Source organism: Hyperolius riggenbachi, chromosome 1 (genome assembly GCF_040937935.1).
Source record: "Hyperolius riggenbachi isolate aHypRig1 chromosome 1, aHypRig1.pri, whole genome shotgun sequence".
NCBI lineage: Eukaryota > Metazoa > Chordata > Amphibia > Anura > Hyperoliidae > Hyperolius > Hyperolius riggenbachi.
This window is the reverse complement of record NC_090646.1, coordinates 16,043,495-16,115,583: the sequence shown is the minus strand read 5'-3', so window position 1 is coordinate 16,115,583 and position 72,089 is coordinate 16,043,495. Positions and strand designations below refer to the sequence as shown.

Here is a 72,089-nt window from a genome sequence, read left to right as displayed (position 1 = left end):
TCTCTCTCTCTCTCTCTCTCTCTCTCTCTCTCTCTCTCCAGAGATCTGTAGTACTTCAAAACCATACTCACATTCATGACATGTCCAGGGATCAAACCCAGGCCAACCACATGGAAGACAGCTATGCTCACCACCATACCACCAAACACACACTAAATAGACTGCTAACCTAAATCTTACTTGTAGACAGTCATATGAGACACATGCTGGGTGCAGGGCTTTGTGATTGGACCATGCGATAGAGTGAGGTGCAAAAATGAAATCATGCCTAGCAGAGGATGGTTTCACAGTGCTAAATGCTAGGCTGGCTGTGGTGCAATTGGTTAGTGTGTCTGGCTGGTAACAGCAAGGTTACAGGTTCAATTCCATCCAGGCATGTCTTTTCCTTTTGCGTTCAACAGTTGTCCAAACAGAGCCAACAGAGCCCCAGATAGCCATGTAGAGTTAGGTCACAGCTAGCCTGGCTGTGGTGCAATTGGTTAGTGCGTCTGGCTGGTAACAGCAAGGTTACAGGTTCGATTCCATCCAGGCATGTCTTTTCCTTTTGCGTTCAACAGTTGTCCAAACAGAGCCAACAGAGCCCCAGATAGCCATGTAGAGTTAGGTCACAGCTAGCCTGGCTGTGGTGCAATTGGTTAGTGTGTCTGGCTGGTAACAGCAAGGTTTGATTCCATCCAGGCATGTCTTTTCCTTTTGCGTGCGCGCGCTGCGCCATTGAACCCCATGGGGTATTTTGCGTGCGTAAAACTTTACGCATGCAAAACTTTGTGCTCGGTGTTTGGACAACTGTTGAACTCAAAAGGAAAAGACATGCCTGGATGGAATCGAACCTGTAACCTTGCTGTTACCAGCCAGACACACTAACCAATTGCACCACAGCCAGGCTAGCTGTGACCTAACTCTACATGGCTATCTGGGGCTCTGTTGGCTCTGTTTGGACAACTGTTGAACGCAAAAGGAAAAGACATGCCTGGATGGAATCGAACCTGTAACCTTGCTGTTACCAGCCAGACGCACTAACCAATTGCACCACAGCCAGCCTAGCATTTAGCATTGTGAAACCATCCTCTGCTAGGCATGATTTCATTTTTGCACCTCACTCTATCGCATGGTCCATGGTCCAATCACAAAGCCCTGCACCCAGCATGTGTCTCATATGACTGTCTACAAGTAAGATTTAGGTTAGCAGTCTATTTAGTGTGTGTTTGGTGGTATGGTGGTGAGCATAGCTGTCTTCCATGTGGTTGGCCTGGGTTTGATCCCTGGACATGTCATGAATGTGAGTATGGTTTTGAAATACTACAGATCTCTGGGAGAGAGAGAGAGAGAGAGAGAGAGAGAGAGAGAGAGAGAGAGAGAGAGAGAGAGAGAGAGAGAGAGAGAGAGAGAGAGAGAGAGAGAGAGAGAGGATAGAAACCCTTACAAACCTGAAACAGTAAAATTTCGGTTGGAGACACGAAATTCGTCATTACGGGAGTGAAATTTCGATTACGAAATTGTAAATTACGATTTGAAAATTAATTACGAATTTGGGTCGTAATGTTAAATTTCGCATTCGTAATAAAAGCAGTTCAAAATTTCGGCTCATCTCTAGGTACAGATGCACAGGGGTACAAACAGAGACAGAGAGGGGTTACAGAGCACGGGGGGGGGGGGGGGGGGGGTACAAGCAGAGGCACACAGAGGAGGTACAAACAGAGGGAGCAGTGAAAAATGGCGCCAAGCTCAGTTTATATAAAAATGGTGCCACTGGAATTCTGTTATAAAACGATATTTAGCGTTTTAACGATAAGAACTGTAAAAAAATGGCGCCGAATTCCAAAACGTTAATTATAATTTTAAGATGCCCATAAAACAGTTAATTATCGTTTTGAATGGATTTATTTCCGTTATTTATCGTTTTAGCTCTTAAACGTTATTTTATAAAACGTTAATTAACGTTTTAGGTGTTATTTTTCCATTACTACATACATGCATACATATACATACATACATACATACATACATACATACATACATACATACATACATACATACATACTTGAATACAAGCATACATACATGAATACGTGCATACATATATACATGCATACATACATACATACATACATACATACATACATGCATACATGTATGTATTCATGTATGTATGCATGCATGTATGTATGTATGTATGTATGCTTGTATGTATGTATATGTATATATGTATGCATGTATGTATGTACGTATGCTTGTATGTATGTACAGTATGTATGCATGTATGTAGAATTGGAAAAATAAAGTATAACAACTAAAACGTTAAATAGTGTTTTATAAAATAACGTTTAAGAGCTAAAAGATAAATAACGTTTTATAATATCGTACGCTAAATATCGCACGGTAAAATGGCGCCATTATTTAGCCGGCGCAATTTTTCATTGTATGCCAAACAGAGGTGGGGACATAGAAGAATGAACCTACAGTCCCTTTCTTGTTCGTTAACCGGGGACTTACTGTACATTAAATAAACCAGAAACATCTCAATAGTGAAGTGAATAAAGCTAGATGAACTTTTGACCTTTATAAAAAACCTTTAAGGGCCCTTTTCCACCAGCGCGTTTGCGCTGGCTGAATCGTAAAGTCGCAAACCGCTAGCGATTTTACAATCGCTACGGTTTGCTTTTTAACATAGGAATCGCGGTAGGTCATTTCCACTACCGCGATTCATTTTTTACAGGAACGCGAACGCGCGGCGGAGCGATATTTGCCGCGATTTTGCTATGCATGCAACGTTGGGAAATCGCCGGCTTTGCGATTCAGTGGAAAAGGGCCCTAATATCTCAATAACGATAACAGATAGAACAGTGATTTTTGCAGCACAAATGAGCACAAACCCAGCACTAACCAACGACACCACTTTCGTGTCTGTACGCTGTTGTAGGGGGGCTGCTTGAACTTTTGACCTATATAAAAAACCTTTAATATCTCAAAAACGATAACAGATAGAACGGTGATTTTTGCAGCACAAATGAGCACAAACCCAGCACTAACCAACGACCCCACTTTTGTGTCCGTGCGCCTTTGTAGGGGGGCTGGGTGATGTCATCGTTTGGAAAAAGATAATTGCTATTATCTTTAAAACAAAAGCAGCACAAATGTTTATTTTTGCGGCACAAACGGGCACAAACGTAGCACTAACCAAACATGCTAGAACTTTTATTTGTGCTGATTGTAGGGGGGCCAACTTCACATAGCCCCTAAACACAGGTGAATTACGATATTTCATTGCTGAGAAACCGGTATCTCAGTCCCAGAAGATGGTAGTCAGGCGCTTTGTGGTTCAGTCCTACCCAATCAGATTTATGGCATCTCTGATAATTTGGATATGTCTGGCATCTATGTAAGAATGATTAATTTAGTAAAATTGACTATTCTTTTATTTCAAGGGTAATTAAAGGGCATTGGACTCTCTCTCTCCCTGAGAAGATATGGGAGAAAGCTTTTTGAACAGCCAGAGATTTATGACAAGGATCTGGTTCCTAGCTTTTGCCTTCCCTTTATCAATATCCCTTGAAGTAGATCTTGAAGGATATGTGGCTCTGGTTTAGGGTTTATGGGGCTCCCTCTAGGGAACAACGAATGTAAAGTGAATCTGCTGTGTAGTTTTTAAGGCACCCTCACTAGGGAGGAATAAACCCAACACCATTTCCTATAGTGTGTGACTGGCTTGGACATGCAGAATATTTCTTGTTTTTTAAGTGAGGCTGAAGCCTTAAAGGGGTACTCTACATCACACCTTTGTGTGCATTTTCATGTGATTGCGCGGATGGCGCCAGTGAATCCGTGACATCTCCCCTCCCCCATGCATAAATACTTTACCTGTCAGTCGCTGTCTCCACTCTCTTCTTCCTCATTCGTGCCCCACGTGGTCGCTGGCATACTGCAAGTGGGGCACGTTTGTGTGACGTCACATGCAATACACTACCAACCCTGTGGGGCATAAATGAGGAAGAAGAGTGTGGAGAAACCGGCGGGCAGGGAAAGTACTAATGCGTGGGCACCTGGAGGAGGGTAGATGTACATTTTGGGGGGACGCGGCCAATGGTTTCTATCAGGTTCAAGATTATTGCACACCAACAGAGGCAATGCAGAGCCCCACTGGGGCGAAATACATGCCTTGAATGCAAAACAGATGCAAATTATGTACTAATTCTAATCTAAAATTTTGAATGTAGAATTGAAGCAATGAATGCAGCTGAGTGACCACTAGTACGCTTATGTTCAATTTGTACAGTGGGAGACATGGCAGCGCTTTCAAACAGAAGTTATACCTCAATGATCAATCTGCATGGATGTGCAGAGCTCCAATAACTGGACAATACATTATTTACTGAAGCTAACACCCCCCTTTTGTGTGTAGTGAGTGCCAGGTGTGTAATATTGTCCAGTTACTGGAGCTCTGCACATCCATGCAAATTGATCAATTAGGTATAACTTCTGTTTGAAAGCGCTGCCATGTCTCCTGCTGTACAAGAATATTGCACGCCGACGCAGTTACCGCCGTGCACCCAGTCAAGCATGTCGGCGCAATATTTTCCAGCATGATCAATTTATACATGTGACCAATTTCAGCCTGAAATTAGTTGAATTGTTGATCGGGCATGCTCTTGGTCGATCGGCTGCAAAATCTACAGATGTGTGGCCACTTTTATGGCTGATTAAAGTCAGCCTTGAATCTGTAGTGGGAGCAGTGGTGTAACAGCCATAGCACAGCAGCCATAGCAGCTGGGAAGGCTACTTCTGGCTACATATACTGGGGGAGGGGGGGCTCTGGCTACCTATACTGTACTGAGGGAGTCACCTATACTGGCAGGCCAACTCTGGCTAGCTATACCGGGGAGGGGCTACCTGAAACTGGGGTGGCTAACTTCTAGCTACCAATAATGGCAGGCTACCCCTGGTTACCTATACTGGGGGGCCCTACCACCTAGTAGTGGGGCCTCTGGTGACCAACTGAATAAGGGAACTGAATAATAGGGCCCTCTCTGGTTACCTATTCTGGTGGGCTTCTTCTGGCTACCTATACTGGGGGATGCTACCTATACTGGAGCACTTCTGGGTAACCATACTGGGGCAGGTAGGGATGGCCATGCCTAGCAGAACTTAGAGAGAACCGTTTGATCAGCTGATAGATTTGTAAGGCTCTGATTTGCTGCTCATGATCATGTGTTAAACCAGGAAGTCATTACGGCAAATCAGAACCTTGCATATCTATCAGCTGATCAAACTGATCACATGCTGCACCGTGAGTTCCCCTCATCTCTTCTGGGGGGTACCTCTGGCTGCCTAAAACTGGTGTGTGTGTGCTGGTAGCTTCTATAGTGCTGGACTGGGATGGCTGGAACTTGAATACTTACATGTAAGTGGTCTGGTGTTGCCCAGGAAGGGTGGAAGACAAGGGTTTAAAATAACTGTCATCAAGCAGAGGAGATCGGGAGAACCTGATTATCTTGACTAGGTTGAGGCCAGCAGTAGTGGTGTAAGAATCACCATAGCAGCCTGTAGCCAAGGGGAGCCAAGTCCACCTGTGGCGAGCCTCATATAGAACTAACTTCTTTAGGCTCCACCAATGATCTACGGTCTCCAGGCATCCCCGTCTCTCCCTATACCAACGAGGTTACACCTGACTACCTATGCTGGGGGGGGGGGGGGGGTAATTTGAGGCTACCTGTATGGGGGGCTACCTATACTGGGGGTGGGGTGCTGGGGGTACTTCTAGCTACCTATACTGACAGGCTACTTCTGACTACCTCTGGCTAGTGGCTACCTGTACCAGGGTGTCCCTCTGGCTACATATGCTGAGGGGCTACTTCTGTTTACCTATACTGGGGGATGCCACCTGATACCGGGGGCCTCTCTGGCTGTCTATATTGGGAAGGTACAGAGCTGCCTTACAGTTTATTTTGTTATTATTATTTTTTTTGGGGGGGGGGGGGGCATTTTATCTATGCTCCTGGCCTGGAGGATTCAGACTGGTCCTCTATGGCAGCGTTTCTCAACATTTTATTATTATGTACCCCCCTTTAAAAGCCTGTGCTCACCATGCCCCCTCTGGCATGGTAAAGATGGTTGCACATCCCCCAGGACAAATATATATTTAAAGTGCACCTGGGATAGTACCGTTTCTTATTTATACTTACTGGGGATTTTCTCCAGCCCCATGAGGACCATGGCCTCCCTCTCCGTCCTGTTCGGCCCCTCCCAGTAATCCAGTCGGTCGCGGCCGGTCTTGGGCTTGCCGCTTCTGCGCATGCACAGCTTGGCAATGCGCACCACTCATCGTGTGCATTCCTTACTTCGCCTGCACAGTAGTATTTCACAGGTGCTGAACACTCGCAGCGCTAGGAGAGTGGCGGGGGTGGGGGGGGTGAATGAAGGGGCACGCAAGTGGCATTCACAGAATCCCATGACTGGCTGCGACTAATCCGGGAGTCATAGCAGCAGAACGGAGGGGAGAAGAGGACGGCCAGGGAGGCGCATGGTGCTCAGGGGGCTGACTGATGTGTGACAGGATTAGCTGCATGCTTGTTACCCGTGTGATTCAAACACTACTGCAGCCAATGAAATCAGCAGGGCTGCCAGGCAACTGGTATTGTTTAACAGGAAATAAATATGGCAGCCTCCATATCCCTCTTGCTTTAGGTGTGAGAGCGCAGCCAGCCATACAACCACAATACTCTGTGTGCCTGTGGCAGAATAAGAGCATTGCGGTGCGATGAACGCATAGCGCCGCAACTCAAAAAATAGCCATTGGGAATTACCACGGGAATGCACGATAATCCCCCTTCTGGCTGCAAGCTGAGCAGGAACTTAGGCTCTCTAGCGCCCACTTCCTGTGGCCAAAAATGGAATTGCGCGGATGTGTATTGAAAAAAATATGCTTTTGCACATGCGCCACACAGCTAACGCCATACAATGCAAACAAATAATCATGGCCATAGACTTACATGGCTTCCAGTTCCCCGCACACCGCCGCACGTTGCCCAGCAACGCGATGTTGCTTTGTTCCATTGGTGTAGCATTGGCCTGCGCCAAAATAGGCCAATGCAACATGTCGGTGTGAAAGAGGCTGCACTAGCTCTGTTACAGGGGCATACTTCTTGCATGCATACAATGTCCCACCAGCAGGTGCCCCCCGGCAGTACTTGCATCTGCATACAGAACGATTGCGTGTTTATATCCACTTTAAAGGATGTAGATTGCACACTTGTCCAGCTAAAGGTGCCCATACATGGTACAATCCTTTCATTTTTTTCGAAAAGATAATTTTGTTCCATTATGCCACTAGATCAAAAATAAAGATTTTTCCAACATGTCCAATCGGATTTTTATTGAAAAAAAAACAGTATAATCGTTCATTTTTCTCGTTTGAAAAAAAAATTCTTTTCAATTTGATCGTTTTGGTACAATAAACTGGAAAATTGAACGTTTTTATTGTACCGTGTATGGGCACCATAATATTAGTCATGTATTGGATGAAGGTTTTATGTGCATTCAGAGGGCAGGGCTTACTTCATTTACCTCTCTACTATAGTTGGCAAATACACAGGGCTACCTATGTATACGTAGTACTTACCAGCACAGTCTATCTCTGCAGCAGGAGAATCGAGTTATAGAGGAGCTGTTAGGTATAGGGTCTCAGAGAAAATAAACACATATCAGTAGCTAAATATTGGCTGTACTTACATTACATATGCATTTCACTGTCCCCGTTTGGACTTCACAGAATTTTTATATAGTATTTGCAGAGAATGATGCTCCTGACAGCTCATGGCAGGTTCCATGTTTGTCTGTCTCCTATGAAGCCAATTGTGTCGTCATGTCCTCCCTGCTTCCTGATGATTCCACTCAGAAAAAAGCTCGTAATGAATAACATTACTGTGCAGTGAATATTGATTAGCCATGTGGCTAGGAACAATAGCGGACTCATGCAGTATACTCTGCCTGGAGATTTATCAGTGCTGTGCGCTGGACTGAGTTACATGCTGTTGTAACTTGACCCTGTAACTTCTCACTAGCAGCCGAGGGGAGGGCCCCAGAATGCTTTGCTGTATGGTATGCGGCCTCTCGTCCTTTTAAGAGCTTGGGAATACAGAGCCTTGCTGTCAGCACACATCAAATGTAAGAGAGATTTTTATCTTCAGTAATGCCTTTAAGGCTTGCTTCTAAACTGTTTAACACAGGAGAATAGAGGTTTAAATTAGCTTTTGCAGCCTGAAGGTTACTCTTTAAGGTGGCCACACACCATACAATTAAAAGATCCAATTTTTTCACCAATTCGATAATTACGATCAGTCCCCCCCCCCCCCCCCCCCCCCCCCCCAAAAAAAAAAGGAGAGCTTTTCTTTGTTTTTGATCAGGAAATCCGATCAGATTTCCCGTTTTGTTTTTTTTTTGGTTTTTTTCGGGGAGATTTCAGACTAACTTTATCAAGAATTGTTTGGTGTGTGATGGATTGTCAATTACTTGATGTACAGTTCCAATCAATTTTTTTTTTGGAGCTTTCAATTAATTTATTCATGATCGGGGAAAATGTAACATAGGTGTGTGGTACATTGGTCAGATTTTTTAATTGTTACAATCAGTCAGAAAAATTGATTGCTATTCTTGAATTAAACAGATATTTAAAAAATTGTATGGTGTGTGGCCTCATTGAGTGTTACTGCCCTGTATTCCAGCAACTACAAACCCTTGTAAAACAAGCAGCTGAGGAAATGTAAAAGGAACTGACATGACAGAACATTTATATCAAGCTTTTCTCCTGGTGGACTCAAAGCACCAACCTGAAGTGAGAAGTACATGGAGGCTGCCATATTTATTTCCTTTTAAAACAATACCAGTTGCCTGGCAGCCCTGCTGATCTCTGGCTGCAATAGTGTCTGAATCACACACCTGAAACAAGCATGCAGCTAATGCAATAACACTTCAGTCAGAGCGCCTGATCTGCTGCATGCTTGTTCAGGGTCTGTGGCTAAAAGTATTAGAGACACAGGATCAGCAGGACTGCCAGGCAATCTGCATAGTTTAAAATGAAACAAATATGGTAGCCGCCACCTCGGGTCTCTTGCCTCAGGTTCCCTTTAACTGACACACAGGAAAGGAAAAATAAATCTACTACACGATGCACCATTTTACACAAGAATATGACACATATTTATTGAACCTGCATAAAGACAACATCATGTCAAACTAGTACATGAGAGAACTTTCCTTAAAAAAAAAAAGTACACAGGATCTGTATGGATATACACATTACACACATTACTTATTACAGTACTGTATACTTCTTTACTTGTATCTGAACACATATCCATGGTAAGAAATACAGAAGATACACAATCTACCGTAATCCATACTTTACTTGTTAACAGAACCAGGGTCGGACTGGGACACTGGGGGCCCACCAAAGATATTTCAACCTGGGGCCCACACATCCCATGATTGCAGTGAAAAAAGGGCGTGACCATGCACCGGAAGGTGGGCGTGGTCATGATGTATTATGGACAGGGCCAAATGTACATGACCTTAGCAGCATTGTAATTCAGAGACACTGCTGCCCAGCAAAACTTTGCATAGAGTCCCCTCCTTCAATATAAAGTAATGTCCTACTTTGCAGAGGTTGCAACCGCAGAGGTTGCAGAGGTTGCGACCACATCGGGGGCCCCCCTAAACTACAGTATTAGCTCTCTATTGGTCCTGTGCTCATAATATTCACTTCTATAGATACTTTGAACAGTGGTAATCATTAACAAGCTGTTCCCCATCCCTTTCTTGCACCTCTGACACTGTAGTTGCCATTGGCAGGTTTTGGTGCGTCGTATCAATTGTTATGTATAGAGTGCTTGGGGGGCCCCATTGTAAAATTTGCATTGAGGCCTACAGCTCCTTAGCTACGCCACTGCTCTCAGCATGAGTGATTACAGCACTGAGAAGAGAATTTTTGTGCTGCAGGCAGCAATTGGAGCTCTGTCAGACAAGGAGGGGGGGCCCACCGAGGGAAAAAACTGTACTACTGTGGCCCAGTCCGACCCTGAACAGAACATATAACATAAAAATCCAAAAAAAAAACCAGTTACACCAGTCATATAATACAATCTGCTATATAAGAAGGAATAGTCAATATTTACACACAAATGTCTATATATAACATCATAGGCTGATCCAACCAAAGACAGTCATTGGCATGTAACCATTTCATAGCCCAAGCAGGAGTCACCCTTCTCAACACCGACCATCATAGTAACTCCAATAATACGTCTACAGTAATAACTCTGGTGTCCAACCCTGACAATAACATTATACATGCGAACACAGTCATGCCATTTTATAAATACACTATATACAGATGGGTCTGACCCTGGTCTTCACTCATAGAAAGTATTTTACCACAACCATAATCTGTCTGGTAACAGCATTTTACACGAGAATGGCTGATTTACCATGTTTTCAGCCCAATATACACCATGCAATCTCTCGTCATCTCACACTCTCCAGGCTCTCGTCACAGAATGGTAGGTCGTTTTTTTCCCCAGGTCAACTCTTCAGACTTTAATATATATAACCCAGCAACAGAAAGAACAGACAATTAACACTGTCATCTGCAAGATGGCGTCAGACATGAGATGGCCATCACTGTAATCTGGCCGGCCTGGAGATCGGTCATAGATCGGTTGTCCCACGAGTAGCCACACACGTCACTTGCTTTCATGAAAAGAAAAAAGTAGTTGCCTCAAAAAATAGTTTTGTGCCCTCAGTGGGCAATTTCTTTAATAGTAATGAATATTTTTGACTTAGCTTGCAAATATTGATTATGCTCCTTTAGCCACTAGACACTGTGTTTTGGTTTTGTCCTGGAATGAGCATAACATGATGATCAGATAGTGACGTGGTTTAATAAGTTATCAATACAAAAAAAATGTAAAAGGTGCATTTGTCTTATAGACCTGTTTATTTGTGAGAATTGGTTGGTGTATGGCTAACATGACACCCCAGCAGACAACCCTCACAGACCAATCCCCGACCACACACAGAAACACACACCGACCTTGTAGAAGGGTGCAGGTTTGTGCCCCATTCACAGTATAGAACACTCATGTCTGTGGCCTCCACTTGCAATGCAGTGTATTCTGTCATTGGTAAACATTGGACAAGCACTTCATTGCCCATAAACCTTTGCTTCTCACTGAACATCATGAGCAGGAAGGAAGAGTGTGTGAATCATATGTGATGTGCAAATCACCTGGCTTATTCCATTACAAAAACGTTTATAAGTGACATTTATCCCAAAGCTATTCTGTATGGACGGGAAAATGAAACTCTCAAAGGCAAACGCTTCTTAAAGTAAATGAAAGCATGAGGAACACCATTGCTTTCTTCCAACCGGAAAACTCTGCTTGTTGTGCTGACCCCTCTACCTGATCCACAAGCATGCTGATCAGGTGATCTGACACCACTCTAACTCAGGTGTGTCACTTTACTTGAAGCCAGAAGACCAGCCCTTCAACCAGGAAACTAGTATTATCTAAAAGTTAACAGATATGGCGCCTTTCATATTTTGTCCCATTTTAGGCCCACTCCAGAACTTCTTTTCATTTTAGGTTTGTAGATTGTGGAAACTTGTCCAAAAGTTTGAGTTTGTATTTCTGTCTGTGTTCTCACTGGAAATATCTTCCCTAAATTCTTGTTCCATGGACCTCCATAGAGCATTGTGGCTTCAGTAAGTAAACTGGTGGTCCAGGGGTGAGGAAATGATACAGTTGTAAGAGGAGAGAAAAAAAAATCTCTTCCACAATGCAAAAAAAGAATAAAAAAAATCATTTGTTGACATCTCTGACTTCCCCACTTCCTGTTTGTACAGGAAGTGAGGCACATTCTCTTTGCTGGGGACAGAAACAAATCAAGACTTAGGGCTTGATTCACAAAGCGGTGCAAAGTGTTTGCACGCCTGTGAAAAGCCCTTTATCACGCCTAAACTCAGTTTAGGAGTGATAAGAAGAAACTCGCGCGATCTCCCGCGCGCAAAGTTTTGCGCGCGTAGCGCACCGCGCTGCGCGTGCAGTGTGCCCTGCTTCGCGCGCAGCGTCCATTGAGCCCTATGGGACTTTGCGCGCGCAGCGCGGTGCGCTACACGCGCAAAACTTTGCGCGCGGGAGCTTCGCGCGAAGAGCAGCACAAATTGGTGATAACTCAGCTTTGCACCGCTTATCACGCCTAAAGTCTTTTAGGCGTGATAACTGAGTTATCACCGCTTTGTGAATCAAGCCCTTAAACTTCTACTCCGTTTCCACATTATCAAAAATGTATCTAGTTTCTGCTTCTATTGCTCTAGTGCTGATATGAGCAATGCCTCAGTGTTGTCTTTAATTCCATACCTTTCCAGCCACTCTAATATTTCCCAGTGTCAGCCACCTCAGCCATCTGTTGATGGTGCTTCCCATGCCAGGTCTGGTCTCCTCGTGGCAGTTTCTCTACTCTCTCTTCCATGTCTGCTGCTGCCTCGGACATTCTCTTATCAGCTTACCTTTGGATTCCATCTTACTAATGTATTCCTGGATGCTTCTATTACTGATTTATCATCTAAGTATACAGTTACATTTGAAGTTGAACAGCTGAAGTTGTGTACTGTTGAAGTATACAGTATATTTCAGAGCTGTTCTTTGTGGAAGGCTAAGCCACATTTTACAGCATTGCAATAAAGAACCTCTAACACTGGGTGAGAAAAGAATTTTCTTCCAGCCATTAGTGGTCCCATCATGTCATGTGCTGATGAAGGCCTCATTACTTAGTAAGCTAGAGGACGGGTCAAAAGGATAGCATTGCAGATCGTTTCAGCCACACTGGGCAACCCAACTGGTCTGTCCAATCTCTGTACCAATCTCTCAGGAAGCAGAGCTCCTGTGTGATGGGAACAGCTATTCTCCATTTTCTCGACCATTTTCTGGACCACCGACTATTTCTGGGGCCATCAAGGCCTGGAAGTAACATGTAGCCTGGCTGTCACAGAATGGCTGTACCCAACATCTCTGGGGGAACATTAGTCACAGGAAGCTCCTAACCTTTAAAGAATTGATCTTTTTTCTCCTTTTTTTCATTTCAACTGTGAATCATTTTTAAAGGATCCCCGAGGTGACATGTGACATGATGAGATAGACATGTGTATGTACAGTGCCTAGCACACAAATAACTAGGCTGTGTTCCTTTTTTTCTTTCTCTGCCTGAAAGAGTTACACATTCGATATGCAAGTGACAGTTTCTGTCTGTGTGGGACTATAACCCTCAATGATTAGGAATTGCAGCCATAAAACACTCTCCTGGCAGACAAATGGGTTCTGAGGGCAGGAAAGAGATAAAAGGGGTCAATAGTTCATAGATTTTAGCTCTGGCATACTTCAATGCATGTGTCACTGAGCAGAGAAAATGAAACAGTCAAAACTTAAAGTAGATTTATAAATTAAATAAAACTTTGGGATATCTAAAAAAAGGTAATTTATAGGAGAATGGAGGAAAGATACAATTGTTTATCTCATCAGTTTTGTTTTCACCTCGTGTTTCCTTTAAATGAAAGATAACTTTTTATTACTGCCTGTGTCACTGTTGGGGAGACTTTTACTCATTTCCTGCTTACTGTTTATTTTGTAAAACCTGGGAAAACTCATGGTCGGACTTTCAATGGGCAATAGACAGCAACATTCCCATTGATGTAGCTTCCTGTTTTGTTCCACTGTAAAAACATTGTGTAGGTTTATGTGTAGAGCCAGGATGACGCAAATCACACACATATCATGTAATCCTATACACACCTTTCCTCTTCCTACATGGAAGTTGCTACACCAGGTCCAGCCTCTGGAGTCTCGCTGATCAGCCACAGCGTGTGGACATGTGCTAGTGAAGCTTACGAATGCTTCTACGTAATATTTAGACCTGGAAAAAAAAAAACATTTCCCACCCATTCATCATCCAATCGCCTCACTCCTCTTAGCAGAAGCCACCGCCCCTGGGTGGGGACAGCATTGTCCTTCTGCAGATAGAGGGAATGGAGGTGTTGTTGTGTTACTCGGACATGAGTTACTTTGCATTGTGAAGTGTTGAGGTTCCTCAGGATGAAGAAGGTTCTTCTTTAGTTCTCCTGGACCTTCCTCAGTAGAATCCACATAGTTATCGCCTTGTTCTTGGCTCTCCTGATTCCCCACTTGAATGGCAGTCCCATGTACCTCATTATTATTAGGGTTCTTCATGCTGTTTTTGGGTATCATTACATTCTGTAGAGGTTGAGGCTTCGCCTCTTCTTTTTTTGGTTCTTTTCTGCCTACCCCTGAAAAAGAAAGTGAAGATTAATTTACCTTTTTCAGCGGCAAGTTTGCAGCAGAACCTGTAATCTGTAATGTCCGTGTCACTATTGTATAGGCGTAAAGGCAAAATGGGTGCTGCAGAATGTGGGCACCAGAATTAGCCGCTAGTTGAATATTGGTAAAATTACTTTAATTGCTTTACCCTAACCAATCCCCCACTGAGGTACAACCCTAACCGATCCCCCACTGATGCCCAACCCTAACCACTGATGCCTCCAATCGGTGTCCTCCTGTGCTCCTTTCTGTCCCCAATGTGTCCCCTTCTGTCCCCAGTGTCCCATCCTGTCCACAGGCATCCCCCCTTCTGTCCCCAGGTCCTCCCTTATGTCCCCAGGTGTCCCCCTTCTGTCCTCAGGTGTCCCCCCTTCTGTCCCCAGGTGTCCCTCCTTCTGTCCCCAGGTGTCCCTCCTTCTGTCCCCAGGTGTCCCTCCTTCTGCCCCCCTTCTGTCCCCAGGTGTCCCTCCTGTCCTCAGGTGTCCCTCCTTCTGTCCTCAGGTGTCCCTCCTTCTGCCCCCCTTCTGTCTCCAGGTGTCACCCCCCCTTCTGTCCCCTGGTGTCCCTCCTTCTGTCCTCTTCTGTCCTCAGGTGTCCCCCCTTCTTTCCCCAGGTGTCCCCCCTTCTGTCCCCTGGTGTCCCTCCTTCTGCCCCCCTTCTGTCCCCTGGTGTCCCCCTTCTGTCCCCAGGTGTCCCTCCTGTCCTCAGGTGTCCCTGGTTCTGTCCTCAGGTGTCCCTCCTTCTGCCCCCCTTCTCCAGGTGTCCCCCCTTCTGTCCCCTGGTGTCCCTCCTTCTGTCCTCAGGTGTCCCTCCTTCTGTCCTCAGGTGTCCTCTTCTGTCCTCAGGTGTCCCCCCTTCTGTCCTCTGGTGTCCCCCCTTCTGTCCTCTGGTGTCCCCCCTTCTCTCCCCAGGTGTCCCTCCTTCTGTCCCCAGGTGTCCCCCCTTCTGTCCCCAGGTGTCCCCCCTTCTCTCCTCAGATGTCCTCTTCTGTCCCCAGATGTCCCCCCTCCTGTCCCCAGGTGTTCCCCCTTCTGTCTCCAGGTGTCCTCTTCTACTCTGCCCCCGCTGAGTTTACTACATGCCTCGTCACCATGGTGATAACACTAGAAACAGGTCAGGAACATTATTAAAGACAGGTGATAAGCTTAGTGCATTCAGGCCATTAAGGTGTGCTATTATTTTTCCCCTCCACTATGTTGTGTTTCTGTTGTCACAACGCAGCTCCCCACTGTGAACGCAACAGTAAAGCAAATGCCTGCTTGTAGTTGGCTCGTTTATCTGACAGTTTAAAGTGAACCTGTAAGCATATTAGGAGAGGAAGTTAGCTACTTTCCTCAGTAGAGGGAAGCGCTGGATGATCCAGAGGCTTTCCCCGTCCCCCTCTCCAGCACTGGGGTGTGAAGAAACGCGGAAAAGCCGCCGTCTCTCGAGGTGAGGCGGCTGTTTCCGCGTCCAGCATGGCGTCACAACGCGGAAAAAACGCCGCATGCCGCATGGGCAGTGCGGCGGAATCCGCATTGGTAACGGCGGAATCCGCATCAGAGGCAGCCCCCGCATTAGATTCATTGCATGACAGTACTGGTGTGGCTGGGACTGATAGTCCACCAAGATTCAGACTTACACGCGCGCGAGCACAGAGGCAGAGTTTAAATAGCAGTTAGAAGGGAGTCGGCTGACCAGCTGGGTCAGCTGACAAATTCCACTGCTCTCATTGGACCAGCAATTAGGGAGGTCCTGGAAAGGTCCTAGAGTATATATGCTGCTGGTTGTTCACTTGCTCTTTGTCTGGCGTACGATCACACATGTGGGAGCACCCAGATCCGTAGTCAGATCGGCAAGTGTGCCGGGACCAGCTGGAGCTGTAATCGTACACTTAGCTAGATTCTGTTGATAGCTAAAGTACTAGTTTGATTGTGATTATCTGTTATGACTTTTGCCTGCCTTGACTATCCTTCTGAACTCTGATCTTGTACCTCGATATTTCTGATACTCTGTTGCCGAACCTCGGCTCGTTCCTTGACTCTGCTTCTGCCTCCTGATTTTGTACCCCGATATATCTGATACCCCGTTGCTGAACCCTGCCTGTACTTTGACTCCGCCTTTGCCTCCTGATCTTGTACTTTATCTGTCTGTGTGTGTACGACCTGGCTTGTCCGACCTCGAGAACCGACTTTACTGTTAGAGGCGGTTCCTCGCTCTGTTAGTGATCCTTCCTCCTGAAGGTTACTTTCAGTCTGTCCTTCCTACTGTCAGTCTGACTCCTCCTGTCTTGGAGAGCTCAGGTCTGCGGAAGGAATCTGTGCAGTACTCCTTGCTGCACTGAGGCCTAGTCCACTAAGTGTTATTGTTGCACCTAACACTACACTCTACTCAGGTGAACAGAGGTTAGCTAGTATATCGGATTATCGGTGATACTGCAGATCACTTATAATCTGGTATACATCTGTATTCCCAGTGATACTGCAGATCACTGGTAATCGGATCCTCTCTGTGCTTCACCGATCGTTACAGAACGCCAGACCAAAATACAAAATGGACGCAAACACTGATTGTCTGGGCAGTGGCGTACCTAGGGCATTTGACACCCGGTGCTAGGTACTGAAAGACACCCCCCCACCCACGGGACATGAAAAAAAATGGGCGTGGCTATGACCGGATGGGGCGGAGCTAATTTAAAAGTGCACCCAAGTTTTAGTCAACCTTTCTCCAGAAAATTCACATCATTGCGCAGCTTTTCTCCAGAAAATACACAAAATGTCTGAAGCTTTCAACATAAAATACACGTAATGCGAGAAAATTTCACCAGACATTACACGTTATGTGAGCAGATTTCACAAGAAAATACATTCAATCATGTCGGCAGATTTGACCAGAAAAAAATCATTCAATCTTGCGGCACATTTGACCAGAACATACACAATGTCAGCACCAGATTTCACCACAAAATACACAATATCGGTAGTTAAACTGACCACAAAATACACAATATCGGTAGCAGATTTGAGTGTTGGCAAGCTGATAGCCTGGTGGGTAGGTGGTGAAGGGTGAGCAGCCTGATTGCCTAGTGGGTAGGTGGGCAGCCTGCTGGGTAGCAGTGGTGGGTAGGGGGGCAGCAGTGGTGGGTAGGTGGGCAGCCTGCTGGGTAGCCTGGTGGGTAGGTGGGCAGCCTGGTGGGTAGGTGGGCAGCAGTGGTGGGTAGGGGGGCAGCAGTGGTGGGTAGGTGGCCAGCCTGCTGGGTAGCCTGGTGGGTAGGCGGGCAGCCTGCTGGGTAGCAGTGTTGGGTAGGTGGGCAGCAGTGGTGGGTAGGTGGGCAGCCTGCTGGGTAGCCTGGTGGGTAGGTGGGCAGCAGTGGTGCATAGGTGGGCAGCAGTGGTGCGTAGGTGGGTAGCAGTGGTGGGTAGGTGGGCAGCAGTGGTGGGTAGCCTGGTGGGTAGGTGGGCAGCCTGCTGGGTAGCAGTGGTGGGTAGGTGGGCAGCAGTGGTGGGTAGGTGGGCAGCAGTGGTGGGTAGCCTGGTGGGTAGGTGGGCAGCAGTGGTGGGTAGGTGGGCAGCAGTGGTGGGTAGGTGGGCAGCAGTGGTGGGTAGCCTGGTGGGTAGGTGGGCAGCAGTGGTGGGTAGGTTGCAGCGGTGGGTAGGTGGGCAGCAGCGGTGGGTAGGTGGGCAGCAGTGGTGGGTAGCCTGCTGGGTAGCCTGGTGGGTAGGTGGGCAGCAGTGGTGGGTAGGTGGGCAGCAGTGGTGGGTAGCCTGCTGGGTAGCCTGGTGGGTAGGTGGGCAGTAGTGGTGGGTAGGTGGGCAGCAGTGGTGGGTAGGTGGGCAGCAGTGGTGGGTAGCCTGCTGGGTAGCCTGCTGGGTAAGTGGGCAGCAGTGGTGGGTAGGTGGGCAGCAGTGGTGGGTAGGTGGGCAGCAGCGGTGGGTAGGTGGGCAGCAGCGGTGGGTAGGTGGACAGCAGCAGTGGGTAGGTGGGCAGACTGGTGGGTAGCCTGCTGGGTAGCCTGGTGGGTAGGTGGGCAGCAGTGGTGGGTAGGTGGGCAGCAGTGGTGGGTAGGTGGGCAGCAGTGGTGGGTAGCCTGCTGGGTACCCTGGTGGGTAGGTGGGCAGCAGTGGTGCGTAGGTGGGCAGCAGTGGTGGGTAGGTGGGCATCAGCGGTGGGTAGCAGTGGTGGGTAGGTGGGCAGCAGTGGTGGGTAGCCTGCTGGGTAGGTGGGCAGCAGTGGTGGGTAGGTGGGCAGCAGCGGTGGGTAGGTGGGCAGCAGTGGTGGGTAGCCTGCTGGGTAGGTGGGCAGCAGTGGTGGGTAGGTGGGCAGCAGCGGTGGGTAGGTGGGCAGCAGCGGTGGGTAGGTGGGCAGCAGTGGTGGGTAGGTGGGCAGCAGCGGTGGGTAGGTGGGCAGCAGCGGTGGGTAGGTGGGCAGACTGGTGGGTAGCCTGCTGGGTAGCCTGGTGGGTAGGTGGGCAGCAGTGGTGGGTAGGTGGGCAGCAGTGGTGGGTAGCCTGCTGAGTAGCCTGGTGGGTAGGTGGGCAGCAGTGGTGGGTAGGTGGGCAGCAGTGGTGGGTAGCCTGCTGGGTAGGTGGGCAGCAGTGGTGGGTAGGTGGGCAGCAGCGGTGGGTAGGTGGGCAGCAGTGGTGGGTAGGTGGGCAGCAGTGGTGGGTAGCCTGCTGGGGAGCCTGGTGGGTAGGTGGGCAGCAGTGGTGGGTAGGTGGGCAGCAGCGGTGGGTAGGTGGGCAGCAGCGGTGGGTAGGTGGGCAGCAGCGGTGGGTAGGTGGGCAGACTGGTGGGTAGCCTGGTGGGTAGGTGGGCAGCAGTGGTGGGTAGGTGGGCAGCAGTGGTGGGTAGCCTGCTGGGTAGCCTGGTGGGTAGGTGGGCAGCAGTGGTGGGTAGGTGGGCAGCAGTGGTGGGTAGCCTGCTGGGTAGCCTGGTGGGTAGGTGGGCAGCAGTGGTGGGTAGGTGGGCAGCAGCGGTGGGTAGGTGGGCAGACTGGTGGGTAGCCTGGTGGGTAGGTGGGCAGCAGTGGTGGGTAGGTGGGCAGCAGTGGTGGGTAGCCTGCTGGGTAGCCTGGTGGGTAGGTGGGCAGCAGTGGTGGGTAGGTGGGCAGCAGTGGTGGGTAGCCTGCTGGGTAGCCTGGTAGGTAGGTGGGCAGCAGTGGTGGGTAGGTGGGCAGCAGCGGTGGGTAGGTGGGCAGCAGTGGTGGGTAGGTGGGCAGCAGTGGTGGGTAGCCTGCTGGGTAGGTGGGCAGCAGCGGTGGGTAGGTGGGCAGCAGCGGTGGGTAGGTGGGCAGCAGCGGTGGGTGGCCGGGCCGGTGCACCTGTAAAAGAAAAAAAAAACATTCACTTACCTGCAGATGAAACCTCTCTTCCGAATCCCAGGCAGCCTCTCTCTCCGCAGCTCTTCTTGAATGTCCCGCGCCGTCTCCTGCTGCGTCATCAGTGCAGGGCTACGGGAAGATGGCCGCCGAAGCCCGCACTGGAGACAAAAATAGACGGCAAGATGGCGTCGGCGGCCATCTTGCCGTTTATTTTTGTCTCCAGTGCGGGCGTCGGTGGCCATCTTCCCGTAGCCCTGCTCGGGTAAACTGAGGGCGGCTATCAGCCGCCCTGTCAGTGTCCGTTGCCGCGCCCGTGGAGGGGAAGCGCCGAAGGAGGGGACCCAGGTGAGGGAGATGTGGGGGGGTATTTCCCCCCTCCCCGCCGACGCTGCCACCCCTCCCTCAGCGCTGCTTCCCCTCCTGTGTCATCAAGGCTTCTGGAGAGGCCTTGATGACACCCCCCCTGGAGCTGACACCCGGAGCGGAGCGCTCCTGGCCGCCCCATGGTAGGGACGCCACTGTGTCTGGGTGTACTTGCCGCTTCGGTGGACAACATCAATCAAGTACTGGGCACTCACATAACTCTTATTGATGCCCTATCAGGGTCTGTACAAACCCTCCAGACATCAGTGGATCATGTGCGATCCCCTTTTAGCTCTGACATACGTATGCCTGTACCTGAAAGTTTTTCCGGTCACAGATCTGACTTCCGGAATTTTAGGAGTAGGGTGTTGTCCTATTTTGAGTTGAGACCCCAATCTTCGGGTACTGAGACCCAGAGGGTCACGTTTATTAAAACTTTGTTGTCCGGCGACTCCCAGTCTTGGGCGTATAGCCTGCCCGCCGGAGACAAAGCTCTTACCTCTGTAGAGGAATTTTTTAAAGCTATGGCAGTAATTTACGACGATCCGGACCTTGCCTCGACTTCTGAGCGGAAGCTCAAGCTTTTGCGTCAAGGCGAAGGTCCGGTCGAAGATTACGCGGCCGAGTTTAGGAGGTGGTCAGTTACGGCCAGGTGGGACACCTATGCCCTATTAGATCATTTCTTGTCAGGGCTGTCCGATGAGGTCTCTGATTTGATGTTAAGCCAGCCCGAGCCCAGAACAGTCGATGAGGCCATCTCAGCGGCCATCCGAATCAACCGCAGGCTGCGCTACCAAAAACAGACCAGGGGTAGTTCCCGTCTCAGAGGGGTATCTTACACCACGGTCCCAGTGACTCCACCTCCTACTATTTCACCTTCTCCCGTCTTGCCTCCTTCCGAGCCGATACAGATTGCTCGGTCAAAATTAACCCAGGTAGAGCGAAGACGGAGAATGACCGAACAGCTGTGTTTGTACTGCGGTGAAGGGGGGCATATAGTACAGAACTGCCCCAATAAGCCGGGAAAACGCTACCGCTTAGGAGTGGTGGGGGGTAACACCCTGGGCGTCCGACTTTTACCCTTAGAAGAAAAACGATTGCTTCTTCCCTGTACCGTTACGTGGGAAGATAAGACTGAGGTCACGGAAGCCTTTATCGATTCAGGCTCCGCGGCAAATTTTATGGATTTTGAGTTTGCTAAGAGATTGTGTATTCCGCTCACACCAGTACAACCACCCATCCAGGTTACGGCAGTGGATGACTCTCCTCTGCAAGGGAATCACCCACTGTCTCAGACACCAGAGGTGGGGGTCACCATAGGGGTACTGCACTGGGAAAAGTTACAGTTCTTTGTGTTGCATATGACAACCTCCACCATTATACTCGGCATGCCATGGTTGCACCTTCATTCTCCACACATTGATTGGGCCACCGGCCAACTAATTTCTTGGTCAGCACACTGCTTTCAGCGATGTTTAGGGAAGGTGACATTGGGCCAAACCAGGGTTCATGTACAGGGGGTACCTGAGCAATATGTGGAATATTCTGATGTATTCTGTCCCAAGGCTGCAGACAAGTTACCCCCACATCGCTCTTTCGATTGCCCCATTGATATACGTTCAGGTTGTATGCCCCCTCGGGGTCATTTGTACAATTTATCTGGGCCAGAGAAATTGGCTATGCAGGAATATATCCGTGACAATTTAGCCAAAGGCTTCATCCGGCCGTCCCGATCGCCTGCTGGAGCAGGTTTCTTTTTCGTTAAAAAGAAAGACGGGGGCCTGCGGCCCTGTATTGATTACCGGGGACTAAATAAGATCACGGTAAAGAATCGCTATCCGTTACCCCTGATAGACGATTTATTTACGCAGGTCACCGATGCTAAAATCTTCTCAAAGCTGGATTTACGGGGCGCGTACAACCTGGTGCGCATTAGAAAGGGCGATGAGTGGAAAACGGCCTTTAACACGCCAGACGGGCATTACGAGTATCTGGTGATGCCCTTTGGGTTATGTAATGCCCTGGCCGTTTTCCAGGAACTCATCAACGAGGTCTTCAGAGAGGTGTTGGGGAGATTTGTGCTGGTCTATCTGGACGATATACTTGTTTTCTCCAACAACCTCTCTGAGCACAGAATGCATGTGAAATTTGTACTCAACAAATTAAGACAAAACTCACTTTACGCTAAGATTGAGAAGTGTATTTTTGAAGTCACATCTGTCGCCTTTCTGGGGTACATAATTTCCACCACGGGCCTGTCTATGGACCCCGCCAAAGTCTCCGCTGTTTTGGAATGGCCTCAGCCGGTTGGGTTGAAGTCTTTACAGCGGTTTTTAGGCTTTGCAAATTATTATAGAAGGTTCATAAAGGGGTATTCCACGGTTATCGCACCCCTCACCTGTCTTACGAAAAAAGGGGCAGATACCACCCACTGGTCTCCTGATGCATTAAGTGCTTTCTCCACTTTAAAAGATTTGTTTTGTTCCGCACCCATCCTGAGACATGTAGACACCTCTTATCCTTTTATTGTTGAGGTAGACGCCTCGGAGGTTGGGGTAGGGGCTGTGCTGTCTCAGCGGTCAGGCTTGCAGGGAAGGCTACACCCTTGTGCGTATTTCTCTCGTAGGTTCTCTCCGGCAGAGAGAAACTACGATATAGGCAACAGAGAGCTCTTAGCCATTAAACTTGCCTTTGAGGAGTGGCGTCACTGGCTGGAAGGAGCAGAACATACAATTACTGTATACACGGATCACAAGAATCTAGAATACATCGAGGGGGCTAAGAGATTAAGTCCCCGTCAGGCTCGATGGTCTTTGTTTTTTTCGAGGTTCAGGTTCATAATTACGTATACCCCGGGTAGCAAGAACATTAAGGCAGATGCCCTGTCCAGATGCTTTGAGTTGGAGACAGCACAGCCTTCTGCCCCAGAGACCATTGTCCCACAAAATTTGGTGCTGGCCGTAACAGAGACTTGGGAAGACTGGACAGAGACCTTGAGTCCTTTTCAGCAGGATGTCCCTGAGGGGAAGCCTGAGGGGGTTTTATTTGTGCCTCTGCCATTCCGTCTCCGGGTGCTACAGATATTCCATTCACACAAGAATGCGGGACATCCTGGGGCATCTAGAACGCAGGATCTTGTGGCCAGATGCGCTAGGTGGCCGTCTCTGGCAGCCGACTGCAAAGAATTTGTTAAGGATTGTGCGGTATGTGCTAAAAGCAAACCCTCCCGGCTGGCACCTGTAGGGAGGTTGCAGCCTTTACCCACCCCGAGTGAACCATGGACCCACTTGTCCATGGATTTTGTGGGTGAGCTTCCTAGATCAGAGGGCATGTCGGTCATTTGGGTGGTAGTCGACCGCTTCAGCAAGATGGCCCATTTTGTGCCCTTGAAAGGACTCCCCTCGGCCCAGGAATTGGCCGACTTGTTTATCAAACACGTGTTCCGGTTGCACGGCATTCCGGAAAACATAGTGTCCGATCGGGGAGTCCAATTCGTATCTAAATTCTGGAGGGCATTCTGTCATCAAATGGGCATGAAGCTGTCGTTTTCATCGGGCTACCACCCACAGACCAACGGTCAGACGGAGAGGGTCAACCAGTCGTTAGAGCAGTTTTTGAGATGCTACGTTGCAGAGGCGCAGAATGACTGGGTCAAATTTCTGCCCTTTGCAGAATTTGCACAAAACAATTTGAAAAGTTCTTCCACTGGATTTTCTCCGTTCCAGGTTGTGTCTGGAAGATTGCCCAAATTTTCACCGTTACCAGTGGCCTCCACTCCGTTTCCAGCTCTGGAGGCTTGGCAAAGGTCTTTTAAAGACATTTGGCGGACGGTGAGAGACAGTTTGGAAAAGGCGTTTCTGAGTCAGAAGGGTCAAGCTGACAAGAAACGGTCTTTGGAGTGGAGATTCCAGCCAGGAGACTTGGTTTGGGTATCCACACGTCACTTGGCCCTGAAACAGCCCTCAGACAAGTTGGGTCCCAGGTTTGTCGGGCCTTTCCCGATAGCCAGAAGGATCAACAACGTCACTTACGCTGTTGATCTTCCTGCCAGCATGCGTGGGGTAAGGTCCTTCCACGTATCCCTGCTTAAGCCAGCAGTCCATGTGGGTCCCACTCCTCCTCCTCCTGTGTTGGTGGATGACCAACCTGAGTACGAGGTAGAAAAGATTTTAGATTCACGCGTTGTACAAAACTCGGTACAATATCTCGTACATTGGAAAGGGTACGGCATTGAGGAGAGACAATGGGTACCGGGGACTCGCATGCATGCGGACGAATTAAGGAGGGAATTTCACGCCTTACATCCCGAGAAACCTGGTAGGAGTTGTCCGGAGTCCACTCCCCGGGAGGGGGGTACTGTGAAGAAACGCGGAAAAGCCACCGTCTCTCGAGGTGAGGCGGCTGTTTCCGCGTCCAGCATGGCGTCACAACGCAGAAAAAACGGCGCATGCCGCATGGGCAGTGCGGCGGAATCCGCATTGGTAACGGCGGAATCCGCATTGGTAACGGCGGAATCCGCATCAGAGGCGGCCCCCGCATTAGATTCATTGCATGACAGTACTGGTGTGGCTGGGACTGATAGTCCACCAAGATTCAGACTTACACGCGCGCGAGCACAGAGGCAGAGTTTAAATAGCAGTTAGAAGGGAGTCGGCTGACCAGCTGGGTCAGCTGACAAATTCCACTGCTCTCATTGGACCAGCAATTAGGGAGGTCCTGGAAAGGTCCTAGAGTATATATGCTAGAGATGGGAAGTTCGGATCTTTTCAATGATCCGGATGATTCGAATCGGATCATTGAAAAGATCCGGATCTTTGATCCGAATCTCGGATCATTTTACTACCGAAGCATTCGGGGTGAGATGACTAGCAGGACAGGTCTTTCCCTGCTGTGGACAGGAGAAGGGGAGGGGGGTGGACACACAGAGAGAAGGGGAGAAGATGGACAGAGGGCAGGGAGTGGACAGAGAAGGGAGGAGGGACGAGCAGAGAGCAGAAATGTTTGTGCACGTAATACCCACATGCTGCAATCATATGCTTTACATGTATTTATTTCACCTATATGCTCATCTGTGTACTTTCCATGCAAACGTCACACAGTGAAGGAAAGCATTCCCAGAAGATAAGTGCAGCTGTTTAGTGCCGAGTGGAGGAGGATCATTTTGCCCTGCAATCACAGTGCCTGCAAAGTTACTGAGCTGTGCTGAGCCAAAAGCTTCAAATGTGTTCACTGTGCAGCACTACGGAACAGCCAGCCTATAATGAGAAGCACGTTTCAGCCAGTATGTGTGCTCTACACACATCTGGCAGTGGCACCCATGTCCCCTCTCTCTTATCTACCTGCTGTCCCTGCAAGGCTGCCTCCCATCCAACAGAGCGATCCATCTCAGCTCTGCTTCCAGGACCCCGCTGCCCGCTGAGAGGGGGCGTGTCGCTCCTGGCCCCGCCCCTTTTGCGATCCGAATCGTTCATTTTGATGATTCGGATGATCGACTCATTAAATAGATTCGGATCAAAGATCCGAATCGTTCATGATCCGGACAACACTAATATATGCTGCTGGTTGTTCACTTGCTCTTTGTCTGGCGTGCGATCACACATGTGGGAGCACCCAGATCCGTAGTCAGATCCGTAAGTGTGCCGGGACCAGCTGGAGCTGTAATCCTACACTTAGCTAGATTCTGTTGATAGCTAAAGTACTAGTTTGATTGTGATTATCTGTTATGACTTTTGCCTGCCTTGACTATCCTTCTGAACTCTGATCTTGTACCTCGATATTTCTGATACTCTGTTGCCGAACCCCGGCTCGTTCCTTGACTCTGCTTCTGCCTCCTGATTTTGTACCCCGATATATCTGATACCCCGTTGCTGAACCCTGCCTGTACTTTGACTCCGCCTTTGCCTCCTGATCTTGTACTTTATCTGTCTGTGTGTTTACGACCTGGCTTGTCCGACCTCGAGAACCGACCTTACTGTTAGAGGTGGTTCCTCGCTCTGTTAGTGATCCTTCCTCCTGAAGGTTACTTTCAGTCTGTCCTTCCTACTGTCAGTCTGACTCCTCCCGTCTTGGAGAGCTCAGGTCTGCGGAAGGAATCTGTGCAGTACTCCTTGTTGCACTGAGGCCTAGTCCTCTAAGTGTTATTGTTGCACCTAACACTACACTCTACTCAGGTGAACAGAGGTTAGCTAGTATATCGGATTATCAGTGATACTGCAGATCACGTATAATCTGGTATACATCTGTATTCCCAGTGATACTGCAGATCACTGGTAATCGGATCCTCTCTGTGCTTCACCAATCGTTACATGGGGTCTTCTGAATCTCCTTGAGAAGCAGAGCCGCGGTCCTGTCCATCAACGCTCATGCGTGGCTTTTACCTCCATGCACAGAGTGGCTTCATGCTGCTGCGCAGGTGCAGGCCGTCAGTGCATGTGCCACAAGCTGTGATTGGTTCAGCTAAAGCGCGAGTCTCCCCCTCATTTACTTCACCTCCTGCTCAGCATCCCCTCCTGATGTGCAGGCAGCACTGGCTCTCCTCGTTTCGGTAATGGTGCTCCTTTGTATATTTTTCTAGATTTTGGCGACCTTAAAGTGAACCTCCAGGCCACAAATCTACTCAGCACCACTGAAAAGGCTTGGTGTTCCTTTAACAGTTTCACAGCATCAGAACTTTGTTTCTCTTATACAAGCCTCATTTTTAGCTGCACAGAAGAAAACTGCCCGGGCTTTTTTCCCCTGATGCTGTGCAAAGCATGATGGGATTTCTGATGTCGTTGTTCTCCTTCTGCTGTTTTGGTGCAATTTTTTATTTTTTGGGGGGAATTTGAAATTTCAAGCCTAGCGCGCGCAGCTGGGAGGGGTGATCAGGACAGAGGACAATTGGAACTGCGTCTCATGCTCCCTGTCACCTCCTTTCAACCAAAAAGATGGCTGCCCTCATGAAATCAAACATTTGCCTGTTATTTTAAAACAGGGTGGGTAAGAGATATTACTTATCTATTTTAATTAACATAACCAATGTATATGTTCCCCGTGTGTTTGTGGTTTCCTCCGGGCCTTTCGGTTTTCTCCCATATCACAAAAACATACAGATAAGTTACTGTAATTGGATTCCCCCCTAAATTGGCCCTAGACTGCGATACATACATCAAAAAAAAAAAAAAATCCCAAACGAGTCAGCACCGTCTTCAGTAGAAAAAATATTTAGCTCTTTATTGATAAAATGACATGATGTCAAGCATCTATCAGCGACAGCTCCGCTGTTTCGGGCATCTGAAGACGGTGCTGACTCGTTTGGGATTTTTGCTGTTGGTATGGTCTGATGTGCACAGACCATAGGAGTCATAGCACGTCTGACATTTTCTCTCCTATTGGTGCTTGCTACACACTGTGGTGTGATACATACATCAACATATGACTATGGTAAGGACTAGATTGTGAGCCCCTCTGAGAGACAGTTAGTGACAAGACAATATACTCTGTACAGCGCTGCGTAATATGTTGGCGCTATATAAATACTAAATAATAATAATAGCAAAATAAGTAAACAAGGACCACTTACATGCCAAGATGCTGATGAACAGGATAATGAAGAGAAACAGTATACCAAAGAATGGGAACCGGAACTGCTTCCTGCTCATCATTACACAGGAGCAATCATCTGCAACACATGGGGAACAAAAGGCAGAATATTACAATGTATGGGCGTTACACACACTTACACTGTACACATATACACTGTACATATACACATGTACATACATACACAGTACACACACGGCCGTTTTTAGGAATAGGCATTCCAGGCCATCGCCTGGAGTGCCATCGGTCCTAGGGGGCGCCATGCTCCTGGATTAAGCCCACCCCAAATCAAGCCCCACCCCCAGGCTAAGCCCCCGCATGGGTGCTCTATCACCTGCTTTTGCTGTGTCTGGATAGTGTAAGTTGCAGGCAGCTGCCTCTGTGTCCCCTCCATGCCCCCTTACCCATTGTGAATCCCTCTGTCACCTGTAACACTTTCTGTCCCCATTTTAGCCTTCTCTATCCCCCTGTGCTGTCCTCTGTCCCCCTGTGGCTCCTTCTGTTCCCTTTGTGCCTCTTTCTACCTCCATGTGCCTCCTTCAGTCCCCCTGTGCCACATTCTGTCCCCATGAGCCTCCTTTGGTCCCCTGTGCCTCCTTCTGTCCCCTTGTGCTACCTCTCCCTCCCCCATTCTTTCTTCAGTCCCACTCTGTCGCCTTCTGTCCTCCTGTGCCTCCTCTTTCTGCCCCTCTGTGTGCCTCCCTTTGTCTCCATGTGCCTTCTTCAGTCCCCCTGTGCCTCCTTCTGTGCTTCTTTGTTCCTCCTGTCACCCTCTGCCTCCTCCAGTCACCCTCTGCCTCCTCCAGTCACCCTCTGCCTCCTTCTGTCCCCCTTTGTACCTCCTTCTGTACCCCTTTGTGCCTCCTTCTGTCTCCCTGTGTGATGCCCTCAGTTCCCCAGTGCCTCCTTTTGTCCCCCTTTGCGTCTCCTTCTGGCTCTCTGAGCCTCCCCCTGTCCCCCATGCCTCCTTCTGTCCCATTGTGCTACCTCTGCTACCCTGTGCATCCCTCTATCCCACTGTGTCTAGGCTCCTTCTATCCCCCTTTGTGCTTCCCTCTGTCCCCCTGTGCCCCCCTATTTCCTCTTGTGCCACAATCTGTCACCATCCCCCTCCTGCACTCCCCAAGCCTAGTGTGTAAATGCAGAGCGTAGTGCAGAAGAAGCTGTGCTCTCACCTCCTTGCCGGAGTCCAGCGCTGTGCCTGTGTGACCATCCTGTCTGTCTCCTGCTCCCTCTAGTGCTGGCTTTCCTCATGTTGGGTGTAATCACGCTACATGTGGTAGGAGATGCTGGGCACTAGGCTGAGTGGACAGGCGGCAGCACAGCACTGGACTCTGGAGGTGAGAGCACAGCTTCTGCTGCACTATACTCTGCATGTACACACTGGGCTGGGGAAGAGCAGGAAGGGGGTGCGCAACAAAATGTGACAGGAACGGCGGGTTGTTTGAATCTCGGGGACTCCCTGCATTATGCATCCACTCTATATGGCACATGGTTTATATTCTTTAGTGTATGCGTGTTTTTTTTGTTTGTTTTTTGGGGGGTTACACAGGACTTCTTGTGCCTGGAGTGACAAGAAGGCTAGAAACGGCCCTCCATACACACACTGACACTGTATACACACTGTACACACACACACACACACACACACACACACACACTGTACACACACACACACACTGTACACACACACACTGTACACACACACACACACACACACACTGTACACACACACACACACTGTACACACACACACACACACACACACACTGTACACACACACACTGTACACACACACACACACACTGTACACACACACACACACACACACACACACACTGTACACACACACACACACTGTACACACACACACACACACACTGTACACACACACACACACTGTACACACACAATCACATGAAACTCCGCCCCCCCATGAGGTCACAGACAGAAGAGTGGTCAGGGGGTCATACTCACAATGCGTGTAGTAGATCCGCAGCACGAATATGCAGAATATCGGAAGGCCAATCATGTTGAAGGCTGTGATGAGCAATCTCATGAGGATCTCCACACCTGAGGACAGTCAGGACAAAGGGTGGGTTATATATCGCTAATTCACCATTATAAATTAAAACATTTCACTACTCCTCAACAGATTTGCTTTTTCTTTCTTAGTTGTGTTTAGCACTAAAATAACAAAATAAAAATAAACCTATAACTCACCTTTAAAAAATAAAATAACTTGTAACACTTAAGGGTGGGCCTTTGCAAAGGGCATCACATTGAAATAGGGCTACTGATGCAGAGATGCTGTATATGGCAATGGGAAAACTGTAGGTGTCTTGGGGGCAGCGACGGATTAAGGTGAAATGGGACCCTAGGCAAGTAACAACTTTGGTCCCACCCTTCATGGCCATGTGGTGTTTTTGGTAAGATTTGGTTGGAACTACCACCATCCAGGCCCCTAGTCTCTCTCCAGCCCCTAGGCAACTGCCTAAGTTGCCTTGTGGATTATCCAGCTCTGCTTAGGGGAATAGGATATAATTCTATCCAGCCCTGGGACCATATGAGATATTACACGAATGTACACTTTCGTGTCCTACAGCTCCACCTGCTGGTTTGAGTTCACACGCAGGAAAGAGTTACAGACTACCCAGCAAGCTCATGGTGACCCAGAACTCCCAGGAGTGTGTAAGGGGCTACAAAGGACCAAAAAGCCCTCTCACTAAAATGTTATGGAAAACATAAGTTTGCCTTCTTAAAACAGAAGGTATTTGCGATAATTCAGGTTGGAGTGAGCATATGATGTCTCCAACAATGCATCACTGCTGAATATGCAAATCATCCTTGTTAATTGTACATAGCCACCATAATCCAACATGCATAAAGACTGTTTCGGATCAGTTGATTCTCATCAGTGCATTAACAAGCTGGCACATCATTGCATGCCAGCGAATCTGGCGGTGTGGCTAGCTTACAGGGACAACAAGGGATGATTTGCATATTCAGCAGTGATGCATCATGGGAAACCCCAGAGCTCACTCCAACCTGAATTATCGTAAATACCTTTTGTTTAAAGATGGCAAACTTCTGTTAAAGGGAAGGTTCAGGGAGTGGGGATAAAAAAATAAAAATCCAGAAGAGCCCGACCTGGAAGCCGGCCTGGCCAGGTCGGGACGGCCACCGGAGACGACCGGGAGCCTCTGAAGCGGCGACGAGGGCACCTCCTGCCTGCCACGGGCTGGAGGAAGCCCCAGGTAAGTGGATTTTGATTTTTATTGGCTTCACCCTGAACCTTCCCTTTAACCTCCTTGCCGGTTATCCCGAGCTCAGCTCGGGGTAACCTGCGCAGGAGGATATCTCAGGCCCCGCTGGGCCGATTTGCATAATTTTTTTTTTGTTACAAGCAGCTAGCACTTTGCTAGCTGCTTGTAACTTTCGATCGCCGCCGCTCGCCGCCGATCCGCCGCGCCGAGTCGCTCCCCCCCCCGCCCCAGAGCCCTGCGCTGCCTGGCCAGTCAGCGCAGCGTTGAGGGGCGGATCGGGATTCCCTATGACGTCCCGACGTCCATGACGTCGGTGACGTCATCCCGCCCCGTCGCCATGGCGACCGGGGAAGCCCTGCAGGAAATCCCGTTCTCAACGGGATTCCCTGCATACTCTGATCGCCGAAGGCGATCGGAGTGGGTGGGGGGATGCCGCCGCTTAGCGGCTATCATGTAGCGAGCCCTTGGCTCGCTACATGATTTTAAAAAAAAAAAATTAAAAAAATGTGCGGCGCTGCCTCCTTGCCGGATTTTTTAGACCGGCAAGGAGGTTAAGCAGGAAAGAGTCTTGCTTTGTGCTGTAGTAGCACTGCAGAGGCGGAGTTTCCTGACTTGGTGATTAATAATTAAGCAGTAGAATTATTTTTACTTTGATGACACAGCAGTAAAACTAGTCTTTGTGCTGCAGGAAAATCTTACTGGCAATACACAGTACATGTAGGTCGGCTGAGCTGATCAGCACTTACTGGGCCCGATCCATTGGCTTGGGTGGAGACAAATGCACAGAATGATTCTGCACAGGAGGGAACATGCTGGGGCGCAGGCCCACCACTCGCTGAAAAACCCTCCTGAAACACAAGAGAGAAAAAATGGCATAAATTAGAATAATCCATAAAACAAGAGACTGGTTGCTAAATTTTTGATTGAAAGTGTTCAATTGGGGAAGTCCTCCCAGCACAGGAATGGCTGTTTGTCCTGTTAGTTTATTGTAGCCGGGCCCAGATTCACTCAGTTTATCTCTTGAGTTGGCTAAAATTCTGAATTCCACATATATTTCCAGTAATTACTAGCAAATAGCAATACAAAGGCTTTTTTTTAAATCTTTTAATTTCTAATGTGAAAAAACAGTTTCCCCTGTGGGCATTACTACTATGGAGCAGGGATGCTCAAAGATTGTTTCTGTATGCTGGATGTGCTGGACACAGGCCTCCATAGCAGGGATGCTCAACTCCGGAACCGGATGAAATCTGAATAGTTGTCATTCGGATTTCATCCGGATAAATCAAATCACCTGTGCGGGGGAGGGGGGGTCAATCTTACCCATCATGACGTCTTCTTCGGTCCGTCCCTCGGCGCCTCCCACAATGCGGTCACATGATTACAAACACTTCCTCCTTCCGGGTTGAAGGAGGAAGTGTTTGTAGTCACGTGACGCGCGTGGACCGCATCGTGGGAGGCGCCGAGGGACGGACCGAAGAACACGTCAGACAGGTAAGATTAACCCCCCTGCTCCCCTCGCACAGGTGATTTCATTTAACCGGAGGAAATCCGAATGACAACTATTCAGATTTCATCAGTTTCCGGAGTTGAGAATCCCCGCTATGTAGGCCTGTGCCCAGCACATCCAGCATACAGAAACAATCTTCACTAACTCTAATACTGTGACTGCGATGTCTTCAGAACGACAGGAAGGTTAGATATAGCAAATAACAGCTGCCGACCTGTGTGTCTTGTTCCTGTGTCTCTGCAGTCCTAAAGTAAACAGTCAGAAGATTACAGCCAGGAAGGGCTCATTCTGAATGGTGGGTGTAAGCATCCAAGTACAGGAATAAAGTACAGGTCCTTCTCTTCAGATCCTGTCTCTGTAGCTGAAAAATCCCTCAGCTGTTCTCATATGATCTGTGAGAACGCAGTGTGCTTCAGCAGGGCAGAAACAAACAGTAAATCATTCCTCTGTGAATAGTGACAGGTTAGGCTAGGTCCACACTTGTCCGTAGCAGAACGGATCCATTTCATAAGTTTTTCCTGCTTTTCAATGTAACTGCAGCATACATATGCTCAGCCTGTGGGTGAGGAGGAGCCTCCATGCTGGTGGGGAGAGCAGACGAGGGGGGCGGGTTTATGGGGGGTTAGTGACCCACCCCCCTGCTGACACCCCCCCCCCCCCCAGCTGCTGCTACCCCAAGCCCCCCCCCCCCCCCCCCCCACACACACCCCGAACGCAGACAAAACTGTGTTTTGTTTTTTTGTTAAGAAGGCTGCTATATCCGTGGCTCTGTTTTTTTATCAGGGCCAAAAAACTGATCCACGGATACGTTTTTAAAACAAGTGTGAACCTACTCGTAGCCGCACCTATCTACATAGTACAGTCATGCAATTTGTCTACAACTCATAAGGCAGGGCTCTGACACAAAACACATTTCCTTCACGCAGATTGCGATAAGAGACTTCTGAAAAGCTTTCTAGTGTTGCTGGCTAAAATCTCAAGGTGTATGGGGTTTACGTTCCTCTTTAACACAAAGCATCATTCTGAGCCGAGTAATAGGACTTATCCCGTGCGTACAGCCTGGCTTACCCACACGGCAACCACCGTGAGAGATGACCAATGAGATTCTAATAATGCTAGCTTGCATGCACTGTATGCAGGTTGGAATTCGGCCAGTCAATTCAACTTCCTGTCAGTCCTGCGTGTTTGCATTTGCTTGGAAAAAGTTGCTGTGTGCTTGTGAGAGTAAACTGAAGAATGCTGGAGAGAGGGCGGAGCAGTGCCCAGAGCAACCAATCACAGCTTCAGTCAACCAAAGAATACTGGAGAGAGGGCGGGGCAAAGCCCAGAGCAACCAATCCAACAGCTGGAACCTGCCTGGTTGCTCTACTCCACTTCTCCCCCAGCAGTCTGTGAGCCCCTTGTGAGTTTTCGCCTGTCATTCTGAAGAGGACTCTTCCCGTAGGGTGGACCCTTACCTCGTAGACAGATGTAGATCACAAATATCTCCCTCAGGAATCCCAGAATAATGTCTGTTCCGGTGAAGGCTTTGCTGATCACACTGGGTTTGCTTGACTGCTTTTCTTCTGAAAGAGAGAGACATTTCTCAGTATTCCACCACAAACGCACGCTTACAAGAACATGGTGAATATAACTACATCCTCATCCGGATAACACAAACTACCTAAACTCCACTCTCTACGGCTGGTGGATTGGTACACTTTAAAGAAAACCTGAACTGAAAATTAAAAGTCAAAATAAGCATACACAAGTCATACTTACCTTCCATGTAGTCTACTCCCCAGTGTCTTTCTCCTCTCCTGCGTCCTGTTTGTCCACTGACATCAATGGAATTTTCCGTCCTCCATTTTGAAAATGGCCATTACCCATAACAGCTTTCTGGTCAGCACACTGTTCAACTGTAACATCGCCCACTTGAGCCATAGGGAAATATGGACATTACCTGGTACATCAGTTTTCCTCTCAGCTATAACTGACAGCAACTGATAAATAACTGACAGCAACTGATATATTTCAGTTCTGACAAAATATTGTCAGAACTGGAAGGGATTATTGTCAGAAGAAAATGGTGAGCTTCTGACAGGAACTGATGGCAAGGTGACTCTGTAATGTTCACTTGAAGTTACCTCATGTGTTTATTTTAAATATTTTTACTCAGTACAGGTTCTCTTTAAGGCCAACCCAAAAGGAGAGCTATCTATTCCTGATACATAAGGCCCAGTTCATGAACCTCCAATAAAATGTCCATAAAATAAACTAATGAAATAAGCAATTGTATAGATCCTCCTTCTCCTAAAAATTACTTATTCCGCAGTTTTTTTTTTATTTTTAAATCTACTTTTTAAGTTTTTATTGTTTTTTTGCTCAATGACACATTCATTGAAGTATGCCAGAGCTAAAATCTATGAACTATTGATCCTTTTTATCTCATTCCTGCTCTCAGAAGCCATTTTCTGCTAGGTAAGTGTTTTATAGTTGGAATTTCTTCTCAGTGAGGGTCACACTGTAATCTGACCTAGTCTTGACTTGATTTTTAACTCTTTCAAGCAGAGAAAGAAAAAAAGGAACACAACCATATAATCTTTTCAAACCGATTTTCTCCACATACATGGTTTTATATACAATGTGATTGTAACAATCTAATTATGGCATCTGAGGAAAATATTGTATCGTTAATGGGCACCTTAATTGTGGGTTTTTGTATGTAAGCCTTCAGTACAGACCTGAGACGTTGTAAGGGCAAGCATTTAAAGGGCAAGCATTTATACTTACCTTGGGCTTCCTCCTGCCCTACGTACGCCGAGGGCTCCATTGTGCAGAACGCTCCCAGCCATGCAAGTGTGATCGGGGCATGTGCGTAGCTGTGCCGCTCATGTGCAGTAGAGCAAGACTTGGGAGGACTGGCAAATGTACTGTGCCAGCCGGCAGAGGAACGCAGCGGCCCGGGAGGTCAGCGAGGGAGCCCACAGTGTACACAGGGCTGGAGGCAGCCCCAGGTAAGTATACATGCTTGCCGTTACAATGTCTCAGGTTTTCTTTTATCTATAAATACATACAATTAACAGACCCATAAAGTCTTCAATCCACTCTTGTGCATAGGTGAGTATTCTCTCTATTGGTGAGTATCTGATTTATTTATTCTCATTTATTTTTTTTATCCACTTCAGTATAGCTTGAAAAGGAGCCTGAGGTGAGAAGATATGGTGGCTGCCATATTTATTTCATTTTTACCAGTTGCCCGGCTGTCCTACTGAACTTTCAGGCATCAGTGGTGGCTGAATCACACACCTGAAGCAAGCATGCAGCTAATCCAGTCTTAGTTCATGCAGGACCAGGGCCGGTCCTAGACTTATTACTGCCTGAGGCAAACTTGTGAGGATGCTCCTTCCTCCTCCCCCCCCCTCCACCCCCCCGTTCCTGATATGGAATGATTGCACAGCACCTGACAATTTACTCTACTCTACTCTCCAGCCTCCTCACTCACTGTCAGGCTCTTCACACAGCACAACAAGCTGCTTGTCCCAATGATGCTCTCCTGCCTCCCCCTCCTCACTCACTGTCAGACTCCTCACACAGCACAACAAGCTGCTTTTCCCCAATGCTGCTCTGCTGCCTCCCTCCTCCTCACTCACTGTCAGACTCCTCACACAGCACAACAAGCTGCTTTTCCCCAATGCTGCTCTCCTACCTCCCTCTCCTCACTCACTGTCACACTCCACACACAGCACAACAAGCTGCTTTTCCCCAATGACGCTCTCCTGCCTCCCCCCTCCTCACTCACTGTCAGACTCCTCACACAGCACAACAAGCTGCTTTTCCCCAAAGCTGCTCTCCTGCCTCCCCGTCCTCACTCACTTCCAGACACCTCACACAGCACAACAAGCTGCTTTTCCCCAATGCTGCTCTCCTGCCTCCCCCTCCTCACTCACTGTCAGACTCCTCACACAGCACAACAAGCTGCTTTTCCCCAATGCTGCTCTCTTGCCTCCCTCCTCCTCACTCACTGTCAGACTCCTCACACAGCACATCAAGCTGCTTTTCCCTAATGCTGCTCTCCTGCCTCCCCCTCCTCACTCACTGTCAGACTCCTCACACAGCACAACAAGCTGCTTTTCCCCAAAGCTGTTTTCCTGCCTCCCCGTCCTCACTCACTTCCAGACTCCTCACACAGCACAACAAGCTGCTTTTCCCCAATGCTGCTCTCCTGCCTCCCCCTCCTCACTCACTGCCAGACTCCTCACACAGCACAACAAGCTGCTTTTCCCCAATGCTGCTCTCTTGCCTCCCTCCTCCTCACTCACTGTCAGACTCCTCACACAGCACAACAAGCTGCTTTTCCCCAATGACGCTCTCCTGCCTCCCCCCTCCTCACTCACTGTCAGACTCCTCACACAGCACAACAAGCTGCTTTTCCCCAATGCTGCTCTCCTGCCTCCCCCTCCTCACTCACTGTCAGACTCCTCACACAGCACAACAAGCTGCTTTTCCCCAATGCTGCTCTCCTGCCTCCCCGTCCTCACTCACTTCCAGACTCCTCACAAAGCACAACAAGCTGCTTTTCCCAATGCTGCTCTCCTGCCTTCCCCTCCTCACTGTCAGACTCCTCACACAGCACAACAAGCTGCTTTTCCCCAATGCTGCTCTCCTGCCTCCCCCTCCTCACTCACTGTCAGACTCCTCACACAGCACAGCATGCTGCTTTTCCCCAATACTGATCTCCTGCATCCCCCTCCTCACTCACTGTCAGACTCCTCACACAGCACAACATGCTGCTTTTCCCCAAAGCTGCTCTCCTGCCTCCCCGTCCTCACTCACTTCCAGACTCCTCACACATCACAACAAGCTGCTTTTCCCCAATGCTGCTCTCCTGCCTCCCCCTCCTCACTGTCAGACTCCTCACACAGCACAACAAGCTGCTTTTCCCCAATGCTGCTCTCCTGCCTCCTCCCTCACTGTCAGACTCCTCACACAGCACAACAAGCTGCTTTTCCCCAATGCTGCTCTCCTGCCTCCCCCTCCTCACTCACTTTCAGACTCCTCACACAGCACAACATGCTGCTTTTCCCCAATGCTGATCTCCTGCCTCCCCCTCCTCACTCACTATCAGACTCCTCACACAGCACAACAAGCTGCTTTTCCCCAATGCTGCTCTCCTGCCTCCCCCTCCTCACTCACTGTCAGACTCCTCACACAGCACAACATGCTGCTTTTCCCCAATGCTGCTCTCCTGCCTCCCCCTCCTCACTCACTGTCAGACTCCTCACACAGCACAACATGCTGCTTTTCCCCAAAGCTGCTCTCCTGCCTCCCCGTCCTCACTCACTTCCAGACTCCTCACACATCACAACAAGCTGCTTTCCCCAATGCTGCTCTCCTGCCTCCCCCTCCTCACTGTCAGACTCCTCACACAGCACAACAAGCTGCTTTTCCCCAATGCTGCTCTCCTGCCTCCTCCTCCTCACTCACTTCCAGACTCCTCACACAGCACAACAAGCTGCTTTTCCCCAATGCTGCTCTCCTGCCTCCCCCTCCTCACTCACTGTCAGACTCCTCACACAGCACAACATGCTGCTTTTCCCCAATGCTGATCTCCTGCCTCCCCCTCCTCACTCACTATCAGACTCCTCACACAGCACAACAAGCTGCTTTTCCCCAATGCTGCTCTCCTGCCTCCCCCTCCTCACTCACTGTCAGACTCCTCACACAGCACAACTAGCTGCTTTCCCACAATGATGCTCTCCTGCCTCCCCCCTCCTCACTCACTGTCAGACTCCTCACACAGCACAACAAGCTGCTTTTCCCCAATGCTGCTCTCCTGCCTCCTCACTCACTGTCAGACTCCTCACATAGCACAACAAGCTGCTTTTACCCAATGCTGCTCTCCTGCCTCCCCCCTCCTCACTCACTGTCAGATTCCTTACACAGCACAACAAGCTGCTTTTTCCCAATGATGACCTCTTCACCTCGCTCTCCTCTTGCTTCTCCTCCTACTCTGACTGCATGCTGTTAGTGTAAACACGCAGTACAAACATGCTGCCTCTGTAATCTCTGCGCCTGATGCAAGTGTTTCATCTTGCTTAGTGAGAGAACCATCCCTGTTCAGGACCATCCGATCTCTATGCTTGTTCAGGGTCTATGGCTAATATTAGAGGCAGGACAGCCAGGCAATGTGCATGTTTTAAAAGGAAATAAATGGTATGTCAGCCTCCCTATCCCCTTCACCGCAGAAGTTGTGTGAGACAGGAGAACATCTGAGGAACTGTGGTCATCAGCAGAAGGCAGGACTGGAGAAGTTGTGAAGGTTGAGATTGGTGAGCCTTGTAGTGTCTTACCTGGAACCTTTCCTTTCTGTTTTCTCTTATTCCTCATCTTTACCAGCCAGGATATCACCACGTACAGGAAGCAAGGCAAGGACACCACGCCCCAGTAGAACAGCCACACAGTCACGACGTGCACCATTAGGACTTGCTCCCAAGTAGCTGTGTGAGAAGGCGGAAAACACTGTGGGGTCAGTTCTGCCTTATAATATTTTATTTATTCATTATATTTATAAAGCGCCAGCATATTACGCAGCGCTGGACATTAGATTAGGCTACAGACAATATTTAGGGGTGACATACAGCAATATGACAATACAGGAGCATAACTAGAAATCACTGCCTGCCCCCCCCCGCGAAACTTTGCATTGGGGGGGGGGGGCCAGACTCCTCAAGCATAACACAGCACTTGGGGAAGGGGAGAATGGATGGGGGTAGAGCAGAGCTGTACACAAGACTCTGTTGAACAACAGGGACAGTCTACAAATTTTTGTCTGCAAAACCTTGTATGATTCCTTATCAGTGGCTGAGCAAATGCAATCATTAGAACAATTGTGCAGAGAGCAGAAAGGACTGCTGGGAGCTGGCGCACTTCCGGTATATCGGGTGTTTCACCCAATAAAGTTTCCAGTGATGAAGCGGCTTGTCAACCACGCCTCCCTCGAGAAAGCTGGCCGCTTGCAGGCGAAACATGTCGGGTAATCCCGGCGTGGTCTTATGCTAGATTGCTGCCTGGCCTCCGCCTCCTGTACCGGTGAACGCCGAACTCTGCATGCCGCACCAACAGCACGGTTTGTCAACTCGCAGGGACCACCATCAACAAGAGACACTCTCTCACTGGTGACCTCACGTGTTTGGCAGCAGTCAGTTGCCGTCATCCCCTACACGGTAGCCATGTTTGGCTGGATCTCCTGCTTGGTTGGACTCACAGTGGTCAATACTTGAAATATGCACAATCCCATGATTATTCCTACAATGGATAATGCATCCTACCACAATCTGCTAGCTATTTGTTTGCCAGGTGGTATCCACATGAGGTATTATAATAATAATCTGAACATTTGTATAGCGCTTTTCTCCTGTCGGACTCAAAGCGCTCAAGAGCTGCAGCCACAGGGACGCGCTCAAGAGGCCACCCTGCAGTGTTAGGGAGTCTTGCCTTGAACACCTTACTGAATAGGTACTTGACCTAGCCAGGATTTGAACCCTGGTCTCCCATGTCAAAGGCAGAGCCCTTAACCAGTACTCTATCCAGCCACCACATTATGGTCATACAGATCTACATGAACGATCCATCTGGATGGTAAGATAAAATTGACACTGTGCTTGCATGGAACACTGCTTTCTGGTTTATATTGCTGCTTGTGCTTATGCCTACGAATCTTCATGGCTTTGCTGACTCTGCATCAAATGATATATGGACAGTCAGTTGGAAGTTACCATTTATAGATTGCGGCTTACTAAGGCTGAGTGACTTTACTAACACCTCTATGCTTGCTTGTATAGACAGTGTCTACCATAATTCTTGATTATTGCTGTGTGTCCTCAAGAACTTTGCCTTACAACTAAGTATACCACGAGTGGAGTTTCCTAAGGACACTCAAAAAAAGTGGGGTTATCTCATATATTTAACTGAAATTCTCTGTTGGTCCTATGAGTTATAGGTGCTGCTGTGTTGGTATGATTGTGAAGGCGCCGGTTTGGGTGTTGGGGGCCACCTAGCAGTATTTTAATTTAATATATGTGTTTGTGTGTTTTGGGATTTTGACTAATAAAGCTTTTTTGATATTTTTATAAAATACTTAGTTTATTAGTTGGCTCTACTCCACTCCTATATTTTTTTGTAGAGAGCAGAAAGCTTTTTCTCTCAGTGCCCTTAGTTGTCAGTATCTCAGGACAGTAAAAGGAAACTTCTCCCCCCCACGGGGCCCCCTGCGGCTGCATTCCTTGCAGGGTCTATTGTTACGCCCATGAAGACAATACAGGAATACATGCAAACCAGATCACGCAGCACACGTATGAGTACAAGGTAATGCTTAGTCACTGGATGGGAGCATGGAGATTAGGCAACTTGAGTTCACTCAGGATGGGTGTACGGTGACGGAGGTGCGTGATCAGGTAGGAGACACAAGGAGGAGAACCCTGCCTAAAGGCTTACAATCTAAAGGGAGAGTTGGGGACATGAAGGGTCGGGGACCAGAGTTCAGCTGCGGGTTTAGAGCACCAGTGAGGGGGCGTAGGCCGGAGTGAAAAGGTGCATTTTGAGGGCCTCCTTGAAGATAACTGTTTTGTTTACGTTTTACCATCGCCGTATTCTGTTTTATCACGCAGCATTGTGGGCACCGTGTGCTTCAGTGTGCTACTCCACTAACCTAAAGAGAAATCTGCCCACAACTTTCATGTTAACTTTTGAGTAATAACATATTGGTGGGTGAAAAGTGCTTCCCGTTTTTTATTCCTGCCTGGGTTCAGGACGGTGGGGTTTTCCAGCACTTCCTCTGTCATGAAACGCAGGGTTGCCAAGTAATCCTTAGCCTAGGCTACTCACATATTATCAGTGCCTAAATTGCTAAGTAGCCATACGACTTGCATAAGTCATATGAGTCACGGTGGGGTAGTGTTTAGCATTCTCGTCTTGCAGTTCTGGGTCTCCAGTCCTAATCCCAGCCAGGGCACGCTCTGCATGGAGTTTGTATGTCCCTCCACATGAAGTCCTTGGGAATGACCTCCTAACACTGCAGGGTGGCCTCTTGAGAGCACCCTCAGGGCCCATTCACACTACAAAGTAGCAAAATGAGCAATTAGCATGGTTAAATCACTGTACACTCCCACGATTCCCGACATTTGCGATCAGCGCTTGTTTACGCACTATACCGCGATCACTCGAGAATCGTGGCAAAATGCTGTAGGTAACACGTTTTGCGATTGCTGTTAATCGCGAAAACGCCCGCGATTGGTGGCAATTGCAGCAGTGAGATCTCTGCCATAGGGTTATAATTGCGGTAGCGCTTTAAAAAGCAATAGCGCTTCGGCGATTAGCAGGAATCGACAACCACTAATCGCCATAGTGTGAATGCGCCTTTCGTGGCTGCAGATCTTGAGCGCTTTGTGTCCAACAGGAGAAAAGCGCTGTAACAAATGTTAGGATTATTATTATTATCTGCAACAAAATCACCTCTTGAGAAGTCCGCACCCCCCACTCACCAAGGGCCATTCATAACACTTCAAGCATGCATCTTATGCAAAGGGTCACACTGATGCAGCAGAACCATTATTGTGTTTTTGAGTAAATGTATCTACATTAGATGAGCAATGACTTCTCACCTTTAGTTGTACACAGGAGATGTATTGTTAGAGTAGGTCACATCTGTGATAATATAGCAGCTATTTGTGATATTGTATATAATACAGAAGCCATACTTTTTTTCTTTTTATGTTGGCTATGTACTATCTCTTATGTGTATGCCTGTTAGGAGCCAGTCTGACAGCTGGCTATGGGGTATAACTGTCACCTGGACTCTAGGATGAAGGAAGCTGCTAATTAGCAGCCATTTGTCAGGAAATAGTCTGCTGTCCTTTTCAAGGTGTCTGCATTGCTTTGAACTCTGCCACCGGTTGTCCCAATATACAGACTGTCTGAGTCTGGAAGGTTCAAAGCGGAACAGGAAGCCTTTGGAATTTGCATATCACAGCAAGCAAGGATTTTACACAGGGCGCTGCGAATGGTGATGTCACAATCTGGGGAAATTGGATTAGTTCTGGATCTGAACGTCAAGTGGCCTCAGGGTACAAATCTGCCTATATAAGTCAGCATAGGACATTCAGAGATCGTCTTCTCCCAAGGAAAGCGCTCAGCTAGAGATGATCCTGATCTGATCAGAAAAACAGTGTCCTTCCACGACCAAGTTGGATCATTGCGCTGCTAAAAAGTTCAATTTCCGTTTTGATTCCCGGTTTTATTTTTGCAAACTGTCTTGTTGTGTGTCTTTGTAATTTTTACTTTGTTTTTGTTAGTCTTTTGTATATATTTCTTTCTGCACTGTTCCACTTTTTGGAATATTAAATCTTTATTTAATAAGCCTGACTTCTGATGTACTGGCAGAGCTCGCATTCCTAGAGAGAGACTGCAGTGTAAGTCGTGTTACAAGTTCAGTGCCTGATTGTAATGCTGGGATTGTGTTTTGTTACAGCGTGATTGCATTGTGTGTGTCACGTTTCCGTATTTAGGCCTAAGCGCAAAGCTGACCAAAATACGAAAACGCTGGACTGAGTGCAGGCCACTCGCCAGCAGAGTGGGAGTTGTTGAAGCGTCTAGCAGCAGCTAGTGGTGGCAGAGTGAAGAGTTGTTAATGGGTGACAGCCTGGTGTTAGCTTGAATAAGGCTGCTTCTCCTCTCGATCTGGTCACACCCCAGTTTGGAACCCTCTCTGCAGGCGTGCCGTGGGGCCGGTTCCTGACAACATCCATTTAGCACCTCCCACAATCGAGAATGTATTGCCTGAGGTATGGAGGCTAACAATCCTATCCACTGTTATCACACAGCATGAGATCTGTGATTCACCTGGTAGCAATCTGATGCCTTGAGAGGTTTCGGAACTGACTTCATTGACCACAGTACAGTAGTATATCCCAGCAGATGATGGGTCCCGGCCATCCAGGGACAGAAGGCTGGAGTTGTCCGTTCTGGTGGTGAGGTTCTGTGGGATCTTCTCCTCCTTATTGAGAAGGGTGATTTGCAGCCAATCTTCCCCAGGAACTTGGCAGTACAGGAGGACCCAACACTGGCCGTTGTCCTCTTTCACTTCCTTTGTCCATGTGATAGGTCCAGAAACAGGAGCTGGAGAATGGGAAACAATAAGCATAGTATAAAGTAAGATGTCACCTACGTTGTCATCTTCCTATGACATGCAGAGTGACTCACAGAGGAGGGCTATACACTACCCCTTCCCTCTATGCCCCCAACCTACTTTCCAACTGAGCTAACCAGAAAAGGTGAAGGTGAATCCAGTTAGTGGCACTGGCAGGGCCGGATTTACCATAAGGCACAGTGGGCACAGTAGGCACGTGCCTACAGGCACCTGATGATAGAAAGTTGACTCACTCCCCTCCCTGAGCGCCTACCTCCCTCCTTCCCTATGCAGAGTCCTGATGAGATTGAAAATGAGAGGTTACTCACACAGCTCACACAGCTCTCGGCATTCCAATGACCAGATCTCCCTTCAGTCAGGAGCACTTCTAGTTACTTAATATCGAGGGTACTTCTGGCTAACTAATACTAAGGGGCACCTGTAGCTACCTATGATGGGCAAGGGAAGTAAGGGAGAAGTGACGGCTGGGCCAGCCAGGACACTTGCGATGCAGTTCGGTGGGGTTTGTAGGTTCATGGAGGGCGGAGTCTAGGCTGCCAGGACATCTGTGCCTATAGGCTCCTGCGATGTAAATCCAGGCCTGGGCACTGGTATCTCTTATTGATAACAACAATAAAGTTGGCCTTATAAATAGGATGCCAAACCAAATTTACCAATTTATTGTGAAATGGTAAAATAAAGTTTTTAATGTAAGTTTTTTTTTGTTTTTTGCTAACATGTCATAAAATGTACATTTGTGAACTACCAAAACGTTTAAGAAAAAAAAAAAAAAAAGAGGATATCTAGGCCAGTTCTGATCTGTGACACTCTAAAGTAGGGATGTCAAACTCCAGTGCTCAAGGGCCGAGGTTGTCACACATTTTTGGCACAGCTCACGTGACTGAATCAGGAAAGCTGTTCAACAAGTACAACACATTTCTCTGTCCATCTTAAACACGGGCATGGATACGCCCATGAGGATATGGCATGGATACACCCATGAGGATATGGCATGGATACACCCATGAGAATATAGCATGGATACACCCATGAGGATATGGCATGGATACACCCATGAGTATATAGCATGGAGACACCCATGAGGATATGGCATGGATCTGGCCCCTGAGGATATGGCATGGATACGCCCATGAGGATATGGCATGGATACAGCCACGAGGATATGGCATGGATACACCCATGAGTATATGGCATGGATATGGCATGGATACACCCATTAATAAATGGCATGGATACACCCATGAGTATATGGCATGGATACAGCCATGGGGATATGGCATGGATACAGCCACGAGGATATGGCATGGATCTGGCCCCTGAGGATATGGCATGGATACGCCCATGAGGATATGGCATGGATACACCCATGAGGATATGGCATGGATACACCCATGAGAATATAGCATGGATACACCCATGAGGATATGGCATGGATACACCCATGAGTATATAGCATGGAGACACCCATGAGGATATGGCATGGATCTAGCCCCTGAGGATATGGCATGGATACGCCCATGAGGATATGGCATGGATACAGCCACGAGGATATGGCATGGATACACCCATGAGTATATGGCATGGATATGGCATGGATACACCCATGAGTATATGGCATGGATACACCCATGAGTATATGGCATGGATACAGCCATGAGGATATGGCATGGATACAGCCACGAGGATATGGCATGGATCTGGCCCCTGAGGATATGGCATGGATCTTGCCCCTGAGGATATGGCATGGATACAGCCACGAGGATATGGCATGGATACAGCCACGAGGATATGGCATGGATACAGCCACGAGAATATGGCATGGATACAGCCACGAGGATATGGCATGGATACGCCCACGAGAATATGGCATGGATACGCCCACGAGGATATGGCATGGATACACACCCGAAGATATGGCATGGATACGCCCAGCAGGATATGGCATGGATACGCCCACGAGGATATGGCATGGAAACGCCCACGAGGATATGGCATGGAAACGCCCACGAGGTTATGGCATGGATACGCCCACGAGGATTGTGCTCCAAAAGGAATACTCACCAATCACCTGGAGATGGACCTCGGCAGTGATGCTCATGTTGACCACTTGCCGATAGATGCCACTGTCTTCTTTCCTTACACTATAGAGAATGAAAGTTCCGTTATGTGGTAGGAAGCGGGCGCGGTGGGTGTATGGGCTCCGGATCATGGGGCTGTGACACCCATGACATGATAAGAGAATGGTTCCATCATAAAGTCTGAAGTCAAACATGGTCTCACTGTCCAGCTGCACAGCGGGGAAGGATACAGCTGAACCGCTTGCTGCATACAGCTTCCGAGCCTTCATGCCTTCAACGGTCCCTGCAGAAGTACACAGAGTTAGAGGAATTAGTCATGGAAGGTAGAGGGATTGTTATTATTTCAAACCAGTAAGAAGCAGGAATCAGCCACAGACTCAAGTCAGAACTCTTTACTGAAGAACAATATGCAGAGATAAATAATACAACACCATCAGGAAGCACCGCTTAGATTAGAACATACTTACTAAAGAGGAACACAGAGAGAATACAGGAAATGACAATACCATAGAGACCACTGCAGCGCTTTACAGTGACATCTTGTGGTTGCTTTAGTATACTACGGTTTAAGTAATAATCCTGTTGATACTTTTAACATTATTAACAATCAAAGAGGCAATGTGACCACAGCATTTTTCTAGTCCTGTAATTATGGTAGAGAAAAGCTTTTCCACTCAGTGGCAGCAAATTGTGAGATTGCTGGAGAAACGCTAACATGGTTTACGATGCCCTGCACCCCCACTCAGAGCGCTATGTTCATAGATAACGCCATATTTCCATGATGCAAGGCTTACAATCTATAGATTAGCATATTATTAATCAGCATGAAACAACTGATGTTTCCATCTTAGCCCTGAATAAGAAGGAACAATTCAGAAGTAGCAGGGACACATTGTAAACTTAGTTCTTAAATATCAATTAACACACACCAAAAAGCTAGTTTACTATCAGTACAGGCACAGAGTAACAGCTCACACTGTACATTCTAGGGGTAGCAGAGATCAGCACACACTGCAGCTAGTTTACTATCAGTACAGGCACAGAGTAACAGCTCACACTGTACATTCTGGGGGTAGCAGAGATCAGCACACACTGCAGCTAGATTACTATCAGTACAGACAGCGAATAACGGCACACCACTGGCTGCAAACAAATTTGCTCTATTTGGGGCAAGTATACACTTGTATACTTGCTCCCAATACAACAAATTTGCTTGCAGCCAGTGGTGTGCCGTCTCCTTTGTATGTGTGGACAGTCCCCTAAGCCGTAGGAGCAATCCGGCTGAGACAAGGCACCGGCAAAATCACACGTTTTGTTACCTGTTATACGTGTTCTCCAGGCATCCAGTGTTTGTGGCAGGAACACAGTAACAGCTTATACTGTACATACTGGAGGCAGCAGAAATCAGCACACACTGCAGCTAGTTTACTATCAGTACAGGCACACAGTAACAGCTTATACTGTACACACTGGAGGTAGCAGAGATCAGCACACACTGCAGCTAGTATACTATCAGTACAGGCACACAGTAACAGCTTATACTGTACATAGTGGAGGCAGCAGAGATCAGCACACACTGCAGCTAGTTTACTATCAGTACAGGCACACAGTAACAGCTTATACTGTACATACTGGAGGCAGCAGAGATCAGCACACACTGCAGCTAGTTTACTATTAGTACAGGCACACAGTAACAGCTTATACTGTACATAGTGGAGGCAGCAGAAATCAGCACACACTGCAGCTAGTTTACTATTAGTACAGGCACACAGTAACAGCTTATACTGTACATACTGGAGGCAGCAGAGATCAGCACACATTGCAGCTAGTTTACTATTAGTACAGGCACACAGTAACAGCTTATACTGTACATAGTGGAGGCAGCAGAAATCAGCACACACTGCAGCTAGTTTACTATCAGTACAGGCCATCAGTAACAGCTTATACTGTACATACTGGAGGCAGCAGAGATCAGCACACACTGCAGCTAGTTTACTATTAGTACAGGCACAGAGTAACAGCTTATACTGTACATAGTGGAGGCAGCAGAAATCAGCACACACTGCAGCTAGATTACTATCAGTACAGGCACAGATTAACATCTTATACTGTACATACTGGAGGCAGAAGAGATCAGCACACACTGCAGCTAGTTTACTATCAGTACAGGCACAGAGTAAAAGCTTATACTGTACATACTGGAGGCAGCAGAGATCAGCACACACTGCAGCTAGTTTACTATTAGTACAGGCACAGAGTAACAGCTTATACTGTACATAGTGGAGGCAGCAGAAATCAGCACACACTGCAGCTAGATTACTATCAGTACAGGCACAGATTAACATCTTATACTGTACATACTGGAGGCAGAAGAGATCAGCACACACTGCAGCTAGTTTACTATCAGTACAGGCACAGAGTAAAAGCTTATACTGTACATACTGGAGGTAGCAGAGATCAGCACACACTACAGCTAGTTTACTATCAGTACAGGCACACCGTAATAGCTTATACTGTCCATAGTGGAGGCAGCAGAAATCAGCACACATTGCAGCTATATTACTATCAGTACAGGCACACAGTAATAGCTTATACTGTCCATAGTGGAGGCAGCAGCAATCAGCACACACTGCAGCTAGATTACTATCAGTACAGGCACAGAGTAACATCTTATACTGTACATACTGGAGGCAGCAGAGATCAGCACACACTGCAGCTAGATTACTATCAGTACAGGCACAGAGTAACATCTTATGCTGTACATACTGGAGGCAGCAGAGATCAGCACACACTGCAGCTAGTTTGCTATCAGTACAGGAAGAGAAAATGCTTATACTGTACATACAGGAGGTAGCAGAGATGATAATAATAATAATAATAATCCAAATATTTATATAGCGCTTTTCTCCTGTCGGACTCAAAGCGCTGCAGCCACTGGGGCGCGCTCAAGAGGCCACCCTGCAGTGTTAGTGAGTCTTGCCTTGAACTCCTTACTGAATAGGTACTGACCCTAGCCAGGATTCAAACCCTGGTCTCCCACGTCAAAGGCAGAGCCCTTAACCAGTACACTATCCAGCCACTACACTCAGTGCACGGTGCAGCTAGTTTATTATCAGTACATGCACAGAGTAACAGCTTATACTGTACATATTGTGGATAGCAGAGATCAGCCCACACTGCAGCTAGTTTACTATCAGTACAGGCACAGAGTAACAGCTTATACTGTACATACTAGGGGCAGCAGAGATCAGCACACACTGCAGCTAGTTTACTATCAGTACAGGCACAGAGTAACAGCTTATACTGTACATACTGGGAGTAGCAGAGATCAGCACACACTGAAGCTAGATTACTCTCAGCACAGGCACAGAGTAACAGCTTATACTGTACATACTGGAGGTAGCAGAGATCAACACACACTGCAGCTAGTTTACTATCAGTACAGGCACAGAGTAAAGGCTTATACTGTACATATTGGAGGCAGCAGAAATCAGCACACACTGCAGCTAGTTTACTATCAGTACAGGCACAGAGTAATAGCTTATACCGTACATACTGGAGGTAGCAGAGATCAGCACACACTGCATGTAGTTTACTATCAGTACAGACACAGGGTGACAGCTTATACCGTACATACTGGAGGTAGCAGAGATCAGCACACATTGCATGTAGTTTACTATCAGTACAGGCACAGAGTAACAACCTATACTGCACATACTGGAGGTAGCAGAGATCAGCACACACTGCAGCTAGTTTACTATCAGTACAGGCACAGAGTAACAACCTATACTGCACATACTGGAGGTAGCAGAGATCAGCACACACTGCAGCTAGTTTACTATCAGTACAGGCACAGCGTAACAACCTATACTGCACATACTGGAGGTAGCAGAGATCAGCACACACTGCAGCTAGTTTACTATCAGTACAGGCACAGAGTAATAGCTTATACCGTACATACTGGAGGTGGACAATGCTTCAAAGCAAAGTTAAAATCAGTAATGAAGAAATATCACATTACCAAACAAATTCCCATTTCGGTGTACAGTCACTACATTTTTGTGTATTTTTTTATTTTTTTAATTACTGACACTATGTAACCACTTCTGACCTGCTGGAACACAGGACTACAGTTGCCATGTCAAAAGAGAATGAATTGTTTTAGATCCCCTCCCCCGTCAGTTCTGCTGGCAGGTGTGAGAAGGCCACGTCATCCACCTACATACACTGGGCGGTGCCACTTCCTTTCATCTCATCATATAACCACTGAGCGTGGAAAGTCCCCTGACAGAGAGTAGATTCTGAGAACTGACAGAGGCATATAACAGTTGGAAAGTCCCCTGGCTGAGAATGAATTGCGAGAACTGACAGAGGCATAAAGCCTGTGCATGAAGCTGAACTGGGTGAACTGTCCCCACCAACAGAGAGGAGAGGTTCTACGAGGCTGAGGTATGTCGGGAAGGACACAGAGAATGGCTCACAGAGCAAGCAAATGGGCCAAGAATTCTGCTTCAGTGACCAACTCCACAGATTGCCGGCAGGCCCTACACCTGTAACTCCGCGAGTCCTCTTCTCTGGGACGCTACGACATTTTGGACTTACATAAGTTCTACTTATTAAGACCTGGGTTGGCCATTTACCATTTTAGCCTTTGGCCTACATGTCTAAGCCTTGTACTGTAAGGAGATAGGTGGTGAGGCCTAGGGGTTACCTCAAGCCTGAATCCCACCTGCTATGACTAGTCTCATGGCTAAGCACACTTGCCTAGAAAATGGGATGGTGGACGGTGAGGACCATATACTTCTGAGGGCCGCTGGGCTCTAAGCAATGGGGCAGGGTGACAGGTGTCTGCTGGGATTCAGAGGCCCCTGCTGCTCTACTGAAACCACTACATTGTTTCACTGGATGGTTGTGGTGGACATAGACTTCTGAGTGCCACTGGGCTCTAAGCAATAGTGGTCTTCCTCATGGTGGTCTGCAGCCACTAAGCTAGGATGCCAGATGGAGGCAGACAGACTGGAGGAGTGCTGGCTCCCTTCCCAAGAGGTACCAGGTTCTTTGTTCCTTTGCTGATTCTGAACATGAAGAGGAACTTGAACCATAAAGAGAGACTCTTCCTGCTGCATCTGTCCATGGCATCCAAGAGACTGTTTTAAGTCACCTTGAATGGGCATTTGCCCTGTCTGGGATTTACTTTCAAATTTTGTCAGAAATTTTACTTAACAAGATTCCAAGCCTTGATTTCTTCCTAAACCACCAAAGGTTCCATACCTGATTTTTTATCCACAACTGCAAAGATTCCATGCCTGGACTTTTTAAACACTTGCTAGGGATCCATGCCTAGACTTTTTCATGAAGACCTAAAGATACAAGCCTGGACTCTCTCTTGAACTGCTTAGCTTCCAGACCTGGACTCTCTCTTGAACTGCTCAGGTTCCACGCATGGGCCCATATGCAATTCGTTTTTTCTATGGTGTTTGCTCCTAGGTGATAATTTTTCATCTTCTATTTAGAATAACTTTTCATCACTTTCCAATTCAAAAAAAGTACCAAAAAGTAGGAGGGAGAGTACTTTCAAAACTATTTAAAGTATTTTTTTTTTATTTGCTTGCTGGTAATTTAAAAAAGGCATTTTATTGACATCTTTGAAAATATCACCCAGAAGAAAACACCGGAGAAAAAGTGAATTGCATATGGGCCCTGGACTCGCTCTTAAAGGGAACCAGAGAGGATCAAAAAAAAGGTTTTATACATACCTGGGGCTTCCTCCAGCCCCATACGCACGGATCGCTCCCACGCCGCCGTCCTCTGCTGCCTGGAACCGCCGGTACCGGGTCCCGTCATTGCCGCGCGTCGGCCGGTGGACACGGCCGATTCTCCGCATCACACGGCGCTCCCTCTATATAAGTACGCATGAGGCTGCCTACTGCGCAGCCGCATGCGTACGGGTATGGAGGGAGCCCCTATGATGCGGACAATTGGCCGCGTCCGCTGGAAGTGACGGGCCCGGTACCGGCGGTTTCAGGAAGCAGAGGATGGCGGCGTGGGAGCGATCCGTGCGTATGGGGCTGGAGGAAGCCCCAGGTATGTATAGAAGCTTTTTCTATTTTTACGATTCATTCCTCTCTGGTTCCCTTTAAAGGGGTTCTTTCGCGAAAAAAGTAGGCAGTTAAAAAATGTGACAGATGACAGGTTTTGGGCCAGTCCATCTTTTTAAGGGGGATTCTCAGGGCTTTCTTTGTTTTCAACAGCATTTCCTGAACAACAGTTTAACTGCCAAAATAGCAAGATACCAGCCAGCCTCCCTAATCACGTGCACACTATTATGTCAGTTAAATTTTGCAACTGTTGTTCAGGAAATGCTGTTGAAATCACAGAAAGCCCTGAGAATACCCCTTAAAAAGATGGACTGGCCCAAAACCTGTCATCTGTCACATTTTTTAACTGCCTACTTTTTTCGCGAAAGAACTCCTTTAAGCTGTTTAGGTTCCATACTTGTACTCTCTTTTTTTCTTTTTTTAACTGCTCAGGTTCCATGTCTGGACTGTCTCTTGCATTGCTCAGGTCCAACACCTGGGCTCTCTTTTGAGCTGTTTAGGTTCCATACCTGGACCCTCCTTTTGAACTTCTCAAGTTCCATGCCAGGACTTTCTCTTGAACATCTAAAGTCTCCTGCCTGGATTTTCTCATGCCTTATCTTCTTCCTGATCTTCCATCACTTGGGATTCATTCACTGGACCTTCTCCTGATCTACCAAAACTCAACACTTCTGAAGTTTTAGGATCCAAGCATGGAATTTATTCTGGAAACAACATTCTCCTTCTTACTAGCACCTTTAATGGGAGCATTACACTTCCCACCTCACCTCTTTTTGTGGGCTAGGCCAACTTTTTGATGGCGGAAAACAGAATTCCTACTGTGTTTGCAATGGAGACGCGGGTGTTCCGACACTCATTCTACAAAGCCGGGGCTCTGGATTCTTACACCATTTCTCTGGGTTGTTTATACATACAGCATTTAAGCTAAAATGTTGTGTATTGTTCTGTAGTGGGTTTTCTCTTAGGTCCTTCTGCCGAGGAGTGACAATGGGAGACCTCTGAAGGTAGGTGACAAAATGACACACTAGAAATTCTCACATACATCAGCAGTGGGCACCTGACAATGCACTACAAGACATTAATAACTATGTCCGTGGTCACATTACCTGGCACCAAGGCCACAACAACTGGGACAATAGGGCTTCACCACCAGGGACATTACCAACCACACCTCTAGGTCCAACACTACCAAATTATGGAGCAATGGGCAGTCCCAGGAAAACGACGGCTACAACCAGGCCTGGATTTACATCACAGGAGCCTATAGGCCCGGATGTCCTGGCACCCCAGACTCCGCCCACCAGGAACCCACAAACCCTGCTGAACCGCACTACAAGTGTGATGGCTCTCCCAGCTGTCACCTCTACCTTCGTTCCCCTGCCTGTCATAGGTCGCTACAGGTGCCCCTTAGCATTAGGTAGCCAGAAGTACCCTCAGTATTAGGTAGTTAGAGGTGTCCCTGACTGAAAGGAGATCTGATCAGTGGAATGCCAAGAGCCAGGTAAGTAAACTCTCATTTACACTTCGCTCGGGGCTCAGCAAAGGGAAGGAGGGAGGTGCTAGGGGAAGGGAAGGAGCTGCCCCTCCATCATCAGGCGCCCTTAGGCATGTGCCTACAGTGCCTTGTGATAAATCCGTCCCTGGCTACAACCCACAAGGAACATGAACAAAGATAATGGCCCCTTTGATGCCACATGGGCATTACCAGGGAGGGACAAGGACCACTATGACACCACATGGACGTTACCATCAAGATATAACCCTTTCCATGACCGCACATGAAACTTACATCCAGACCACCTAGTTCTGTGGCAGTCACACATTTACTACACAGAACAGACTGGGGGGAGGGGGTAAGATTAACTCTTAGTGTGTGTAATGTAGCAGGAAACCCACACAGACACATGGGGAACAATTGTCAGGAGCTGACACCAGAACCCCAGCGCTGCAAGCACTGACCTGCCATGCTGCCTTGTTGTAATTGTGAAAGCCTGACTCAGCTGATTCCCCCTGACCCCTCACTGACTGTAATGTTTTCCCACCCCACGTGGCTCCACCCCCTGCATGGGAAACAGAAAGTGGTTGCATCACTGAGAACGTTTCACAGCCCTGCACACAATAATAACTGAGAGTGACTCAACACCCGACTCACCCCACTGGCCACAGGGGAAGAGTATTATGGTTCCTCCCTGTGTTATTACGCCAGACAGTTATGCAGCGACAGTTATCGGCTGACTCAGGCATGTCATATTTCCAGAACTCATCGGGTTATACCATACCACCCACGTCACGCATACCATAAAGATTTCATAAGAAAAATATGTTGTTTTATCATTCAAACCATACTGGTCCTTTCTATCCTGCTTCATTTTTATTCATGTTAACATTTTAAAATTAGTAATTTATCAATTTAAAGGATGGGAATAACGTTTAGAGTCAATCAAACACATTTTTTTTAGTAGAGAAATATATATATATTTACATAGAAAGAGGGACAAAGTCCTGAAAGAGGGACAGAGAGACAGTTGGGAGCTATGCAGATCTACTATAAATACTGTCAGTGATAATAATAGCATGCTGGGCCTTGTAGTGCCCCTGCATGTACCCCAGGCTCCCAGCCCCCACCTCTGGCCCCCAGCTGCTGTCAGGAGTAGAGATCCTCAGTAATAATAGCATGCTGGGCCTTGTAGTGCACCTGTATGTACCCCAGGCACCCCCCCCCCCCCCAGTTGCAGACAGGAGTAGAGAGATCCTCAGTAATAATGGGGGTCTCACCTGTAGGGGCTGCTGTAAGCAGGAGTAGAAGCAGGATGAGGGGTCCCATGCTGGTCAGAGTTGGGGAGATCTGAGGACAGGTGAGGTCACCCCCTGGCCAGGCAGCTGAGTAATGAATATCATGTATATGGAAGGGTGGGGGAGGGAGGGGTGGTCATGTGACGTTGATGGGAATACCCACATTGTGCAATACACAGGCAGTGCCCAGTACAGCCAGCTAGTGACATGACTGACATATATAATTATATATACTGTATATTATCCCATACACGCCACGTCATCACACACGCCAGACCCTCACTGCACATTATACTGTGTGGGAGAATGTTATTATAATTGTATTATTGTTATTATTAAATTACTGTGTAGGTACACTAGCTAGGAGTTCTCAGGGAGCCCCTCCCTGCCGGATGCAGCACGATAGTGATGGGTCGTTCGCGAACCAGCCGGCTCTTTGCTGCAAACGACAAGAGCCGGCTCTCAGTTTTGAAAGAGCCGATGCCTCAGCCGCCCCACACAGCTCTGGTTTGTTGTGTAATAAAGGGCGCTGAGGCATGCTGGGAGATGTAGTCCTCCTCGTGCAGCTTGTACGAGTGTAGGGGCGGAACAGAGCAGTAGCAGGAGGGATTGCCCGAGCAAGAGAAGCAGTCTGGAGTTGTCATCGAGACGGGGGCGGGGCTTTTACTCCGATTTTGAGTGGCGTCTAGTGATATTTAATAAAGAGCCGATTGAGAGCCGTAAGAGCCGGCTCTTTAATGGGAGCCGGTTCAGAAGAGCCGATTCTCCAAGAAGAGCTGGAATTCCCATCACTACAGCACGAGGCAGAGGGGATCTCCAGTCCTGCTGGAATTCCCCTTCCTCGTGCTCATCCAGCGACATTCCAATCCGGTGACGTCACAGACACACCTCCAGTTTGCCTCTGTCAAATGACAGGGAACCCTTCCCCCTCACGTGACAGTATGGGGCATGCTATGTAAGGACCCGACATCCTGTCTGATGCAAGCAGCCTGCAAGACTCTGCACAACTACAAGGCTCAGCATGGCATGTCTGGTGCTGCTGGGTCCTGTAGTCCCCCAGCAGAGGTGATCTATTATTAGTCTGTATAGTGGTGACATGCTGATACATTGTTGCAGAATCAGTCCGGATACATTGTTCTATTTACTAAACAAGTCATTTCCTCTGCAGAGCTCAGCAGCAGCAGCATCAGCATTCCTCTACAGAGGGGAGACACAGCCTAGCCCTAGGATCTCCCTGCAGGGCACAGAGATCACACAGCCTCTCTATAGGGCACATAGGGGTAGACAGACACACACACATCCCCCTCCCACCACCACTCACTCTCCCATAGAGATCACACTGCCCCTCTATACAGTACAGGGGGCACATAGAGATCACACTGCCTCTCCATAGTGCACATAGGGGTAGCCTGAGACACACACCCCCCTCCCCACCACTCACTCTCCCATAGAGATCACACGCTGCAGGGGGCACATACAGAGCATCTCTCACCTGTTGCTGTACAGCTGATGCCCACCAGCAGTAGGAGGAGGATAGAGTTGGGGGTCTCCATAGTGCAGGATGGGGGTCGCAGCACAGAGCTTGGCACAGGAGCTGCTGATACAATGCTACCCTATGGATAACTGCCCAGAATCAGGTGATTGGGGAGGTGATTGTGGGGTGAGATGTGGGATGGTCACTTTACTGTCTCCTGATTGCTTCATCATTTCCTGGCAATGTCTATGCATCTGCATATCGCTATAGTAACTCCTCATATGTATATATCTATATATCTATATATCTATATATATATATATATATATATATATATATATATATAAAATCAGGGGGGGGGAGGTGTGTGTGTGCACGTGTTTGTGCGTGTGTGTGTGTATGTGCCGCGATCACGCGAAAACGGCTTGACCGATTCGAACGAAACTTGGTATGCAGGTCCCTTACTGCCTGGGATGATATGTTCTGGGGGTCTTGCGGCCCCCCTGCTTACCTGGGCGGAGCTACAAACAGCAAATCAGATTCCACCCATTAAAGTGAATGGAAAAAATGGAAAAGACTGCCATTCTCACAGTAATCAAGCCAGAGTCCCCACACTTGGCACAGTTGGTCACTTGGTGACCGATGTTACACATTCAGGAAAAGTGGGCGGAGCATAAAACAGCCAATTAAATTTCAGCCATTCATTTTCAATAGAAAAATGTAAACTGCAGTCATTCTTAAACTCAACACACACCATACAATCTTGGTTGTACAGATTTACCAAATCTATGTAGTATAAGGGCCAACAGATTGAAAATACCTTGAATGATTGATTGGATAAGCTCCTATACTACATCAAAGTGGTAAGATTGAACAACCAAGATTGTATGGTGTGTGTTGAGCCTTAGACTGTTAATCGTAGGGTTTTCAAACTTGGCACAGTTGGTCACTGGGTGAATGGGATTAATATTCAGGAAAGTGGGTGGAGCCTACAACAGCCAATCAAAAGTCACCTATTGATTTTCAAGGGAACAGCCAATCAGATTTTTTTTAATTTTAATGGGAATATACAAATTGATACCAAAAGCCCAAAGCTCATAATCTTGGTCATTGAGTGACTGTATGTCAAGGTTAGAAAAAGTGGGCGGAGCCAACAACTACATTTTTTCCAGGGGAAAATATAAATTGCAGCCATTCTTACACTTTTAATGGCGGGGTTCCCAAACTTGACATAGTAGGCCACTGGGATTAATATTCAGAAATGTGGGTGGAGCCAACAGCCAACAGCCAAATAAATTTCACCTATTGATTTTCAAGCGTAATATTTACATTACTACCATTCTTACACTGTTAATGGCAGAGGCCTCTTGCCTGATAGATGACTGGGGTCCAAATTAACTAAAGGGGGTGGAGCCACAAACAGCCAATCCGATTTGTTAGATTGATTTCAGCCATTCTGTTATTGGCAGGGTTCTCAAACGGGACACAGTTGGTCAATGGATTAATGGGATTAATATTCAGGAAAGTGGGTGGAACCTACAACAGCCAATCAAAATTCACCTATTGATTTTCAAGGGAACTATTGAAACTGCTGCCACTCTTACACTAATAATAGCAGAGGCCTCAAACCGGCTACAGTCGGTCATGAAGTGGCTGGGGTTCAAATCCAGTAAAGGGGTGAAGCCACAAACAGCCAATCAGATTACTTTACCAGATAAACTGCTTCCATTCACACAATTTTGATGAAACCCGAAAGCTTAAAACTTGGTCACTGGGTGACTGGGATTAACCATTTCACAACTGAGGGGTTTTACCCCTGAAACACCAGCGCGATTTTTCCCTTTCAGCGCTGCTTCCATTACTGTACTGATGTACTATGATTGGTTATTGGGGACTGGAGAGTCCCCATAACCAATCATTGTACTGCAGAGCCGGGGTGTGTGCGCGCGCGCGGGTCGCGGGGGCGCGAGATCGCGGGCTGCAAGTTTGTTTACCTTGCATTGTTTTGAATGAAGACGGCATTTGATTGAAGCCGTCTTCATTCTACTCGCAATCGGCGAGGCTAATTGGATTTAGGAACGCTTGTTCCTAACATCCAATTAGTAACCTGCTGTGCTGGCTGGCTGGAGTGTGCGCGAGAGTTCCCCGCCCACTCCCAGCCAGTAAACAAACAAGTGCGCCTTTCTCCGTCCCTGGGGGTGAAGCGGTGCGCAGAGGGACGGAGAAATTTAGCACTGGGGGGTGAAGTGGTTAATATTCAGAAAAGTGGGTGGAGCCTAAAAAGAAAATCAAAATTCACCTGTTGATTTTCAAGGGGAATATTTAAATTGCTGTCATTCTTGCACTGTTAATGGCACAAGCCTCAAACCTGGTACAGTTGGTCATTGGGTCACTGGGTTCGAATTCAGAAAAGGGGTGGAGCTCCAAACAGCCAATCAGATTTGTTTCATTTCACTGGTAAATTACAAATTATTGACACCAAGGACACCAGAGCTCACAAACTGAAAAACAAAACAAAAAGTGGGCGGAGCCAAAAACAAATATCACTAGGAAAATATAAACTGCAGCCATTCTTACACTGTTAATGGTAGGGTTCTCAAACTTTGCCCAGATGGTCACTGGGCGACTGAGATTAATATTATGGGAAGTGGGTGGAGCCTATAATAGCCAATCAAAATTCACCTGCTACAGTTGGTCATTGGGTGACTGGGGTTCAAATGCTGGAGAGGGGCAGAGCCACAAACAGACAATCTGATTTGTTTAATTTCTATGGGAATATACAAATTATTGATGACAAAGACCCCAAAGCCCACAAACTTCATCATTGAGTAATTGTGTGTTAGGGTTAGAAAAAGTGGCCGGAGCCAACACCAGTCAAATACATAATCGGGCAATGCCGGGCAATCAGCTATTATTCATAAAAGTGGATGGAGCCTACAAAAGCCAATCAAAAATCATTTATTGATTTTCAAAGGAAGTATTTCATTACTGCCATTCTTGCACTGTTAATGGCACAAGCCCCAAACTGGGTACAGTTATTTATTGGGTGACTGTTGTTCAAATTCAGAAAAGGGGTGGAGACACAAACAGCCCATCAGATTTATTTCATTTCCATGCAAATTATTGATGCCAAAGACTGTAAAGCTCACAAATTTGGTCATTGAGTAATTAAAGGGATACTGTAGGGGGGTCGGGGAAAATGAGTTGAACTTACCCGGGGCTTCTAATGGTCCCCCGCAGACATCCTGTGCCCGCGCAGCCACTCACTGATGCTCCGGCCCCACCTCCGGTTCACTTCTGGAATTTCAGACTTTAAAGTCAGAAAACTACTGCGCCTGTGTTGCCGGGTCCTCGATCCCGCTGATGTCATCAAGAGCGCACAGCGCAGGCCCAGTATGGTCTGTGTCTGCGCAGTACACTCCTGGTGACATCAGCGGGAGCGAGGACACGGCAACACAGGCGCAGTGGTTTTCTGACTTTAAAGTCAGAAATTCCAGAAGTGAACTGGAGGCGGGGCCGGAGCATCGGTGAGTGGCTGCGCCAACACAGGATGTCTGCGGGGGACCATTAGAAGCCCCGGGTAAGTTCAACTCATTTTCCCCCGACCCCCCTACAGTATCCCTTTAAAGGAAAGGTTCAGGGAGGGTGGGTAAAAAATAAAAATCAAATTCCACTTACCCGGGGCTTCCTCCAGCCCGTGGCAGGCAGGAGGTGCCCTCGCCGCCGCTCCGCAGGCTCCCGGTGGTCTCCGGTGGCCGACCCGACCTGGCCAGGCCGGCTGCCAGGTCGGGCTCTTCTGCGCTCCAAGGCTTCTGCGCCTGCGCAGTAGAGCCCGGAGGACGTCCGATGACGTCAGAGCGCCGGCGTGGGACGCAGAAGTTCCGGGCCTTGGAGCGCAGAAGAGCCCGACCTGGCAGCCGGCCTGGCCAGGTCGGGTCGGCCACCGGAGACCACCGGGAGCCTGCGGAGCGGCGGCGAGGGCACCTCCTGCCTGCCACGGGCTGGAGGAAGCCCCGGGTAAGTGGAATTTGATTTTTATTTTTTACCCACCCTCCCTGAACCTTCCCTTTAAGTAATTGTCTGTTACTGTTAGAATAAGTGGGCATAGCCAACACCAGCCAAATACATACCCAGGCAATACCGGGTCATCAGTGGGCGGAGACAAGTACAAATTTCACTGGGAAAATGTAAACTGCACCCATTCTTACACTGTTAATGGTAGGGTTCTCAAACTTTGCACACTTGGTCACTGGGTCACTGGGATTAATATTCATAAAAGAGGGTGGAGTCTACAAAAGCCAATCCAAATTCATTTATTGCTTTTCAAGGGGAATATTCAATTGCTGCCATTCTTGCACTGTTAAGGACACAAGCTTAAAACCAGTTACAGTTGGTCATTGGGTGACTGGGGTTCAAATTCAGAAAAGAGGGTGGAGCCACAGCCAATCAGATTTGTTTCATTTCAAAGCAAATTATTGATGCCAAACACTGCAAAGCTCACAAACTAGGTCATTGAGTCATAGGGCTTGATTCACAAAACGGTGCTAACCTACTTAGCACGTCTAAAGTCTTTAGACGCGCTAACCAGGGTGCTAAGTAGGTTAGCACCGGATTTCTCAATCAGATCGCGCGCTAACTTTGCGCGCGCAAAGTTTTATGCGCGCTAAGTCCCATAGGCATTAATGGGCACTTCGCGCGGAGCGCCCTGCGCTCTGTGCAGTACACGCGTAAAGTTTTATGCGCGAAAAGCTTGTTTAGACGTGCTAAGGGGGTTTTCACAGGCGTGCTAACAGTTAGCACTGCTTTGTGAATCAAGCCCATAGTGTGTTAGGGTTAGGAAAAGTGGGTGGAGCTAACACCAGCCAAATACATACCCGGGCAACCAGCTAGTTTATTTATATAGTACTGTACTGTGTCTTCATCTATCCCCCCCTCCAGGCTCCAGAACCCCTCCCCCCATCCCCTCCAGCTACTGACAGTACAGGAGAGATCCCCCCTGGCATGCTGGTTCTTGTAGTGCATATAAGAGCTATTCAGACAAGTGTAGGGTGTTCTACCCTCCTATGCATCATGTGCATTAGAACTTAAACCAATGTCAGTCAAACAGGGCTTGTTGTTCATACTGTGTTCTTGTTGACAGTCATAATCTACTGTGAAAAGAATGCATGTCTAAAATGCAGACAAATGGGCATTGTGACTGAAAAATTGCATGCAATGAAAACCCCAAAAACAAAAAGTGTGTGCCTTTTCCCGCACTGACAAGTGTGATTTCTGCTTAAAAAACAAACAAACACTGAGTGACTTACCTGGGACTTGTACAAGCCCCCTGCAGCCGCCCTGTGCCCGCGCTGTCCCTCCAGTCCCTGAAGCCACCCTGCGCTGTCACTAAGTGTCCCTCCAGTCCCCCGCAGCCACCCTGCGCTGTCACTAAGTGTCCCTGCAGTCCCCCGCAGCCACCCTGCGCTGTCACTAAGTGTCCCTCCAGTCTCCCGCAGTGACCATCTCCCTGCCGGCCGACTGGCGAGTCGAAGGGCGACTGTGCATTTGCGGCTTTCCTCGATCACGCTTCCATCACCTGGACCATTCTGCACACGCGCAGTAGAGATTTTTGCATACTGCGCATGCACAGAGCACTCCCGTCCACGGGAGCGCGATCAGTAGGCATGCAGACTGGGGCCACACATCAAAACAAAAGTAGGGCGCTGCAGGGAACCAGAGGGTCGCTTTGTCATGGCACCGGTAGAAGCCCCAGTTAAGTTAAAAATGTTTTATTTTTTCTACAAGGTTCACTTTAAGTGAAGTATCTCAGTTCACTGTAAGAATAAATTATACTCACCCTAGATGGTTGCTCGTAGCAACTGAGAGATCACACATGTGAGCAAATGCCCCTCCCCACTATAGTGCAAAATAGACTTCGGATAAATCAGGTAACCTCAAAAATAGGTGTACGCTCCTACAGTGCAAAAATCTCCAGTGTTTAATTCCTTTAATTCCTCGTCCAATAAAATTCTGTGGGGTACTCACCTCGGGAGGAGGAAGCCTCTGGATCCTATCGAGGCTTTCCCCGTCCTCCTCCATCCCACGGTGGCAGCGCTGGGCCCCCAAAACCACAGCCGACAAGAAAAGTTGGCTGTGGCACAGGCGCAGTGGCGCCTGCAATATTTACCTTCCCTGGTTCCATCGCAGGCGCAGCAGCAGTTCTCCGCTTGTGGTCTGGCGGAAATATCCAATCCCAATCAGGTCTGCTTTTAACGTGTATTTAATTGAAGCACCCTAAGCCCTGCTAAACCGCAGCTATTCCGTGGCAAAACGAGGGGTTTATACCCCCTAAATCCCCTCTCCTGTGTCCGGGGAGCTCTTCCTGCTGAGGCAGAGCTTAGGGCTGTAGCTCTGCTTCTTAGCGCGTCAATCCCCGCTGGTCGCCGCCTCTCCCCGCCCCTCTCAGTCTACCTTCACTGAGAGGGGCGGGGAGAGGCGGAGATACGCACGGACTGACGCACTTGGAGGCAGAGCTGCAGCTCATAGCTCTGCCTCCCCGGGTAGCAAAATCCACCACCAAGAAAGTCGTGGATTTTGCAGAGGGGATTTGGGGGGTATAAACCCCTCATCTGCCGTGGGATACAGTTTAGCAGGGCTTAGGGTGCTTCCAATGAATACAAGTTAATAAAGAGAATTTAGACTCACTTCAGAGTGCCTGGCAGCCCTGCTGAGCCTCTCTGTCTAATACGTTTAGCTGTAGACCCTGAACAAGCATGGAGCAGATTAGGTAGATTAACTGTATGCTTGTTTCTGGTGTGATTCAGACGATACTGCAGCCAAACAGATCAGCAGGGCTTTTGGGGCAAGTGGTATTGTTTAAAGCCTCATGTACACGGTACAATTTTCTATCAGATCGGATCTATTAGACGGATCTATTAGATGATTTTCAACCGGTCCAATACGATTGCGTTCGATTTTGCAATAGATTTTGGGTACTTTAGATTTTTTGTAAACAATTTGGAATGATCTGATCTGCAGATAAGCAATTTCTTATCAGATCACAGGTCGATCTGATGGAAAATTGTACCGTGTAGATGAGGCTTAAAAGGAATAAAAATGGCAGCCTCCATATACCTCTCACTACTTCCTGTGGCCATGAGGTACTGAGCCCTGACTCCCTCCTGTTCCTGTGGCCATGAGGTACTGAGCCCTGACTCCCTCCACTTCCTGTGGCCATGAGGTACTGAGCCCTGACTCCCTCCTGTTCCTGTGGCCATGAGGTACTGAGCCCTGACTCCCTCCACTTCCTGTGGCCATGAGGTACTGAGCCCTGACTCCCTCCACTTCCTGTGGCCATGAGGTACTGAGCCCTGACTCCATCCACTTCCTGTGGCCATGAGGTCCTGAGCCCTGACTCCCTCCACTTCCTGTGGCCATGAGGTACTGAGCCCTGACTCCCTCCTGTTCCTGTGGCCATAAGGTACTGAGCCCTGACTCCCTCCACTTCCTGTGGCCATAAGGTACTGAGCCCTGACTCCCTCCACTTCCTGTGGCCATGAGGTACTGAGCCCTGACTCCCTCCTGTTCCTGTGGCCATAAGGTACTGAGCCCTGACTCCCTCCACTTCCTGTGGCCATAAGGTACTGAGCCCTGACTCCCTCCACTTCCTGTGGCTATGAGGTACTGAGCCCTGACTCCATCCACTTCCTGTGGCCATAAGGTACTGAGCCCTGACTCCCTCCAGCTCCTGTTGCCATGAGGTACTGAGCCCTGACTCCCTCCTGTTCCTGTGGCCATGAGGTACTGAGCCCTGACTCCCTCCAGTTCCTGTGGCCATGAGGTACTGAGCCCTGACTCCCTCCACTTCCTGTGGCCATGAGGTACTGAGCCCTGACTCCCTCCACTTCCTGTTGCCATGAGGTACTGAGCCCTGACTCCCTCCAGTTCCTGTGGCCATGAGGTACTGAGCCCTGACTCCCTCCACTTCCTGTGGCCATAAGGTACTGAGCCCTGACTCCCTCCACTTCCTGTGGCCATGAGGTACTGAACCCTGACTCCCTCCTGTTCCTGTGGCCATAAGGTACTGAGCCCTGACTCCCTCCACTTCCTGTGGCTATGAGGTACTGAGCCCTGACTCCATCCACTTCCTGTGGCCATAAGGTACTGAGCCCTGACTCCCTCCAGCTCCTGTTGCCATGAGGTACTGAGCCCTGACTCCCTCCTGTTCCTGTGGCCATGAGGTACTGAGCCCTGACTCCCTCCAGTTCCTGTGGCCATGAGGTACTGAGCCCTGACTCCCTCCACTTCCTGTGGCCATGAGGTACTGAGCCCTGACTCCCTCCACTTCCTGTTGCCATGAGGTACTGAGCCCTGACTCCCTCCAGTTCCTGTGGCCATGAGGTACTGAGCCCTGACTCCCTCCAGTTCCTGTGGCCATGAGGTACTGAGCCCTGACTCCATCCACTTCCTGTGGCCATGAGGTACTGAGCCCTGACTCCCTCCACTTCCTGTGGCTATGAGGTACTGAGCCCTGACTCCCTCCACTTCCTGTGGCCATGAGGTACTGAGCCCTGACTCCCTCCTGTTCCTGTGGCCATGAGGTACTGAGCCCTGACTCCCTGCTGTTCCTGTGGCCATGAGGTACTGAGCCCTGACTCCCTGCTGTTCCTGTGGCCATGAGGTACTGAGCCCTGACTCCCTCCACTTCTTGTGGACATGAGGTACTGAGCCCTGACTCCCTCCACTTCCTGTGGCCATGAGGTCCTGAGCCCTGACTCCCTCCACTTCCTGTGGCCATGAGGTACTGAGCCCTGACTCCCTCCACTTCCTGTGGCCATGAGGTACTGAGCCCTGACTCCCTCCACTTCCTGTTGCCATGAGGTACTGAGCCCTGACTCCCTCCTGTTCCTGTGGCCATGAGGTACTGAGCCCTGACTCCCTCCAGTTCCTGTGGCCATGAGGTACTGAGCCCTGACTCCATCCACTTCCTGTGGCCATGAGGTACTGAGCCCTGACTCCCTCCACTTCCTGTGGCTATGAGGTACTGAGCCCTGACTCCCTCCACTTCCTGTGGCCATGAGGTACTGAGCCCTGACTCCCTCCTGTTCCTGTGGCCATGAGGTACTGAGCCCTGACTCCCTGCTGTTCCTGTGGCCATGAGGTACTAAGCCCTGACTCCCTGCTGTTCCTGTGGCCATGAGGTACTGAGCCCTGACTCCCTCCACTTCTTGTGGACATGAGGTACTGAGCCCTGACTCCCTCCACTTCCTGTGGCCATGAGGTCCTGAGCCCTGACTCCCTCCACTTCCTGTGGCCATGAGGTCCTGAGCCCTTACTCCCTCCACTTCCTGTGGCCATGAGATAGTGAGCTCCGACACCCTCCACTTCTTGTGACACAGACATCCAGGGCTGCAAGCTGTGATTTTCTCTCCTGAGAGTAGGGCGGTTTCTAGTCCTAGGTTGATGATATCAATAAGCGAGGACACGGATGATGTCACTAGAGGCCGGTGTCTGGGTAGGTCAGACACCAGGGTGGGATCCACTTCAGCTCCAATGCAGAACACTACGAAGAGTGGAAAGCCCTCTTTCTTCCACGTGCCTCAGCCATAATGTCATGGCGGCGGCTTTGGAAGAGTTGCTGCAGTAACGGATCATGTTACACGCACGCAGTGCTGTACTGATTGACCCAGCTAAGGTCTCATAACAGCTGAAGCCTCATATGCCTATCTCTACATAGAAAGGGTGACCCCCGGGGGAATAATATGGGGGATCCAATAGACCAGAAGGATATTCTGAATGGGATGGGGCCAAGAGACGACCAGCAGTGGCATAGGGACCATGGCCACAGGGGTCACGATAACAACCAGGCCTGTGCTCCTGGGGGACCATGCATGGACCTTCTGTATACTCCTGATTCTCCTGGAAGGTTCTTTCACAGTTTAGTGCCTGTACAGTGGTTGGCGGGTTGCCATGAGTGTCCAAATTCTGCATCGGAGACCAGAGGTTTGTAGCTACACCATTGACTAGTTTCCTACTTGCCCTGTACCCTCTGTGACATTGTCACTTGTTTCTGTAACCCTTTCCTTCCAGCAGGAGACCATTGTAGCTCTTTGCCAGTCTGTGCCACCCTTTTCTGTAGCCTGGTGTATACAGCTTCAGGCTCTGCCATGGTGTCTCTGTCCCTTCTGCTGCCATCAGATTTGACACAATGTATCTGCAGAAGATACGGCCATTCTAGCTGCCTGTTCCACAGTCTTATTTTTCATGCATAGATCTTTAATCTGTGGTACAGAGCTGGATGGGGAGGCTGGTGATTGCAGACCTTGTCTGTGCCATTTATAAAAGACAACTAAAGGAGGCCAACTGGCCATACACTGGTTAGATTAGCATCAGATAGATCATCAGATAGATTTCTGATCTATCTGATGTGCTTAGGAACATTTTTTACTAGGAACAGACTTCCAATAGATTTATTTCAGTTTGAAATCTATTGAAAATCGATCTGATGGCATTTTTTTGCCATCAGATTTCCATTAGGTCCAATGCAAAATGATAAGCAATCTCATCAGATCGACCTAGATTTTCCAGCATGTCAGATCGTTTGAAATCGATCGAAATCGGCTGCAAATCGATGGATTGGTCAATCAATTTGCAATCGATATCGATCGATCGGCCGCTAATCATCTCGGTGTATGGGCACCTTAAAAGTAAAGCTTCGTACTCACCACCCAATGGCTCCCGCGAAGTCCCCTTGATGCCTCTTCCTGCCGCGGGTTAAAGCGTGAGGTCTGGCGACGTACACAGCGGCGCAAGCGAGACTTCCGCAATCACAGTACTTTGCGTGGTGTCATCAGGGATCTCAAAGATCCGATCCGCCGTGTCGGTCCGTTGTCATCAGCGCGACCCTAGGAGACGTTCACAATAGTGCGCCTGTACTCACCTTGCGGCGTCGTTTGAAATTCGCCGGTCGTCTGGAAAATTGTCTGAAAAATTGCCAGGTGAGTAAAGGTGGCCATATACACTCGTTAGATTAGTAGCAGATAGATCATCAGATATTAGGAACATTTTTTACTAGGAACAGATCTCCAATAGATTTCAGTTTGAAATCTATTGAAAATCGATCTGATGGGATTTTTTTGCCATCAGATTTCCATTAGGTCCAATGCGTAATATTTACATTACTACCATTCTTACACTGTTAATGGCAGAGGCCTCTTGCCTGATAGATGACTGGGGTCCAAATTAACTAAAGGGGGTGGAGCCACAAACAGCCAATCCGATTTGTTAGATTGATTTCAGCCATTCTGTTATTGGCAGGGTTCTCAAACGGGACACAGTTGGTCAATGGATTAATGGGATTAATATTCAGGAAAGTGGGTGGAACCTACAACAGCCAATCAAAATTCACCTATTGATTTTCAAGGGAACTATTGAAACTGCTGCCACTCTTACACTAATAATAGCAGAGGCCTCAAACCGGCTACAGTCGGTCATGAAGTGGCTGGGGTTCAAATCCAGTAAAGGGGTGAAGCCACAAACAGCCAATCAGATTACTTTACCAGATAAACTGCTTCCATTCACACAATTTTGATGAAACCCGAAAGCTTAAAACTTGGTCACTGGGTGACTGGGATTAATATTCAGAAAAGTGGGTGGAGCCTAAAAAGAAAATCAAAATTTACCTGTTGATTTTCAAGGGGAATATTTAAATTGCTGTCATTCTTGCACTGTTAATGGCACAAGCCTCAAACCTGGTACAGTTGGTCATTGGGTCACTGGGTTCGAATTTAGAAAAGGGGTGGAGCTCCAAACAGCCAATCAGATTTGTTTCATTTCACTGGTAAATTACAAATTATTGACACCAAGGACACCAGAGCTCACAAACTGAAAAACAAAACAAAAAGTGGGCGGAGCCAAAAACAAATATCACTAGGAAAATATAAACTGCAGCCATTCTTACACTGTTAATGGTAGGGTTCTCAAACTTTGCCCAGATGGTCACTGGGCGACTGAGATTAATATTATGGGAAGTGGGTGGAGCCTATAATAGCCAATCAAAATTCACCTGCTACAGTTGGTCATTGGGTGACTGGGGTTCAAATGCTGGAGAGGGGCAGAGCCACAAACAGACAATCTGATTTGTTTAATTTCTATGGGAATATACAAATTATTGATGACAAAGACCCCAAAGCCCACAAACTTCATCATTGAGTAATTGTGTGTTAGGGTTAGAAAAAGTGGCCGGAGCCAACACCAGCCAAATACATACTCGGGCAATGCCGGGCAATCAGCTATTATTCATAAAAGTGGATGGAGCCTACAAAAGCCAATCAAAAATCATTTATTGATTTTCAAAGGAAGTATTTCATTACTGCCATTCTTGCACTGTTAATGGCACAAGCCCCAAACTGGGTACAGTTATTTATTGGGTGACTGTTGTTCAAATTCAGAAAAGGGGTGGAGACACAAACAGCCCATCAGATTTATTTCATTTCCATGCAAATTATTGATGCCAAAGACTGTAAAGCTCACAAATTTGGTCATTGAGTAATTAAAGGGATACTGTAGGGGGGTCGGGGAAAATGAGTTGAACTTACCCGGGGCTTCTAATGGTCCCCCGCAGACATCCTGTGCCCGCGCAGCCACTCACTGATGCTCCGGCCCCACCTCCGGTTCACTTCTGGAATTTCAGACTTTAAAGTCAGAAAACTACTGCGCCTGTGTTGCCGGGTCCTCGATCCCGCTGATGTCATCAAGAGCGCACAGCGCAGGCCCAGTATGGTCTGTGTCTGCGCAGTACACTCCTGGTGACATCAGCGGGAGCGAGGACACGGCAACACAGGCGCAGTGGTTTTCTGACTTTAAAGTCAGAAATTCCAGAAGTGAACTGGAGGCGGGGCCGGAGCATCGGTGAGTGGCTGCGCCAACACAGGATGTCTGCGGGGGACCATTAGAAGCCCCGGGTAAGTTCAACTCATTTTCCCCCGACCCCCCTACAGTATCCCTTTAAAGGAAAGGTTCAGGGAGGGTGGGTAAAAAATAAAAATCAAATTCCACTTACCCGGGGCTTCCTCCAGCCCGTGGCAGGCAGGAGGTGCCCTCGCCGCCGCTCCGCAGGCTCCCGGTGGTCTCCGGTGGCCGACCCGACCTGGCCAGGCCGGCTGCCAGGTCGGGCTCTTCTGCGCTCCAAGGCTTCTGCGCCTGCGCAGTAGAGCCCGGAGGACGTCCGATGACGTCAGAGCGCCGGCGTGGGACGCAGAAGTTCCGGGCCTTGGAGCGCAGAAGAGCCCGACCTGGCAGCCGGCCTGGCCAGGTCGGGTCGGCCACCGGAGACCACCGGGAGCCTGCGGAGCGGCGGCGAGGGCACCTCCTGCCTGCCACGGGCTGGAGGAAGCCCCGGGTAAGTGGAATTTGATTTTTATTTTTTACCCACCCTCCCTGAACCTTCCCTTTAAGTAATTGTCTGTTACTGTTAGAATAAGTGGGCATAGCCAACACCAGCCAAATACATACCCAGGCAATACCGGGTCATCAGTGGGCGGAGACAAGTACAAATTTCACTGGGAAAATGTAAACTGCACCCATTCTTACACTGTTAATGGTAGGGTTCTCAAACTTTGCACACTTGGTCACTGGGTCACTGGGATTAATATTCATAAAAGAGGGTGGAGTCTACAAAAGCCAATCCAAATTCATTTATTGCTTTTCAAGGGGAATATTCAATTGCTGCCATTCTTGCACTGTTAAGGACACAAGCTTAAAACCAGTTACAGTTGGTCATTGGGTGACTGGGGTTCAAATTCAGAAAAGAGGGTGGAGCCACAGCCAATCAGATTTGTTTCATTTCAAAGCAAATTATTGATGCCAAACACTGCAAAGCTCACAAACTAGGTCATTGAGTCATAGGGCTTGATTCACAAAACGGTGCTAACCTACTTAGCACGTCTAAAGTCTTTAGACGCGCTAACCAGGGTGCTAAGTAGGTTAGCACCGGATTTCTCAATCAGATCGCGCGCTAACTTTGCGCGCGCAAAGTTTTATGCGCGCTAAGTCCCATAGGCATTAATGGGCACTTCGCGCGGAGCGCCCTGCGCTCTGTGCAGTACACGCGTAAAGTTTTATGCGCGAAAAGCTTGTTTAGACGTGCTAAGGGGGTTTTCACAGGCGTGCTAACAGTTAGCACTGCTTTGTGAATCAAGCCCATAGTGTGTTAGGGTTAGGAAAAGTGGGTGGAGCTAACACCAGCCAAATACATACCCGGGCAACCAGCTAGTTTATTTATATAGTACTGTACTGTGTCTTCATCTATCCCCCCCTCCAGGCTCCAGAACCCCTCCCCCCATCCCCTCCAGCTACTGACAGTACAGGAGAGATCCCCCCTGGCATGCTGGTTCTTGTAGTGCATATAAGAGCTATTCAGACAAGTGTAGGGTGTTCTACCCTCCTATGCATCATGTGCATTAGAACTTAAACCAATGTCAGTCAAACAGGGCTTGTTGTTCATACTGTGTTCTTGTTGACAGTCATAATCTACTGTGAAAAGAATGCATGTCTAAAATGCAGACAAATGGGCATTGTGACTGAAAAATTGCATGCAATGAAAACCCCAAAAACAAAAAGTGTGTGCCTTTTCCCGCACTGACAAGTGTGATTTCTGCTTAAAAAACAAACAAACACTGAGTGACTTACCTGGGACTTGTACAAGCCCCCTGCAGCCGCCCTGTGCCCGCGCTGTCCCTCCAGTCCCTGAAGCCACCCTGCGCTGTCACTAAGTGTCCCTCCAGTCCCCCGCAGCCACCCTGCGCTGTCACTAAGTGTCCCTGCAGTCCCCCGCAGCCACCCTGCGCTGTCACTAAGTGTCCCTCCAGTCTCCCGCAGTGACCATCTCCCTGCCGGCCGACTGGCGAGTCGAAGGGCGACTGTGCATTTGCGGCTTTCCTCGATCACGCTTCCATCACCTGGACCATTCTGCACACGCGCAGTAGAGATTTTTGCATACTGCGCATGCACAGAGCACTCCCGTCCACGGGAGCGCGATCAGTAGGCATGCAGACTGGGGCCACACATCAAAACAAAAGTAGGGCGCTGCAGGGAACCAGAGGGTCGCTTTGTCATGGCACCGGTAGAAGCCCCAGTTAAGTTAAAAATGTTTTATTTTTTCTACAAGGTTCACTTTAAGTGAAGTATCTCAGTTCACTGTAAGAATAAATTATACTCACCCTAGATGGTTGCTCGTAGCAACTGAGAGATCACACATGTGAGCAAATGCCCCTCCCCACTATAGTGCAAAATAGACTTCGGATAAATCAGGTAACCTCAAAAATAGGTGTACGCTCCTACAGTGCAAAAATCTCCAGTGTTTAATTCCTTTAATTCCTCGTCCAATAAAATTCTGTGGGGTACTCACCTCGGGAGGAGGAAGCCTCTGGATCCTATCGAGGCTTTCCCCGTCCTCCTCCATCCCACGGTGGCAGCGCTGGGCCCCCAAAACCACAGCCGACAAGAAAAGTTGGCTGTGGCACAGGCGCAGTGGCGCCTGCAATATTTACCTTCCCTGGTTCCATCGCAGGCGCAGCAGCAGTTCTCCGCTTGTGGTCTGGCGGAAATATCCAATCCCAATCAGGTCTGCTTTTAACGTGTATTTAATTGAAGCACCCTAAGCCCTGCTAAACCGCAGCTATTCCGTGGCAAAACGAGGGGTTTATACCCCCTAAATCCCCTCTCCTGTGTCCGGGGAGCTCTTCCTGCTGAGGCAGAGCTTAGGGCTGTAGCTCTGCCTCTTAGCGCGTCAATCCCCGCTGGTCGCCGCCTCTCCCCGCCCCTCTCAGTCTACCTTCACTGAGAGGGGCGGGGAGAGGCGGAGATACGCACGGACTGACGCACTTGGAGGCAGAGCTGCAGCTCATAGCTCTGCCTCCCCGGGTAGCAAAATCCACCACCAAGAAAGTCGTGGATTTTGCAGAGGGGATTTGGGGGGTATAAACCCCTCATCTGCCGTGGGATACAGTTTAGCAGGGCTTAGGGTGCTTCCAATGAATACAAGTTAATAAAGAGAATTTAGACTCACTTCAGAGTGCCTGGCAGCCC

At 48.4% G+C, this 72,089-nt stretch overlaps 1 protein-coding gene across 1 annotated transcript; it reads right to left on the bottom strand.

Moving 5' to 3' along the window:
* Positions 1–12,289: 12,289 nt before the first annotated feature.
* LOC137545008 (uncharacterized) lies at positions 12,290–56,160 on the bottom strand. Its single transcript, XM_068266123.1, has 9 exons — positions 56,043–56,160; positions 45,643–45,942; positions 43,275–43,550; positions 38,729–38,875; positions 33,854–33,961; positions 31,636–31,737; positions 29,601–29,696; positions 27,604–27,702; positions 12,290–14,350 (listed from the first exon to the last, which is right to left on the bottom strand). The coding sequence occupies exons 1-9, from the start codon at positions 56,101–56,103 to the stop codon at positions 13,992–13,994; spliced, it is 1,548 nt and encodes a 515-aa protein (XP_068122224.1). The 5' UTR covers positions 56,104–56,160; the 3' UTR covers positions 12,290–13,991.
* Positions 56,161–72,089: the final 15,929 nt, after the last annotated feature.

Excerpts from the sequence above, each read along its gene's own strand:
- LOC137545008 (XM_068266123.1), bottom strand. The coding sequence starts at position 56,103 with ATGGAGACCCCCAACTCTATCCTCCTCCTACTGCTGGTGGGCATCAGC. Across the intron at positions 29,697-31,635 it reads AAGCCAATGGATCGGGCCCA|GTGTGGAGATCCTCATGAGA; the intron begins GTAAGTGCTGAT and ends GACTGTCCTCAG. Across the intron at positions 27,703-29,600 it reads GCGGATCTACTACACGCATT|ATGATTGCTCCTGTGTAATG; the intron begins GTGAGTATGACC and ends CATGTGTTGCAG.